Consider the following 72,089-nt stretch of genomic DNA (forward strand, 5'->3'; position numbering starts at 1 on the left):
CAAGTCATCCAGCAAGGGATCCGTGGAATAAGCGGATGTGGGGGAACTGTGAGCTCCCTTAAGGAGAACAGCAGCTGCTGCTACACGGCAGAGTGGAGATATGGACTCCTGGCAGGCCTGCAGAGGCAGATGGCAGAAATAACACAGAGTTCACCAGTCTCCTGATGACATGCGTGAGAAGAGCTTCGAATTCAAGTTTGTTGCTGGCATTCTGGGAATTGTAGTCCTTATTTTCTAATAAGGGTGAAGGAAAACAAGATATCAGTCTTCCAAGTGCTGCTGATGCAGGTCCACCATTGCTTAGAAATAGTATTAGCAGATTAATAAAGTGTACATAAATAAAGAAGCAAAATGTAAAATTGATCATTTTAAGCGTTCATTTGAAATTTGAGGCTAGAAATTGTTAGTATTCTTTGATTGATTTGTGGGAGCAGTGGAAGTGCATCAAACAGAATGCAGGGTCAGTGGCTTCAATTACATTTAGAAAAGCTCCAATTTGCTCTCTAAAATAAAAATGTTGAGTTGTGTTATACTTGTGAAATCAATAAAAAATGTCATCATTTGAGTATGTGTTTGATGAATGCTTGTTTCTGCATTTTACGTCTGTTTAAATCATTAAAAATGCTTAGCGCTGGGCCTCAGTTTCCAGTAATCGCTCAGGGGGGATCCCCAGTTTCCAATAATAATTTAGTCTGCGTCCCTGGGTTCCACTAAAGATTAAGTGGGAGTCCACAGAGTCAAAAGGTTAAGTACCACTGCTGTAAAGTGTTCCTGCCTAAAATCCCAGGATTGTTTGAAGATAAAATGCATGCTCTAGTCTGTTGTCAGCTTTGTAGCTTTAGGCATAACCAAACTGTTGAGGTAAGTATCCCTTGTGTAGTGCACAATCATCCATAAATTTGCCATTGTTGTGCTCTGTATAATCTAAAATGTGAATATCCAGACATTTCCATCCATAACAGAAACTGGTCCAGTTTTGCAGAGGTGTCTGGTCAGGAGAGCCAGTATGTCAGTTTCAAATGCTGTGAGGTTTTGTCACTGGCCTGTAACAAACTGCTGACATATTTCCTTATTTGGTCAGAGTGCTCATCGTCATATGTGAAGATATAGGAAGCCGCTGATAGCAGCGAGCTCTGTTGCAGAACTCCCAGTTCCCTGCACGTGTAGCCCATCCACTCCAGATTTTCCTTTGCATTTTGGGACTTGTACTTTTCACCCAATTATTAACAAACACAACACGATGATGGACGGAGTGCTAAAACTTTTCAACCACTCGCCCACAGTCAAGAGATCTGGGTTTAATCCGTTGTACTTTTGGTCACTATGCCACCCCAGTTTGGACATAGCCATTAGTCTTGACACTGCTCCTCATGGGAACTGTCTGGCCAGAACTGCTAGGCCAGGTATGCCTTGGATTGAAAACAAGCATCCTGAAACTGGTTTCGGGGTATCACCCCTCATCAGCCAGGCTAGCTTGAGTCCAGTGGCACAGCGAGCAAGGTACCCATGTTGGGGCATACCCATGACTACTTAGGGTGAGCAAAAAATCGATGGAGGTGAGTGCTTGAAAAGTTTCAACACTCTGCCCATCATTTTATTTTTTGATGTTGCTATGTGCGCCCTAAGTGGCTAAGGGTATGCTCAGACATGGGCCCATGCTTACTGCGCTACTTGATTCAAGCTAGCCTGGCTGATAAGGGGTGATACCACAAAACTGGTCCCAGTATGCTTGTTTCCAGTCCAAGGAGAACCTAGCTTGGCAGTTCGTGCTGGACTGTTCCTATGGGGAGCAGGGTGAAGACTGGTTTGCATATGGATGGGTCCATACTGGAGTGGCGTGGGGAGTAAAATAACGATTGATTTAACCCAGATCTGTTGACTGGGGGTGAGTGTTTGAAATGTTTTAACACTCAATCCATCATTTTATTTTGTGATGTTGCATCCATTGTTAATCCAGTAGAGAAAAAATACAAAGCAAAATCTTGTAATGGGCTACTCGTGCGTGATCCCGGGCATCCTGAGAGCTCTGACTGTTGGATGCCTTCAAGGTGAGTGTGCAGAATATTCAAGCTGTGTTGGATTTACATGGAGAGCTCTGACTCAATGTGTATGGGTTCCAAGTGATGTTTCCTATCCCTTGCTGTGTTATTTGTGTGTTTAATTGTCCATCCAACGTATTCTGTAGGTGGCGGGGTTATTGTTGAGTTTTCTGGGCCCATGACAGCCATGTATCTGTGCTGTGTGGATGTGACATGCTTTTTCCTTTGGCAGCCACATTGACAACTGAGTGAAGAGGTACCAGGTCACTCCATGTCAACAGTACCCCACATTTCTTATCTCTGTCTTTCATTGTACCAATCGTTCTTATTGCGTGCAATTTCTCCAACTGAAGACTAGAATTCTCAGAATGTAATATCTAATTTGAAATCCAAGAACTTGATACATGGTGTTCTGCTTACATGTACTAACGTGGCCAACCTATGCACAGCTGCCAGATTTTCTTTTGCAATCTTGGCCTCATACTCCTAGATGTATAATAGGATGAACAAGATTACAAATCCCAGTTGAAACAGACAAAATCCGGACTGGAGAAGCAAGTCATGCGTGGGCCTGGGAAATTAAGCAGGGATTAAGAAAAGCATGTTGGAATTGGACTACTTTAAAATGGCAACAGATGTTGACGGGGAAATATATAATGAAAATATAGAAAAGTAAAGTTACGGGGAGGGATGCAACATAATATAATGCACAAAAGTACAAACAATGATAGATGGAATGCTTGAATTAATATCAGCCACTGGAAAGTACTTGGGGCCACATACCAGTCAATCGTTATTTTGCACGCCATTCCACCCCAGTTTGGACACAGCCATATGCAAATCAGTCTAGACCCTGTTCCAATGAGGCAGTCCAGTCCGAACTGTCAAGCCAGGTACCCCATGAACCAGAATGCAAGCATCCTGGGACCGGTTTCACCCTTGCAACTGGCTCAGGGGCCGGGTATAACTTTGTTCCAGTGATACAGTGTGCACAGTGCTCAGGTCTGGACGTACCCATCACACTGAGGGTGGCATCATAAAGGTATGTAACCTTTACAACGAAACTTTTACAACGAACTACCATTACAACGCAACTTTTACAACGCAAACTATTACAACGCATTGCTCTGGGGGGCGCTCTAGGATAGGGAATAGGTTAATTTACTATCCAATAACCTTCCCTACTATCCACGGGGACTGGAGTTGGAATAGTAAATTAAACTATTCACTATCCAGCACCCCAAAGCGCTATGTGTTGTAATGGTATGCGTGGTAAAAACCGCGTTGTAAAGGTAGGCGTTGTAAAAGTATGCGTTGTAACGTCATACATCCCATCATAAAGTATACAAAAAGTGATGCATGGAATGGTTGAATTAATCTGAGCCACTGGCAATTACTCAGGGCTGAATAATGTAATGCATCAGATGGAACAGATACATACAAGTACCAGTGATGATCCCACAACATCATGAGTGCCAATATCATCATGTGCACACAATTCAGCTAACAGTACTGCTGATTCTGTAATTAGTTGGCCCAGTTTAATAGAAATCACAGATTGCACATGCAAAGTGCTGTTGGCAATACAGCCAGCACTGGAGTATGGTGCACACTTTACATGAACCACAATATAGCTATAGACTAGGAATGTGCAACGTTTTTGCTACTCCTGTGCAACCTTGTGTAATCCCTGCATTTCACATTAAACAAAAATGGAGAAACTTTCACCATTTTCTGCAAAATGTCATTACACCAGTGATTTCTGCCCATGGTTCAAATGAAACCTGTCCCTGGAAGAGATCATTGACACAGTATTCGAAACACAAATATTGTGTGGACAGAACATTGTGTCAAAAAATATTGAGGACCAAAATATCGAGAAGGTCAGTGCAAATAGCTTAGCATAGATTTACTAATAACTAAAAATCTGGAGTTATGTAAAACTTTCCTTGCCTATATAACTTACATTCACAATATTTTTGTCCCCAACATTCATATTTTTTCTCCGCTATTTTCTCTGCACACCCTCTGAAAGAGACGGGTACTCCACAAAACTGTCTCCTGTCGGTATGTCATGTGACTTTTCTGAGCGAGGTATATCCTTACAGAGAAGACTTAATCAAGAAACGGGTGATGAGTATTTTGAATCAAACTGATAGTTTTGCAAAAAGAACACAAATTTCAGGGAAACATTTTCACGTTTTGCACGCTACTTCTATGTAGATAGGCCAGTATTGGGTGGATACATGAGCTTAAAAAAAAACCCTGGAGCAGGAGCATTAATCTTCGATCTTCAGTGTATTTACATTTTTAGGTCGAGCGTGGGCCGGCAGCGAAGCTGCCACGCCCTGCGAGAGATCTTGTAAACAACTAAGGGACTCTAAGCCCCGCCCCTCCTTTCCATTGGGTAGCATCAGCGTTTAGGGTAAACGCTGGCTTCCCAATGGAAAGGAGTTTTTTGGGTGCCTCCCTGTCCGCTTTTCAGACAGCCCCTTCGGACATGATGGCCTGTTTTACTGCTGTTGTAACTAACATTCTTATCAGTGAGTTATTACTGTGTTTACTATTCCGGCCAGGCATGGAGCACACAGGTGCAGGGGTTCACGGGGAGGACAGAGGTATCCCGGCAGTCTCTGTAGTCTTAAGAGAAGCGGAATTCCCTCCCTCCCCTCGCTACTCTACCTCTGCTGTTCACACCCTCCCTTGAGTGCTCTGTGGAGCATGCCTACATTCCAGACAGGCCCCCATGCCCACCCCTCCCTCAGGCTTGTTTCTTTTGCATGGATTGGCGTCTACACTGTAGTCCAGACATTGTGATCCCACTGAGAACAGTGCACTGCAGGTTCTAACCCGAGATATTTCCCTCCAAGCAAACGCACCCACTATGGGATATTCTGGTTTTGTAACCGCTGCCCTTCGTAATTATCACAATTCCTCTCCCCAAGTCACCGCTTTTCCCCAATCCCCAGCCCTACCTGCGACTTTTGAAGTGAGTTCGCTAGCGCCCCCTTCTGCTCACTATGGAGAGCCATGTTCCACGTCTCTTTCTCACGGTCTCCTGCCTCCCGAGCTGCCGCTATCTGCATTTCCTTGTTATTTATATGTTTCACATTGCGCCACGTATCTTCTGCATTTATCGAATCGCTGAACGTGACCGAGTATATAGTGGCATGTATTGGGAATGCAAGGACTCGTAGTTGAGGTATTGTATCATCATGAAGTTGTATTTAAAATGTTTCCAAAGTAGAGGGGTAGGCTGCTTTCCGCACTGGAATATGAGGGTTTCCATTGTAGTGGTATAAAATTGAACTCTGTGACATTGTCTACAGCATTGCACTAAAAGCTGACTTTTTGTGCGAAAGCGTGAGATTGAGTTTTCAATCAAAATCTTATATATTTAAACATCACGTCTGCTGAGCCTGGTCATGGGCAAGATGTGTGTGTAGGAAAGGCAGAGTAAGCGCACAGCTTCCAAGTGGGGCCATTTCTTATGTGACTCCTTCAAATGACACTTTGAGTAATGGAACTTGCAGGTTCACTTTTGGGATTGAAAATATGGACTCAAACATTCCAACTTGCAAAGCGCTGTAGACTAAAATGTCTCACATGACATGGGACCACATACAGCCATGCTGTTAACAGAAAACTTCATGTAAGTTGCGGAGATCAATTTCCAATCCTAGGCTTACATTGACGACTTGATTCAAGCTGGGGACTGCTGCATTGATTATGTTAGTCGATACAAAACAATACAATGATATGGAATGGATATGTCAGAGAACTTGATGCGCCTTGTGTTCTGCATCTCTACCTGGACATGCCATTTAGGGTGGGGTCCTCTAATTAAATGTGCCATTTAACCAGTCCCGCAAGCATACTAAATTCTCATTTACACGTTGGTGTACTTCCTCCATGAACGTTTGATCCTCTCCACTCTTGGTAACCCATATTCCATGGCCCTCAACAGGCTTTAGCAAGTCCCGTCAGACCAGAATCAAAGCAGATGCAGATGCTAGGTCTATTCATGTTTAGACTGTGATTGCCCCCATTTTAGCTTCAATGATTCAGGTCCGTGCTGTTCCCGTCCATTCTAAAGCAGCTCTGCAGGACTTCTTCCAAGCACATGAGATTATCCTGTATCCTTGATTTTATCCCAGCCTTGAAGAGAAAACTCTAAAGTCCTAATCAAGGTCAAACTCCTCTTCCAAGTAGGTCTAAAGATTTTTTTCCAAAGTCTGTATGTGTATAGGAAACTAACTGTAGTAGGACAGTTGTTACACATTTCAGGTGATCCGTGGTGGGAAACCAGGGCCAAACTCTACATGCGCTGCCACATAGTATCCCAACTCCAGCCTACACAGTGCAAAACACATGATCCTCATTGGGAGGAGAGACAGCACTCAATGCTCAAGAGAGAAGTGAAGTAGTGGAAGGGAGGCTCAGTGAAGACTCTAAGGACTGGTGCTCTCCCGTCTCCAGACAACTGCATGCCAACACAGGGTGGGCAGTCAAGTTGGCGACAGCGAAGTATATTTTACGACTTGGGGCATAGACATGCACAAGAGGGGTGAGCTGCCACTGGGTACAACTTCGGGACAGAGCTGTCCAGGCAGTCAGCCAGGGGAGAGCTGAATTGGGTTTGTCGTGTGAAAAAAAGACAAGGTGAAGGTGAACCTCCTTTCACCCTTTGCGATTCCATAGAATGACACATAAAACAAGCAAACTGAACACGCCAAAAGCCATAAATTAAAACATCTATTAAGTATGAACTGATGGATCCAATAATATGGCAACGCAATAGTTTTCAAGCAGAAGGGCGGTAGTCCCTCTATCATGGGTACAGGCAAAAACAAGCATTTGCAATGCAATAGGTGTCACATTTACACACATTTATCTATTGGCATTGTAAATGACAATGCCTTTTATTTATGTTTTAAAAACGAAAACAAATAAAAAGACATTGTCATTTGCAATGTCAATAGCTCAAACTTGTGTAAATGCGAGTCCTGTTACATTGCAAATGCTTGTTTAGGTATCTGTTCTCCTAGCGAAGTGATGGTATTGAGGGAAGTGGAAATGCACAAATCTACTACCTTTGACTTTAGATATTCAAACATAGGGCAGAAGTCATCTAATATGACAGCCCACTTTTTTGAGCTAAGTGTACTCCAAGGTCTGAACATCACTACTTGTTTCTGGGTGATAGGGTTAGTGCCAATTGTAGCTAGAACATTAAACAAGTTGGAAAGGACACTGAAGGCCTGAGAGAAATGTATAGATAAATATTAATTCCCAAAAAATTACCCATTGCATGGATCCAAAGAGACGGTGCTAGAGTAAAACAGGGATAGACATGTACAATCACAAAGTACAAGAGACTGCTCAAATTGTGAGAGAGGACATATACATAAAATAAACACACAGACACCAAGAGACCATGCAAGTGAGAGAAGAAGAGATAGCCAGTGATTGCGTACTGCAAGAGACACCCAAGGAGGCCCACAAAATATCCCACAGGAGACGGTGCATGGGTGAGAACGAGAGACAGACAATGGCAATTACAAACAGCAATAGATAGCACAACATGTGAGAGAGAAACACACACTATGAACCACACACCCCAAGAGAATAGACAGGGCGAGACACAAGAGTCATCACAGATAACTAAAGGCTGAAAGAGAGACATTCACACAAAATATAGGCCCCACCCGGAAAGAGACACACAGGAAACAGATACGGTCTGAAAGAGACATTAACAGGTGTGGGATTTAAACAAGACACAGGCCACAGGGACGTAGATGCAAACTTTAAAGAGACAGTGCTCAGGTCTCCTCTGATGGGTCTCTCGCTGTTCACGAGAAGGTGACAAGTCTTTCTACAGTCCTTTGAGTGACAGCTGTCACTTAACCAGCCCCAACAGTGTTCCTGCTTAGTGCATTTACTGACACGTGACATTTAGGCTGGAAGCTGATCGCCGCATCAGACGCAAAAAAAACAACTAGGCTATCTCATCGGATGTGATTACTCTATACTTCCATGTTCCTACCCGTGGCGGGGTTTCCCTTTCTGCCAGTAATCAAAAAGACTGCAGATACTCTGACAGAAGCAGGCCGAGGGCTTGGTGTGGTGTCACTGAGTTTGAGTGCCCTGTCCTTGCCTACATAAATTAAGCCCAGCCTGAGGGAAAGTGAAAGCGCCCCATGCGCGTGCTGTGTTCACTCAGGGACAGGAGATGTGCACGCGTACGGAGTGCACATCTCCTGTCCGTACACATGCCATCTCCTGTCTCCCTTCAGAGGAGACGCCAGAGAGGAGACGCCATGCGCGTGCACATCGCCTGTCCACGCGCGCACATGGTTTGTCTCCCTTTGCGCACCAAACCGACAACAATAGTCTCACCAAGGCGAAGCAGCGTATGCACTGCGTTCGCTAGGCAAGACCTAAAAAGCTAGCATCCATGCACCTTTGACGTCAGGTGCTTCCTACCCTCACTCTCCCTTGTCGCTATCATCTTCAATCCCCGCATAATGTATTGCACTTAAACCTATACCATATTTCATATCAGTCAGGGCCCCTGCTACATAATAGCCTGTATCACCTGCTACACCTCACCCAATTCCACCTACAGCACAATAACCCGCGGCCACTGATGCTCATCACCCTCTGTGCCCAGTGTACAACTATATTTCCTTGAACTGCACCTCACACAACACTCAATGCACTGCTGAATCACAATAAAAATGCATTTAATATAATATTACACACTGCACTTCAGTCTTTTCTAAGCCCTTCGTTACCAGTGGTCCGTTAAATTTTGGTATGTGTGGTAACTCTTGTTAGGGTACGCACTAGAAATCGAAGATTTGCTCCAAACACCACACCCCACAATTTTCTCTAGGTGATTATCGTCAGTTCAAACTTGCCAACATTTTCCAGGGGAAAAATGTGTGATAAATAATGGATCATGCATATTTTGGCATGGAAAGAACCGAAATTTGCATGTTGTGCTCCATTTTTATATGAAAAACTCGGAATTGGCAATAGTTATCACACCTGATAAATTCCAAACAGCTTTGTATTGAATTTTTTCAGGTGTGATAATTATTGCGGTTGTACGGCTTTACAACGCGTGCTTTTACACCGTGTGCCGTTACAACTTGCGTTGAAAAAAAACGCGTTGTAACGGCACGCGGTGTAACAGCCGCGTCGTAAAGGCTGTTCCCCAATTATTGCCTTCATCACTGTCTGGGGCACTAATAATAAGGGTTTCAGTGCAGTAAATAATGGTGTTACTATTACCCAATTTAATGGTACTAAATGTACCGTACTTAGATGGATTACATGATTAGCTGGAACAGTGGAATTCATCTTTACTACCTACAGACCATAGCAGACATCAGTACGGGTTGACTCACAAAGCCATGAGTGTTTCCTGGCAATAACATCTGGTATGTACTAGAGGCATACGGCCCAGCGCTTTCTTGAGGCCCATCCCTAGTGTTCCCCTGAGGCACATCGCTCTGAGCTTTCCTGTGGAGTCAAAAACACCCGGTGCTTCCTCTTGTGCAAGTGATCCTATGCTCCATTCTGCAATCCCAAACAGACAATCAAAACGCGAGGGGTGGAATACTTCATTATTTCCAGCCAGTGGGAATTACTCTGGGCTGTATCCCTGTCCATCGCTTCCTGTTCACTGTCACCACAGACAGGAATAAACCTTATTCAAAACAGGCACTGGTCATGCTCCAATGGAGCAGATCTGGCCACGCTGTCAGGGTAAATACATCTGAACAGGAACAAAAACAACCTAGATCAAATTCAGCCTTGTTGGGCCTCATGAGTGAGATCCAATCCTAGGGCAGAGTGAGCAAGGACACATGTCTTGGCATATCTTTCGCACATAAGGTATCTAATTGAGGAAAAAAGTGATGGAAAGAATGCTTGAGTTAATCTCCTCCATCTGTACCACATTTCAGTGCTTTGCTTTTTCTTACTGAGCTGATACAGATAGGACCAACCACAAGTAAATCAGCCATGGACCTGCTACATTAGGATTAGTCTAGATCAAACTGCTAGAGAAGGTCCTTCACCATGGGAACACCAGCAGCCTCAGACCTGTGTGAGTCTTGATAGGCCTCACCAGGGATGTGCAGTTCACGGCATAGTGGGCTTTGCATCTACTGTTTGTGTCTTTCTGGGTGTATGATTAGATGGCTTTGGGAATACCACATTAGGCATCTGTAAAGGTGAAATAGCAGCAGCTGCTTAGTTAGGTACGATACGGCTTTGCCAATGCTCAACCATATACACTAAGGGGCTTATTGACAAGCCCCTTGCGCCGACGGTGCATCACATTTTATGTCAATCAATCAATCAAGATTTTATATAGCATGGCTACTCACCTGTCGCTGATGGGGGGTGGTTGGGGGAGGGCTGCTGATCTGTCTGGGCCTGGAGGTTCATTTGAAGAGCTAAGGTCCTTCTTCAATTGGGTCATCGATGGGGATTGCCTGAGGTGGAGGGAAGGGTGTTCCAGGTCTTGGCGGTGAGGTAGTAGAAGAATCTTCCTCCAGTTCTAGTCTTGTGGATCCATGAGATGGGTGATAAAAAGTGACGCACCGAGGGTGCAAGGGGCTTGTTAAATGAGCTCCTAAGTTTAATATCTTGGATGCAATAATTTGTATGGCCAGAACCAATGAAGTGCTATTGCAGCAAGCAAGAGTGATATAGCCAATATGCCTCAACCTGAAGATGAGGTGAGTAGCATAGTTCTGAAGCTTCTGCTGTTTAGATATAGGGTGGAATGATTTTATTTATCAAACAGAAGTTTGCAGTGGACATAACCCTGCAAGGACAAACCTAATCCTTTCGAGTAATAGTTATGAGAATCTATAAGAAATAATTGTTTGAAAGAAGCATAGGTGGTAGAAAGCTTTTTTCAGATTGTTCGCTAGACATGTTAGCATTGAGAATAACATCCAGATTGAAACATTTTGAGACAAAGCTTTTTTTTAATGTGTTCACTTGGGTGATGAAAATCAAATACAAGATCCAGATTGCATACATTTGGGTGGAGTAGGTGGGGATGTCCAATGAAGAAGGGAATTAATGCATATTGCATGGACCAGTATATTTGACTTAGAGAAGTTTAGAAGACTTTGTTACGGTGCACACATTTCTGGATGCTCTACAACCATTCAATGGCTTATAGGCAATTGCCTATCAGGATCATCAGAGACTTCGAAATGTATTTGGGTGTCATTCACAAACATCTGATAGCAAGGGTCAGGGCCAGACGGGGAGTAGCGAGCACCTGGCATTTTCCCGGTGGGCTGCCAGGTTGGAGGCCAGTTTTAGACCACTTGGGGGCTGTTTTTGTTACTGGGGGCCAATTTCGTAACATAGCTGCAATATCGGCCCCCTGCAACAAAAGCAGCACAAAGCTTTCCAGTAGCATCCCCCTAGCCCCACCCCCCATCCATGTTGTGTATTCCTTTGGTGTTCTTTCAGAGTGAAAGGAGTTTCGAGGTCTCTAACAATCACATAATCCTATAAACTTCACAGGACTGTTCGCTTCCCAGAATGAACCATTCAATGTAATGTGCAGGTGGTTTGTGGATTACAGTCCACCAGGTTTTCTGTTTCCAATGGGTAGTTTGCCTTAAGGTCTAGGTAGCCTAATCCCGGGCCATATTTTGCATAAATTGCACACAAACATTCTCAGCTTAAGTTTTACTGTGTGAGATTGTTTTTGCTAGGAATACTAGAAACGAATTGAGGAAAATTCCCTTGACTCCCAGGTTATGATAAGAAGACTCAGTTGTATACTTTGTTAAACCATGTTGAATGTGTATGATTGATCGAGGAGGAATGGAGCTCAAGATTGCCCTTGATCCAAGGTGTTACATACAATTTACAGAATGTTGTTGATGGACGCCTCTGTTTCTCGCCATGCATACTCCAGGTTGAAAAATCCACAGGAATGAAACAAGTTCCGATTTCATGGTGCAGTAATATTAGCATTAGCTCAGAAGACTGCATTTCTCCTCAATGCTCCTTGAATTTCTCCACATTACTCAAAACATAACATTCAATTTCAAAATTACAGTCTTAAAGAAATGAGAGTGGAAGGCTTCAGTCTTTCACCTACCACCACAGTAAAATTGTTCATCTTTACACTTGACTCTGCACTACTTTTGGGTCCTGCATATCAACAGAATACCTCAATCTTCTCACTTGTAGCTTTGTTTGCTCAAGAACACCAAACACATGCTATATCCGGCCCAACTGAGATGAATATCTGTAATATGCTGTGGTAAACAAACAGTTTTATACTTCATTGTTGTGGAATCCTTTCCTTATCTCCCTTATGTTCCTAGTCCTGCTTCCCATTGCGTGTGTGTATGTGACCCCCCTTGTGCAGTCAATATCCTTCTGCAAACATTCAAAGTCAGTTGATTCAGCTGTTGCCGGCGGCCATGTTGGAGCCGCTTTCGTGAACATACTTCACTGTGTGCTCTCGTCACTACAAAGCTCAGCGCGGGACTGAGCGGTACAAAAGGGGGTGGTGATGGACAGAGCATCTGAACCAATCAGACACTCACACCCAGTCAACAGATCTGGTGTCTGTGCAAACCTCTCAGCCATCAGTGATAATCTGCCGCCAAACCTACCAGTGAGCCCTTGAAGAGACGCCGGCACTGCTGCCTTCGCTGCTGCTCCTCCGCTGCCTGTCTCCTCCCCCCGCCGCAGCCTCCTTCCAACAGTGCTGCCGCAGCGTGGGGGTGAGTGAGAGGAAAACCACAACTCCCTGCGGCCTCCGCGACCGGAAGTCGTGTCGAGGCGGAGCGCGCCAGGAGGCGCTTAAAAGAGGCATTCACCTGCTGTGGAGCAGGTGTATGTGCAAACCTCTCAGCCATCAGTGATAATCTGCCGCCAAACCTACCAGTGAGCCCTTGAAGAGACGCCGGCACTGCTGCCTTCGTCGCTGCTCCTCCGCTGCCTGTCTCCTCCCCCCGCCGCAGCCTCCTTCCAACAGTGCTGCCGCAGCGTGGGGGTGAGTGAGAGGAAAATCACAACTCCCAGCGGCCTCCGCGACCGGAAGTCGCGTCGAGGCGGAGCGCGCCAGGAGGCGCTTAAAAGAGGCATTCACCTCCCGCGTCGCGGGAGCGCGCCGGGCCGCACCGGGCTAAGCCCGGGCAAAGGGCGGGCCCTCTGTGGCCCTCTAGGGGCCTAAAGAGGCCGGGACGGGCCACCCCCCCTTAACTTCTCCTCATCAGATACTCTGGTCACAAGAAAACCTGTGTGCTAGGTACACAGCACATAGTAATACATCCACATCATAACGATGAATAAAGTAAGGAAAACCCCGGTGGCGACGAGATCCACAACAAGACTAAAATCTGCTAGCACGCCACTACCTACTATAACCGCCATAGACCTTATGCTGCAAAAAACTATTGGCGTAGTGGCAGATGCCATACAGAACACAGAGAGACGACTTTCTCTGACCCCGGACTTTTGCTTTCCAGACCTGTCTTTGCACACCACCGATAACACGCACATTATGGACGCTTCAATTAACTCCCAGGAATCCTTGTTAATGCAGTCGTTCACAGATTTGCCAGGCTCACATATTAAAGACAATACACCGAGAGCTTTATTTACACGTCCTGCTGGGAAGTCCATGGAAAGCAGTCCTCTGGTAATGACCAGCCATGGCAACAATACAAGCTGCCTGCACACATCGTTTTTATACCCAGAGGTTCAATCAGCTGAGAATTCAATACCTGCCACTCAACCTACGTCTGGGATAACTCATGATCCATCAAGTGTAATTCAGTATCACAGGAAACAAGCATTAGCATAGCCAATAGGTCTCGTGTCTGGGACCTTATAAGTGTTTAGCAACGCAACAGTTGATGTTGTTGCACCAGGGATATTGTGCTGCATAACTAAATACTTATAAGGTCCCAAATGCGAGACCTATTGGCCATGCCAATGCTTGTTCCTCTTGGCTTTTATATGGACACTGGATTTGTTTGCACAATTTATTGTAAAGCTAAAGCTGGTGCGTATGACTAGCTCGCACACAAAGTGTAAATAACCTGAGTGTATTTCACACGTTGATTTATTTCGAATTTATTGAAGACTAAGAAAAAAGCTGACGCTCATCTATCAAGCACTGGCGTTGCCAATAGGTCTCGCAGTAGGAAAGTTGGAGCTATTACAATTGCAAATAACAATGCCTTTTATTTTTGTTTTCATTTTAAAAACATAAAGGGCTTTGTCATTTACAAAACCAATAGCTCCAACTTTCCTACTGCGAGACCTATTGTGCACTGCACAGTGTGGGTGAAAGTGGCACTGCGTGTGTGTGAGTGGCTTTGAGTGAGTGGCGTTGCGTATGTGAGTGGCGTTGCGTGTGTGAGTGGCGTTGCGTGTGTGAGTGGCGTTGCGTGTGTGAGTGGCGTTGCGTGTGTGAGTGGCGTTGTGTGTGTGAGTGGCGTTGCGTGTGTGAGTGGCGTTGCGTGTGTGAGTGGCGTTGCATGTGTGAGTGGCGTTGCATGTGTGAGTGGCGTTGCGTGTGTGAGTGGCGTTGCGTGTGTGAGTGGCGTTGCGTGTGTGAGTGGCGTTGCATGTGTGAGTGGCATTGCGTGTGTGAGTGGCGTTGCGTGGATGAGTGGCGTTGCGTGGATGAGTGGCGTTGCGTCGATGAGTGGGGTTGCGTGGATGAGTGGGGTTGCGTGGATGAGTTGCGTTGCGTGTGTGAGTGGTGTTGTTTGGGTGAGTGGCGTTGCGTGGGTGAGTGTGGTGTTGCGTGGATGATAGCGGGCTTGCGTGGGTGTGAGTGGCGTTGCGTGTCTGTAAGTGTTGCTGTGTGGGTGAAAGTGGCACAGAGCCTTTGATGTGGCCACTTACTGATTAGCATTATTAAAATCTGCATGAAAATGTATTTTATTATTACTATTTATTCTTTGCCAAGCACTCATCACTGATCTGGGCAGCAGTCAAAGTGCATAAATAAAAGTAAGTGAACTCTGATCCTGGGGGATTTTGGTAGATGTTTACGTACAGACATACACAATACAACGCACATACCTTAAATGGAAAATATAAATGCAACTTACCTTTATCTGTCGGGAAAAAAAATTGGGTAGGAAAACTAGTTTGGTTAATGCAATCACTTTAGGCCCCTGCATGCTACAAGCGGGGACGCATTTTTAGTTTGAAGAATGTGATAAGCTGAAGGAGGAGGGGGTGCGAGGGATGAGGGAACACGGCCTGGGGGAAGCTGGCTGGGGAGGGGGAGGAGAAATGCAAGGAAGTTAGGGGAGGAGAAGCCGAGAAGCCGCAGAGCGCACGCTGGGCGAAGCCCTTTGATGTGCTGTGCGGCAAATGGAGGGAGGCTGATGCGCGTTCATGTTTGAACACGTGGTTCACATGAACTGCATGAAAACGCCAGCAAAAAGCTGGTGGTTTCATGAGCATTTGGAGCACTTGAATTCTCGTTCCTCAATGCGCTTGCGCGCATTTAAGGTCACGAGACCTAAAAACGAAAGACAAAACTCCCGTTGAGGAAAACCTATCGCCCAATAACCAAACCGAAATACTCAATTAAAAATATCAGGTCAAAACTTAGACAGGCTAAAATTTCCACAAAAACCACGACCGGGATTCCCTCGACATCCATCCAGGACCCAGATACACGCCCAAGCGAGAAGAATATTACTGAGAGTAATTCGGTTAAAGATCAGACAAGTCAAACAGACAAGTTATCTACATTGAAAATACCCCTCCTGAGCGAAATAGAATCTATGGTCAAATCTCTCTTACAGCCTATTAGTAAACGAGTTATTAATATAGAGAAGGCTCTAGGAAAATTTGAGAGAGCACAAAACGAAGTTTCCTCCAGCATGCTTAAAATACTTAAAACGCCCAAACCTACCTCCATCTTTGTTCCAGCAAGTAAAACCCGCAACGCTATTAACACCAAAACCGCGAAAGCCACTAGAGACACAACAAATAGTGCCATCAAACAGGCTTCGCATCACCGACAGGGATCTCCAGCTACCCCAAACTTAGTGTCTACTACACAAGTAGCTCTCAATCTACCGCAGATAGTAGCCACGCCTATGAGTAATACACAAATTATACAGGTAGCTGATGAAACTGATGATAGTGAATGGGCTGCTGAGGGTTCCCCTCCAGAATTAGTTATAGCAAATGCAGAGCCGCGGCGAGACCCTACATCATTAACACCGAATATTCCTATTAAGATAGTAGGGGCAAATCAGCTTAAACCCGCGACAATAAAAAGATCTACCTATATAAACCTCCCACCAGAATCTAATGCATACACCATTGTCATGATTGGGGTTCCCAAGCTGGCCGACAACAGGGGGGAGACTTATACGGAACTAAAAAACAAGGTAATGCAATGGCTAACTACACACAGACCACTTCCCTCTCATATAAGTGGGCAGATCTGTTATGTGAAGAGAGTAGATTGGGTGGGTTCAAGATTTAAATCAACAGAGGGAGACTGCATTGTAGTTAACTTTAGAGACAGACGAGTGGCAAACTTCATCACCAGCTGGAGGAGTTCCTCAACAAATAGCCTGATTCGCACGATGGGCTTGAGCTACTTCTACCCCTCTAACATAAATGGACAAATTAAAAACCCTCAGACCTATTATGGCCAGGAGGGGTCGTTGGTGCCTCAAGCTCAATATCAATTATGGGCGCCACCTCTTGCCCCCAGCCAGGTGACGTCCTTAGACTCTGAACAAAAAAGTCATGCACAACCTTGGGAAGGCAGACCTTATAATTATCCACCAACAATGTATGAGAGAAGGGAATTTGCACCATATATATATAAACGAGATCATGCACATCCCTATCTGCCCCATAACCAATTTGGGGTTCCGACCTCAAACAGATATGATGTTCTGTATGCCCACGGTCATTTGGATGAGGTGGATTGACTGACACTTGCCCTGCCCCTTAGTACTTCACCTGGCCTTTTAAACTGGGAGGAACAACTTAACATGACAAGTACTGATAATCCAGCAAGCACCTTAGCCTTCCCAAGAGTGGTACCTGTTATTAGTACAATAGAGCCCTTAATAACTTCTCCTGAGAATCTCTCCCTACAAACGGCACCTATCCTCTCTACCCATGAATTATGCAGCTCTCCCCCTACTATAGCTCCTAACTTGCCACCTAGCACTGGAAACCAATTAGCAGTTGTAACAAGCCGACCTAATCAAGACTTGCATCTGCTCACTGGTACGACCCAAGAGTCACTGTCTGACCATGACGCACTTAATATTACAAAAATCTTGTCATGGAACATAGCAGGACTGGCTGCAAAAGTAAAGGACCGCACGTGGGTGGAATTCATAAGGAACTTTGCTATACTGTGTTTTCAGGAAACATGGCTCGTAGATAATAATGTTTTCATTGAGGGGTTCCAGAGCTTCTTCGTGCCAGCAATTCCATCGCCCAGTGGCAGATCAAAGGGGGGCTTGGCAATATTCATCAGCCTCTCCCTCATCTGTCAGACTAAAACTAAACAACTGGAAAACAGGAACATTCAGGTTATGGAGCTTAGGAAGGGCAGAAAGGCACTAACCTTGGTCAATTTTTATAACTCAGTAACACCACTAGGAGAATGTAACATCGTCAAGCTCCACAACTATCTGCAAGGTGAAATGGCAAAATTGCCACGGAATATAATAATCACTGGTGATTTCAACGCGCACATTTGTGGAAATCCTGCCGTGACAACTATGGGCTCCCTGGGGTGCGAAAACAGGTCAGGCCTTCATTTTGCTCACTGTCTGCGAGGTAATCATGTCAATAATTTAATTGATGAGCTGAACCTGAGCGTCGCTATGTCCTTGAAAGATGACTCCTTTATCTTTGAAGAACCAACTTATAAAGGTTCTGAGCATGGCTCCTTCATTGACCACATTCTCCTCTCTGTTGATCTGGCAAATTTAGCCTTAAACTTCAAAATACACGAAAGCATCTTTAGTGACCACAATCCAATCTCAATTGAACTAGGAGTGGGACTCTTCGATCTACGGAAAAATCATAAAGACATGGGTGCATTAAAGTTGATCAATGGAAATCGTCGTTTGAAATGGTCCATGATAAATAGTGACACTTTGTATAAGTCTGTTAAAACGAGTTGCAACCAGGAACTCAATCTTTGTGTCTCTGAGTCCACTCCACCTGAAACCATCTTATCTGCTTTTGCTGTTGTGGTCCAAAGAATCGGCCAACTGCTATCTGTACCAGTAAAGGGCCCAACTGCTTACCAGCCAAGATGGTTTGACCACGCTTGTTCGGTAGCTAGCCGGAACCTGAAATTGGCCCTCAAGAAAAAACCAAGGGATCCCGCACATATTAAAATATTGCGATCTGAATATAAATCAACTATGGCATCCCGGAAAAAGGACATAAAAGCACATGTCTGGGAGTCTTTGCTTGACCCATCAACCCTGGGCAACAGCTCTAAGTTCTGGAGCATAATTAATAAGCCTATGTTTGATGACCCTAATGCCCCCAGTCTTGGAACCAATATACCCGAGGATGAGTGGGTCTCCCATTTTAGTTTAATTTTCAAGAGCGATGAACCACAGGTGATATATGAAATTACAATTACAGAAGAAGCTCCCTTGCACTTCACAGTTGAAGAAGTTGAGAAGGGGATTCGTGGCTTAACCAGTAATAAGGCCCCGGGCCCAGATGGTCTTCCTCCAGACTTATACAAATCAAATATCCCACTATGGGCCCCAATCCTTACTGCGGTTGTTAATGCTGGAGTCGCAACCGGGAGCCCGAAGTCCTGGGGGGCCTCAACCATAATGCCCGTCTACAAGAAGGGTGGCAGAAACAATGCAGCATGTTACAGGCCTATCTCCCTGATAAACTCAGTTGCAAAGGTAGTGGGAGGAATAATTTTAAATAGGCTGACCACGTGGGCTAAAATCAACAATGTAATGTCCCCCGTTCAATATGGGTTCAGACCAGGGCACTCAACAATAACTCAATGCCTGAACCTATATTTAATTAGTGGTAAGTATACCATGGCCAGAAAAGGAACTGTGTATATGGCCTTTATGGACTTATCATCGGCCTTTGATTGTGTCGACAGAGGCAGGCTCTAGGACGTCCTGCTCAAAATGGGGGTTGAGAAGAATTTGATTAATTTTTTAGCCGACCTCCACAGTGATACCCGCGCAAATGTCCGCTATACAAAAGACTTGAAAGTTACCAGAGATTTTAAGATAAATCGGGGGGTTAGGCAGGGCTGCATTTTAGCGCCGTTTCTTTTTAATCTATATATTAATGGACTTGAGGAGCATCTTTTAAACACAAAAACTGATTACCCATACATAGGGAGAAAAGGCGTGCCTGTTCTGCTTTATGCAGACGACGACGTCCTTATCTCTAGAACTGCATTGGGCCTTCAAATATTACTTGATTCTTTTTTTTCATTTATGAAATCACGGGGCCTAAGCATCAACAACACAAAATCATTTGTCATGAAGATAGGTTCTGGCTCAAAAAAGTCTTATCCCTTTTTCGTTAATGGGGAAAAAATACCGATAACAAAGACTTTTTCATATCTTGGCGTATTGTTTGACCATAAACTTACTTGGGGACCTGCGGTAAGGAAAAAAAAGGGAGAAACAGCAAGGACAAATGCTGCAATAATAGACTTTGCACGTAAAATGGGAAACACGCCAGCGGTTGCTCTGATGAAACTGTATCAAGCTAAAAGCACCGCTGTGGCCTGTTATGGGAGTGAAATCTGGGGTTTTGTTCCTGTGGGTGACCTCGTAACAACTGAAAACAATTTCCTAAAACAAGTACTAAGTCTACCTAAAGGCACAGCTAACTTCTCCATTCACGAACAACTTGGTATGACCTACCTAGGAGATAAAATAGCTGTCACCCCTTTGCTGTGTTGGTTAAACTGCTGGACGAATGATGATATACCGTTTACCCAAAACATCCTTCTTGAAGTAAAGTAAAGTAAAGTCCACATTTGTAAAGCGCACAATCACCCGTAAGGGTCTCTAGGCGCTGGGGGGCCGTCGGGAAGATTAAGCGAGCTATTGCCCAGAGTCACATGGTGCTGGGCTGACCTGCCGCCGGAGCCGGGGATCGAACCGTGGTCCCCAGATTCCAGCGTCAGTCGCCCTGGCCGCGGCGCCACACCTCTTGGGAAGGGAAATACAAGATACCATGGTTAAAATATATCAGAAACTGTCTTCATGAATTAGGTCGGCTGGAACTTTTCCTAGCACCACAGCAAGTATCCAAACAAGATGTAACTCATGTGAAAGATACCTTTATGTTAAACCGGCAGCTAGGTAGGGAAGAGTCTGAGCTTTAAAAAGGTAGTGTGAGGAAGCATGTCTTAACAAAATCCTGCGTGCAAATTGAACCCTATCTATCCTGGGCCATTTCCAGATATGAACGTTTTTTGATGTCCAGATTCCGCTTTGATTTGTATCATGTGTTGCTAGCCGTGCCTAGTGGGGCCCACAGGGGACAAGTGTTGCCAGCTTGCGGCTGCGACAGTAAGTCTCCGCAAGACTTGGCTCACTTTTTATTCATATGCTCCTAATACACGATACCACAAAAACTGTTCTTAAAACCCCTTTTTAAACAACTGAATTTTGTACAAATAAGGCCTGCATTACTTTATCTTCAAATGCTACACTGAGAGAGAGTACTATGTTTTTATGTAATTTTTTAAAAACAGCCTTGAAATTTAGAAAAAGCATGGAAGGTTAGCTGTTCTATGAATTATGCCTCCTCCAGCAATATGTTCTTTAGATAAATAGCATATCTATATTTTCTAGAAACTGTATTTCTTCTTGTAATTTCTCGTATTTCTTCTTGTAATTTCTCGCTCTTGATAAACTGTCTTTTTAACATTGTTTTAAATGTATATGTTTTTATTGTACTTTTATGACTGTTTTGCATACAGTCGAATAAAGGAATTTTGAATTGAATTGAATTGAATACTCAAAACATAACATTCAATTTCAAATTTACAGTCTTAAAGAAATGAGAGTGGAAGGCTTCAGTCTTTCACTTACCACCACAGTAAAATTGTTCATCTTTACACTTGACTCTGCACTACTTTTGGGTCCTGCATATCAACAGAATACCTCAATCTTCTCACTTGTAGCTTTGTTTGCTCAAGAACACCAAACACATGCTATATCCGGCCCAACTGAGATGAATATCTGTAATATGCTGTGGTAAACAAACAGTTTTATACTTCATTGTTGGGGAATCCTTTCCTTATCTCCCTTATGTTCCTAGTCCTGCTTCCCATTGCGTGTGTGTATGTGACCCCCCTTGTGCAGTCAATATCCTTCTGCAAACATTCAAAGTCAGTTGATTCAGCTGTTGCCGGCGGCCATGTTGGAGCCGCTTTCGTGAACATACTTCACTGTGTGCTCTCGTCACTACAAAGCTCAGCGCGGGACTGAGCGGTACAAAAGGGGGTGGTGATGGACAGAGCATCTGAACCAATCAGACACTCACACCCAGTCAACAGATCTGGGTTTAATCCATCACCGTTCTTTACCCCACTCTGCCACCCCAGTTCAGACATGGCCATATGCAAATCAGTCTGACCCTGTGCCTCATGGGAACAGTCCAGCCCGAACTGCCAAGCCATGCCTTCCCTGGACTGGAATCAAGCTTCTTAGGACCGGTTTCTGGCATTTCAGCCGTCTTCAGCCAGGCTTGCTTGAATCCAGCGGCAAAGTGAGCAAGGGACTCACATCTGAGCATACCCTGCCAAAAAATGGCGAACAAAGCGGTACAAAAGGGGGTGGTGATGGACGGAGCATCTGAACCAATCAAACACTCACACCCAGTCAAGAGATCTGGGTTTAATCCATCTCCGTTCTTTAGCCCACTCTGCCACCCCAGTTCAGACATGGCCATATGCAAATCAGTCTGACCCTCTGCCTCGTCATATTTGTTGTGGGGTAGGCCTGGGGGCATCAGACCGCCACTAAGTGCATAGTAAGCCTAGCGCGGGGGCAGGAGCGTTTACGCCATAGACATCAGACCACACCATTAACTCCGCTCGAAAGGGACGACCACGAGCGGCCGCCCCCCTTTTATTATAGCCCCGCAGGCCACGTCTGGCCGGCGGATTTAGTGGGTGGGTGAGTGTTGGCTACTAGACCGCCAACTGTTACATCTCTATCCAACTCAGTTCTTTTTCTCAAAACAACCATCTTAAGCATGTCATATAGTTCAGTATATTAGTTCAGTACTTGCACGTGCTCCAGCCAATGGTATTTGGACACCTTCAGCAGGCACAGTCTCTCAGACGCTGGCTCGGGTGGGGGTTCTGCCTCAGGCTGTATTGGTGGGTGCCAGTGCGCCCTCCGGTGATGTCCAGGCTGGGGTCTTCAGAGCGGGCTCCAAACTGAGATGGTGGGTTTGCTTCTGGAGCCTCCTCAGCTCGGTCACTCGCCGGGTCTTCCTCACAACCTTCGGGCGCAGCACTAGCCATGGGTCTTGTCTGGTCACTTGAGGTCTCCAGTGGACGTGCTGACGGGACCTCCTTGAGCCATGAGATGTTTCTGGACAACTCCTCTTCACTTCTGCGTGCAATTCTCACGGTGCCATGGTTGGCAGTGACTGTCCAGGTGCCAGGTTCGTAATTCATTCGGAACTTTCCCCCTTGACACCAGTTTCGCAGGACGACCGTCGTCCCCGGGCTGATTACTCTTGAGGTACAAAAGGGGGTGGTGATGGACGAAGCATCTGAACCAATCAAACACTCACACCCAGCCAACAGATCTGGGTTTAACCCATCACCGTTCTTTAGCCCACTCTGCCACCCCAGTTCAGACATGGCCATATACAAATCAGTCTGACCCTGTGCCTCATGGGAACAGTCCAGCCCGAACTGCCAAGCCATGCCTTCCCTGGACCGGAAACAATCTTCCTAGGACCGGTTTTGGATTCATAATCCTCATCAGCCAGGCTATCTTGAATCCAGTGGCAAAGTGAGCAAGGGACTCACGTCTGAGCATAGCCTGCCAACTTAAGGCGAACAAAGCGATACAAAAGGAAATGATGGACGGAGCGTTTGAGCAAATCAAACACTCACCCCCGGTCAACTGATCTGGGTTTAATCCATCACCATTCTTTAGCTCACTCTGCCACTCTTGAGGTGGCGCGTCGACTGACGCTGGCATCCTGGTTGTGTCGTGCTCTTCTCCCCTGCACGTCTTCCACCTCTAGCTGCGGCGGTGACCACCCTGGGCAGGTGGGGAGCAGGTCTCAGCGGGCCCCATGGAGCATGAGGGCCCACGGGCTTCGTTGGGTTGTGCAGTGAGGGGTGCTTCGGTACTCCCTTAAGAACTCGTAGAGCCTCTGTTCCGGGTTGACTTGTTCCACGACCGCTATGCGGAACATTTTGTTTAGGGTGCGCATAAAGCGTTCGACATCCCCATTGGCCTGAGGCCTCTGAGGGGTGATGCGCCAATGAGAGATGCCTCGCTGTTGGAGGAACGTAGCAAACTCTGAGCCTTGGAACGGGGGGCCATTGTCACTGCACACTTCTTGGGGAAACCTAAACATGGCAAAGGTTTTCTCCAACACTGGTCCAACGTGGAGCAAGGCAGTGGACGCAACAGGTTCCACAATGGGGTATTTCGAGTATGGGTCTATGATCACTAGGGTGTGTCTTCCTCCAGGAAAACTCCCGAAGTCTATGCTCACTTTGGACCACGGGGCGGTGCTGGCTTCTTCGGTGATGACTGGGACGGGTTTCTCAGGGCCGCTGGTCAGCTGGCACAATGGACTGCGTCTAACATATTCTTCGACCATGTCTTCATGCTCCGGGAACCAGACTTTCTCTCGCATCTGCGCTTTCATTTTGGTGATGCCTTGGTGTCCTCCATGGGCTAATTGGACTGCCCGATGTTGCAGGCTCCGTGGGATCACTAGCCTTGGTCCTCTCAACAGGACACCGTCGTTAGTCGCACTGAGTTTGTGACGGACCCTCCACATCTTTGTTAAAGTGTCACGATCTTCTGGGGTCCATGAGTTGGCCTGGCGAAGGTAGTTGGTCCACGAACCTTCTTGCACTGCACATAGGGTCCTGGCGTAGACTGTGTCATCGGTGGCAGCCTCTCTGACATCGTCTAAGGACATGCTCTGGGGGGCATGCTGCCAGAGCCACCAGATGAGCAGATTGCTCGACGTCCCAATCTTCTCCTTGCTTCTCTGGCTGAACTAGGTATCCCGAGAGGAAGTCAGCCGGGTTCTTGGACCCTAGGCGGTATACCACCTCCATTTTGTATGGTTGCAACTGGATGCCCCAGAGCTCAATGCACGGGGGCGGATGCAGTGCAGTCACTTTGAAGAGGGGAACGAGAGGCTGATGGTCGGTGACCATGGTGAACGCCGTCCATGGAGGTACCGAGGAAAATGACTGCAGTCCCACTTGATGGCGAGCGCCTCGCGCTCAATCTGGGCGTACCTTGTTTCTGTGGAGGTGAGGGACTTGCTGGCAAATGCTAGGGCGGCCCACTGGCCTGGCTCATGTTCCTGGGCTACTACCGCACCAAGTCCTACAGGGCTCGCATTACCTAGCACCTCTGTTCGCTTCGCGGGATCAAAGTAAGCCAGCGTTGCTTCTACTAGGAGGGCATCTTTTATCCCTTGGAAGGCCTCTTTCTCATTTGGGCCCCAGTGCCATGTTGCATCTACTTTCGTGAGAGCCCGCAGCGGCTCACTCCGGGTGGCCAGACCTGGTATACATCGCCCACAGTACGTGGCCATTCCCAGGAAGCTCCGTACTTCTATCGGTGTCTTTGGCGCGGGGTATCCTTAATTGCTTGCGACTTCCTCGGGTTGACCTGTATGCCTTCTGAGTTGAAAATGTAGCCAAAGAACTCGAGGGAAGGTTGGAAAAACTGGCCCTTATCTTTATGTAGTGTGGCTCCGTATTCGCTAAGGCATCTCAGTGTGCTGCAGAGATGTTGGTGGTGATCGGCAGCCATTGCTGAGTGGATGAGGATGTCGTCACTCACATTCAGCACTCCAGGTAGACCTGATAACCGCTCCCGTATTGTGTTCTGATACACTTCAGCCGCCGATGATATTCCAAAATTCAGCCGTTTGTATCTTCTGAGCCCTAGATGTGTGCTGAAAGTGGTGATATATCTGCTCTCCTCGGACAGGGGTAGTTGGTAATACCCTGCGTTAAGGTCCATTTTCGAAAACCACTTGGATCCGTTGACATCCACAATGATGTCATCCATTGTTGGCGTTATGTGGCGTTCTCTCCTAATTGCTTTATTGGGCAGCCGCATGTCAATACATAGGCGTATGGCTCCTGGCTGTTTTGGCTTTTCCTCGATGACCATCGGGGACACCCATGGCATCGGCCAAGATAATTTTTCGATGACTCCTTGCTCTTCTAGTGCTTCTAATTCCTTCTCCATGAGCGGCCGCAAGTGGAACGGAATTCTCCTGTGTCGCAGGGCGACTGGGGCGACCGATTTGTCAATGTGTAGCTTGATAGGGCCACACTTGATGCATCCAAGGCCTTGAAACAGCTCGGGGAATTGTCCGAGGAGCTCTTCTACCTGGTATGTCCGGATTCGTCTGGCGAAAGCGATTAGCTTTAGATCCTCCGCAGTGTGACTACTCAGGAGGGTATCCGCTTCCCGCTGGATGGTCGCTGTCACCTCAAGGTCGTCTGCTTTGATGGGTACCGAGCTCTTCCCTTTCAGCGGTAAAGGCGTGTCCGCTCCATACGTATAGATTCTGGTTTTGGACGGCACTATAGGAGGGCGAGGGTGTAAGCTTCGGTATTGTTATAGGCCCATGACGTTCACTGTCGCTCCTGTGTCGATGACCGCCTTCACCTCCGTTCCCGCAACTTGGACTATGCACGTGGGTTGTGGTCGGTGGCGCTGTTTGAGCTCCGTTGCAAAGGATACTATGTACACTTCTTCATCGTAATCTTCTGACGAGTCTTCTACCATTGACAGGTGTTTCCCTGGTCTCCTCTGTGCGTGGTCGAGAGATGCGGTGTCTGTCACCGATAGTTGCCGAACGGCTCGCTTTGGGGGTTTCTGCCCTCGGAAGTCTCGGTTTCTGTTGCGCCTTCTGCAGACGGATGCAAAGTGATTAGGTATCCCACAGTTGGTGCAGGTCTTTACCTGGGCGGGACAGTCTTTGGCGGCATGTGGTTCATGGCCACAGTATCCGCATCTCGATCTGGGGGCGTCTCCTTTTGGTCCTCTGAATAAGTCTCCTCTGGGCTTGGTTCTCACCGCATTGGCTCGTTCCGTCTTGATGGAGTCCAGCTTCCCGTGGGGCTTGGTTAGGGTTTGATCCATCTCGTTTGCCCTCACCGCGGACAGGTCATGTGATCTGGCTAGTATCAGTATGTCTTCCAGCCTGATTCTTGGTTTGCGCAGTATGAGTCCTCGTAAGGTCTTGTCGCGGCACCCCTGGATTAGTTGTCTCTGGATCTCTTTTGGCTGGTCTTCATCAGTTCACGTGCTGGCAAGCTCTCGGAGACGTGCATAGAACATGTCCATAGATTCCCCTTCCCTCTGGCGGGCTTGTCCGAGCTTAAAAACTTCGAAATCCAGGTTTAGTTGTGGATCAAAATGGCCATTTAGTGCCGTTACTGCTGCATCATAGTTGTCAGCCGCCCATGTGTTGGGTAGATGCTTGAAAAGCTTAAAAATCTCGTCCCCTGCATAGTGGAGTAGCAGGGATCTTTTTACCGCTGCATTCGTTTCCCTGGTCGCGACGAAGTAGTTGTTGAGGCGTTCGATCCATATTCTCCAACGAGGGGAGGCTGATGCTGGACCTTCTAGCTCACTGAAGGTAAGCAGGACCTCTGACGCAGCGTGCTGGAACGGGGTGCGGGCTGGCGCTGCAGAGTTGTTGTCTTCTCCCATGGTGCTTGGTGGAGACTGTCTGTGACTGTGTGTGGGCCAGTGGCATGCCACGTGCTCAGGCTGGGTCTAGGGGAAGATGGAGCGGGGTTACACGTGGTGCTTTTTCTTGCTGTCCCCTTATTCTGGGCCTTCTGTGGTTTGGTACCCTCTACCTCCTTACTTGATGTGCACCCTTTCTTTTTTTCTTTCAGTTCCTTGTATTTGCCAGTGTTTGTTTGCTCTGTGGCTGTGGCAGATGCTCAGGCAGCTGGGAGCAGCCGATCAAGTGGGGCCTCAAGCAGCCCAGGTATCTTGCAGGGCCTGGAGCGCCGATTCACGGCGGGGGCGTGGCTTGGATACACAGCCCGGCATGGGTTCGTCTTCGCAGGGCGTCTGGAGGCCCCGTAGACTCCCGCGGTGCTTCCCGCACTGATCGCAGCAAACGCTGAGGTTGGAGGCGGGTGTGTACACCGCCGATGCACCGCAGCTCGGGATATGCGAGGTGCACAGCAGCGCTGTCACACGCATGAGGCGGCCACTACATGGAGTTGTGCGAGGTGAGGTGGTGCGAGCGAGGGTTGGGCCCCCTCCGCTCATCGCCAGTGTTGTGGGGTAGGACCGCCGCTAAGTGGATAGTAAGCCTTGTGCGGGGGCAGGAGGGCTTACGCCATAGACATCAGACCACACCATTAACTCCGGTCGGAAGTGATGACCACGAGCGGCTGCCCCCCTTTTATTACAGCCCCGCAGGCCACGCCTGGCCTGCGGATGTAGTGGGTGGGTGAGTGTTGGCTACTAGACCGCCAACTGTTACAATATTTGCCACCACCCCCCCTTCAAATATAGTAGGTATGACCTGCTGAAATTAATAAGGGAAAAAAAAGAAAGTACCAAGTCCTATGAACATGACACCCCTTATCATGGTGAGCCCTGCCCCAACAGGTTTGTCTACCATAATGTTTAATAAAAGACGACCTTGCAATCGAGGCCTGAGAGAAATGATCGGAGCTTGGAGTTGACGATGGCATCTTACCATCTACTGAAGATAACTAGCAAGCCTAGCATGAATATAGCACCTGACAAATCTGGTAATTGTATTCAATATAGCACCATAATGTTTCATATTTTACGGCATGCTTGTTGCAATGCCCCTGACCTAAACATTAAACAGTTCAAGAAACACCTCACTCTTGACATTTTTAAACAACTATGCAGGCATATCTACCCCCCCCCCCCCCCCCATCATGTAAACCTTCACTTGAGACCTCAAGGTACATATATTACCATTATCCATAAATGCAAAGCCTGCAAAGATATCTACAAAGGCTCCAGAGATATAAGATAAACATGCACCAGTCCTGCTGTATATAATATTCAGATGTATGGATTACCGCACAGTGTGCACCATAAATGGGCATGTGTAGAATTTTAACCTATTTGACAATCAAATGATATGTTCACATTATGTAAACGCCAGTGACAGGTAAAAAGGGATTAACTACTCAACCATGAAGACCAGATATGTAAATACTCTGGACTTTATTCAGAAAGGATGAGACACTTTGTCATAATATCCCATCATTACAAGGGCCTGTCTCACTTGTAATGCGGCAGACGAGGTTTCCACCACGTTTGTAACAGAGTATCCTATCCACCAATCTCGAAGTAAGGCCCAAAGCTTGCACTTTCCAACCCACTGGATCCTGGACTGTCGCGAATGTAAGAGGCCACCATCTCGGAGCGCAATTACATATCTCCAGCTCCTGTCATACATGGATGAAGCCCTCTATACATATGTGCATACAGATGTCATGAAGGACCCCTAGCTTGCACCCTTTGAGGAAATTCCGGAATATCCAGTTTTCTTTTCCAACCAAGTTGTAAGTGTGTTGGTCTGTGTGTCTACATGTGCCTTTAGGCGCTTTGCTGTTGTTTTGCTGTTTAAAGTATGTCTGAGCTGTTTGTGTATGTGGTGTGCAAACGTCAGTCCTTCTGGCTTTTGCCAGTGCTTATTCAGAGTCAGGCTATCTGTTACCGGAAGCTCTCTAACAAGCAGCACACCTCCTCAGAGCTCATCACGGACTTGTACTGAATGTCCTATCTTGACTCATTTGTTTGTCTGGGTTCTCAGCAGCCAAAGCCCTGGCGAGCAGCCCAAGCCGTCAGAAGTTCTGAAGTATGTTTTCGATTGCTAGTGATGGCTTGTATGGACCGCAAGGCGCGTGACTCATGCGCGAGCCCCAGCAGGGCCTGACTGCGTCATCTGGCAATGGACCAATGTGTCGGAGATGGCGGGTGACACGCCGCCATTACTGCACCAGCATCAACATGAGCGTGGCGTTAATAAATTAATAACATTAGAAAAGGCTTCCCACAGTCTAGATAGGATATCGAGTTTGTCTCCCTGCTATGTTAGCCGAACCCCGTCGGATTTGCCTGTCCAGCATTGCCTCATAGAATTATCTTCTTCAGCCTTTTCCCATCCATGTAATCCCTCAGGGACGCCATTTTTTTATTACTATTTTATTACTATTTTTGAGTGAAGTAAAATTATGCCTGGTGCTCTGGCCATGATAGCAACAGCTATTTAATCTGATAATTTTTCAAGGTAGATATAAACGAGAAGTCAACATAAATGTTCGTCTATAAGAAATCTGCAAGCGAAATTTGGTTGGAGGTAATGAATTGGGCCTGTCTTCTTTGTCCTTTATGCAAACCCTCTGCTGTCCGGCACAGCAACAATTTGCTTTTAAGGACACCGGATCCGATCATAATACTTTTTTATTAATCGTTGCAGTGATGATCGCATGACCTCTGAATTCATGTCAATGACATGCAAAGTAATATCACCTGGTTTGAAACTGACCTCAAAGTGCATTCGGAGTCATGCAGCAGATATGACATATAGTATTAGGGCTTAAAGATTATGACTGGGCTGGAACATGTGTGCCAGAATAGTACAGTCTGTACAGTCAGTGTACTTGCTAGGTGACAGGGTGCCAGGGGGCACATGTACGAATGTTTTTAGTGGTCACAAAATGAGATTTGGGCCATTTGCAACTGCTAAAAAGGGTTCTAGCATGTATCAACCCTATTTTGCGAGTCAGTAACCTTTTGCCGACTTGCAACTAGGAAAGGGCATGCCAAGGGTGTCCTTTCCTAATAGCGTGTCGCAAGGCCATGTAGGATTGTTTCGCAACCTGAATGCAGTCGCAAAACAATGATAGTTTTCCACTTACATAAATTAGGTGGTAAGCCAGTCACAAATGGGAAGGGGTGTCCAGGAGACCTTTTCCCCCCTTGTGACTGGCAGCAAAAATGTTTTTTATGAGCAGGTTACCTACTCTTAAAAAAAGAAACAGAAACATTTCTTTTTGAAATGTATCCTGTTTGCTGAAGTTTAAAAAAAATGCTTAACTTAAAAATCAGTCACAGACAAGATGGTCTGCTGACCTCAGCAGGCCACCATCCCTGTGAGTGCCGGCAATTCCCAATGGATTGCAAATTGTGACCTGCATCATGAATATTAATGAGACAGGTCCCTTTCGACAGTTGAGAATCGCAAACAGTATCTGAGACACTGTTATGCATTTCATTTTGTGACTTGCAAATTGCGAGTCGCTAAACATCGCATTTTGCGAGTTGCAAAATTAAATGGTTGTACATGTGGCCCTGAGTACGCTATAGTCACAGCACAAAGCCTAAGATGAATTATGCTGTTTGATTTGAGCGTTCTTAAAAGCCACTGGTTTCTGCCGCTGCTAATTTCTTGATTTGGGGTGGGGTATTTTTTGTGTGAAGTTCAAAATGGAGTGTGGAAGCTGTCTTGGTGGTAAGTGACGGAAAAGAAGGGAATTTTAAAGACAAAATACAAAAATTATAGAACATGTAAATTTTCACGTGGGTAGGATACAGCCAACCAGTGGTTGATTTTGATTACAATAGCGTGTTCTCACTGATCTACACCTCACTTTTGATGCCACCCCACTTCAGTTCTCCTCACTAAGTCCTGCACTCAACATCGGACTATCCGTCCACTACTGACTAAACGGATTTCTCAGAGCCCACCCTTTAAGGTGTATAGGCATTAGCAATATGTTCAGTGTCAGCCGTTACCACTTGTACTGTCTCCACAGACTTCTTCACCTTTGCCTATAGGGTATGACACCATACAATTAAAAATCTCTTATACCTTTAACTCTATTACCGATCTTTGATTGAAAAGACTGTTTCGCAGACAAGCACTTTAAATATGATAGTCATGATAGTTCATGGTACCTATACTGCATTATCCCAGTATTGTGTTCATTACGAGTGGTCCGGTAATTAGTGTGATATTTATTGCAACAGACAAAATCCGACTCAGTTGAATCTGAATTTATTGGCTGGAATAAGTACCACCTGATTATGAGTTTTTGGGGAATAACACGCACATCTTAGTGCTTGCTTCACCCGTTCTGCATGTTTCAGTAAATACTGGACATTTTTCCCCAATAAATGCCAACGGGTATGGCATGCTGATATCTCTCCTAAAATTAATTATTGCAATATGTGTAATAGGAACAGTCACCGCATATATCACAATTACTGGGCTGCTGTTAATGACCTGAGACTGTTAGCTAGTAACCTGTAGGTGATGAACATGACATTGGGCCTTGTAATGTCTCTGTATTTCTTATCTTGCCTCGGTGTGTATGTCCCATGTAATGTTAGTCCCCCGAAAGAGTGTCTACGCGCTTTAGTGTCTTTATCTCACATGCTCCATTGTCTGTGTTCCATTGCTCTAATAGCAGTCCCACATCAGTATCTCCCTGCCATCCTGCACCTACATTCATGTCTCTGTGTCTTCCTGTCCATGAGTTCCCTTCTCTCTTGTGACAGTGTCTGCATCTCCCTGTCCAAGTATTTACGTCCTGCAATCCTGGTCTCCATTGGAAGGGGACACATGGACACTTGTCCCTAATCCCCTTTGGTATCCACCCCTTCATATACATGTGCCTATATATGTTTCCCCTTGGGCTAGCCACCATCTCCCCCTTTTCAAATGACATCATTTCCCAGTGCCAGTATGTCCATGTGGGCTTTTGTAGAGTTTGAACCTCTCTGGAGAGCAATGTGCTGAAGGTGGGCAGGTGCCCTAGGATACAAGACAGTACTGTTTACAAGGAAGCGGACATCTATTGATAGTGACATCTATAGTTTAGAGATGTAATGGCCTCTGAAGAGGGGAGTTTTCAGATATTTTCTAAATATTAAAATAGTTCACCAGTTCTGATGCTGATCTGATCCAGATGCAGAAGATGTATTTAGAGAAGGCCTGCCCCCGCGTCTTTTCCTTTTTGAAGTCCCTCGTTTCTGGCCTGTTGATGTCCTGGTACTCCCTTCCCTGGTGTGTTACTTTCTTGGCCTTGTTATTCAAGCGGGCTGTTCCTAGTGACCTTGTATTTGATGCATCAGGACCTGGATGATGTTGATGGTACTAGGAGTATTATAGCCCATATATGACCTTATGCGTTCATCTTTGTAGAGTCTCTTAGCCTTCTGCGCTCTAGCCTGCGTAAGTCGTCATTGTCCCGCTATCCCATCGGTACGTGTCTCCACACTGTGGTTGTCCATATCCGTACCTCCCTCTCCAAGGGGCTGCATCTCAAGTGTCCATGAATCCTTGACATGGTGCTGCGAGAAATTTACGTAATTGGTGATGAAATAAATCTATGACTGAACGAACATCAACTAACACCAGTAATCTGTGATTTCCTGAAGCGCCCTTAAAATTACATAATGGTCCCTCAAAATAATCTGTCATTTATCATGTTTTAGCAAGGGTTTGGGTACGCACTTTATTGAATGGGGACTTTAGTTGACAGATTGAATGACCTCACCGGCCCATGAGGGAGATTATTTATTCTAAGTGAACAGTGAAGTGGAGCCCCTGCCAAGAGAAAAGCTTAGATAATATGTAAACATAGTGGTTACTGGGGAATACAGGAACATAAATCTCACATCAGGCATATTTTTTTTGGAGACCCCAAAACAGAGCCTAAAGAGCTCGGCTCTCTGCCCCACTAATACCTGAGATTAGGAGGCGCCTTCTCCTGTTCGAGATGAGGCGTCACTCCTAATAGAATTCTAATCCAGAATTCTAATCCATCAGACTATACTGTCCCTATTTGTGTGTGTGTATAGCGCCTAAAAGCTACAGACATATTTACAGTCTTGTGGGAAAACGGCTAAACTGGCATTTTAACTTTAAACATTTTCCTGTCCCTTCCTTGTCTCGACGTCAGTCTGCATTCTAACCACGCAAGAGCTGCCAAGCAGTCCCAGGCACTAGAAATTCATAAATTATTCTTCTGGTCATGCTCGTGCTGGATAAAGTCCTGATGTTCACAGTGACGGTGATTCACGTTTTTAGTCAGCCGAGAGCCAGGCTGCGTCAGCCTGCAGGGAACAAACGTGCCGCGGGATAATTCACTGGTCCGTCCCAGCAGCAGCATGGCAGTTTGTGAAAATATAAATATAAACAGAAGCAGTTTCTCAGAGTGAAGTCTCGCCGTGCGCGTCACGTGCGGCAGACGCAAGGCGGACGTGCTTTCCCGCGCACTGTGAAGGAGAAGGATTTTTCTTTGGCTTTTCGGAGGTTGCATAACATCTCACAGAGAGACATTCATTTTACGGGAACAGACTTGGTTGACAGATTCCCATTGAACAGCCCTCCGGTACACCCAATGTCTAGAAAGTAGAGGTGGGTGAAATGTTGTCATAAAGGTAGGTAGAACAGGGAGGCAGTTGTTGCTTTACTCAGACAACCATTCTTTTACTTATCTCTTCAAGAAGCAGGGATTGGGATGGTGGGGAATTCGGGCAGTACCTCAGGGCATGCGGTTGGGGGCGGTAGCCTACTGCTAGGGATAGCGGGAGGGTATAAGGCCTACTTATTCTTTAGCCGCAATAAGGGGACACAAGTACACAGATGCTAGTTCTGCGGCATCAGCCAAGTGCGCTGACGTCGCCTTTTATTTATACTCCCTGGTTCGAGTCCGGCCCAGGGAGTTGCTGCTGCAACAATGTATCACAGTGGCCGGGTGGTTCACTACATCTTCTATCCCACGGAACATGTGAAAGTATCAACAACATTAACACACCACTTAACACTAGTAACAGTCCACGGCCAGTTTGTTCATTTCCTAGCACCTCCTCGCCAGCCTTCTTCTTCAGCAGAGGAAGTCTCTCAATCTTGTGCTGGGTTTAGGGTTTCCCCTCAATCCGTAACTCTGGCTGCCCCGGAACTCTTCAGACATCTCCTTTGCCGGATTTGCGGACACTGTGGTGTCCGCCGCCGGATCGCCCTTGTCACCCTCTCGTCCTTCGCTCGAGAAGCTCCGACCTTCCGCGCTTTCCTCTGGCGGGGTGTATTCCTCATCCGCCCATTCGTCCGGTTCAGGATCCATCACTCCCTCCGCAGGTTCAGGTGCTTTTTTGAACCATGACATGTGCGTGCAATCTGCTGTGTTCCTCTTTTTGCTGTCACCATTGACCCTTTGACTTGCACCACTTTCCACAGTTCCCTTTAGAAAGATGTGCGGAACTTGGATCCAGGATGCCGGTCCTTTACCACCACACAGTCCCCTTCGTTTATGGCTGACGGGCAGGCCCCCCTGTTCCGCCTGGCCCTGTCATTGTTGCATTGCTGCCGGCCCTGGGTGCCCACCATATCTAGTGCCACCGGGATCCATAGATCACTGTTGGGAATACTGTCTCTCACCCCTCGCTTCATGAGGAGGTCACTAGGAGCACACTTGGTGGTGCAGTAAGGGGTGTTGCGATATGCTCTGAGGAATCAGTGCAGACAGTTCTCCAGGTTATCCCCCTGATCCATTCCAATGCGTATTGTCTTGTTTAAAGTCCTTATAAATCTCTCCCCATCCCCGTTAGCCTGAGGGCACATTGCAGGGTCGCCCGACGATGCCTGATACCATATCAGCTCAGGTACTCCTTGAAATCTTGTCCCTGACAGGGTGGCCCATTATCTGTGCGTATCTCTTCCGGCAGTCCCAGAAGAGAAAACACCTTCTCCAAGACTGTCTGGATGCAATCAAATGATGTAGACGAAACCACTTCCACTACGGGGAATTTGGAGTTACTGTCAACCATCACCAGCGTGTGTCTTCCATCCAAAAGCTCCCAAAATCCAGTCTCACCTGACCCCAGTGCACTTTACTGGGCCCCTCCGTAATGACGGGGGCTATGGGCGGATCTGTTCCTGTTATCAAACAAGCGTGGCACCCTCGCACTTTCTCCCCTACCATTTGGTCAACGCCTGGAAACCACACTTTGGATCGCTGCCTGGCCTTGGTCTTTTCCACTCCTTGGTGGCCTTGGTGAGCCAGATCGACTGTTCTTCTCCGGGGTCTTGCTGGAATCACCAATCGGGTTCCTCTCGGAATGAGTCCCTGGCTGGACTCGCTGAGCTCTTATTGACACCTCCAGATACTCTCCCAATACTCTCATTCTTCCTCTGTCAGCTGACAGGCTCCTTATAGTAACCACTTCCAGCTTTGGTCACGGAGAGTCCGCTTCACCGCCTGTAGACACCCATCTTGTCCCGTGGCTTCCAGAATTTCCTTGATCGTCAACTACTGAGGGCACGCTTCTTCCACAATCTGTTGTACGAACGACTCTGTGCCTTCGTCCACCTCTCCCTTGCTCTCGGCGTGTGGTGCCAATGGGTGTCTCGACAGGTAGTCTGCTGAATTGTTAGCACCTGGGCGATACTCCACTTCAAACCGGTAATGTTTGATTTGCACAGACCAGCGTTCTATCCGGGGAGGCCCATTTCTGGCTGCACCTGTAAACAGTGGGACCAGTGGTTTATGATCTGTCACCACTGTGAAGGTATGCCTGCACAGGTAAATGTCAAATTGCTTGCAAGCCCATCGTATGGCCAGCACCTCTCGCTCTATCTGTGCATACCTCGTCTCCACAGCTGAGAGTGCTCTGCTGGCATATGCTATGGGCATTCTTTAATCAAAGGAGGGAAGTGGAAAGCTGATCCATTCAGTTTCCTGAGTAAATACTCTAATCAAATGGGGAAGGATCACTTGTCCTGCACAACCTTAGGTATGCAGGAAGAGCGTGGGGTGTCCCAGAATAAAAGACCCTCATGCACGTGATGGGTATCATGGTATCTAAGCGGTATATCTTGATTTTCCGCTTTTACGAACACGTGTGTGCATAATCATCAGGTCGATCGAGTTATGCAGCCTCCACCAGGAGGTTCTTACCCAAGGTTGATACAGTAGTGAGCCAGTGAGGGAGTGGTATTTAAAAAGTCCCAAATAAACCAGATTGAACCTTTATTGAGTCTGGATTCGGGTCTAGTAAACTCTAGATTAGTGCATCTCGTAAACCTGTTATGAGTAATGGGTGCACTTAGAGTATTCGAGTCATGAATAGTGGGTGGGTTAAAAAGCGGTCGACATGTTTCTGCCTCATTGGCCTTAATTAGGACTTACGGGCATTCATCAGGACAGTTAGGTGAATGAAGTGAAAAGGATATAAATAAATAAAGTGCTCTGAACAATGTGATAGGAAATAGGGATTGTAAACCTGTTTCTCTGTGATGGAGGTCTCAATGTACCTCGCGCATGTATTTAATGCGCTCCAGTCAGGTGGCGGAGCTCCAGGCAGACTTCTTCGTCCGACGCTGGTGGCCTCAGTGTGCGCTCTGCTCTCGCCAACCCGTCCTAATTAAGGCCAATGAGGCAGAAACATGTCGACCGCTTTTTAAACGGCGTAGCCCCACGTGTGTTGAGAATGTCATTATGTACCGACTCTTCTCTGCCAGCAACAGCTGATGGTATGAGTTCAGATCCACCTTGGAGAACCATTGCACCCCATTGATGTCCGCTACTATTTCATCTATAGTTGGAGTGATGTGTCTTTCTCTGCGTATTGCTCTATTGGGTAACCTCATGTCCACACACAGCCTGATGGTTCCTGGCTGTTTGGGTTTTGGCGATATCACCAGCGGTGACACCCACGGTGTGGGTCCTGACACTTTTTCGATCACCCCCTCTTTCTCCAGGTGCTCCAAATCTGCCTCTACCAATGGCCGAAGATGAAATGGCACCCTCCGGTGTCGGAGAGCTACCGGCTTGATGGTTTCATCGATGTGAAGCTGCACCTCAACCCCCTTCGGGCATCCCAGACCTCTGAAGAGCTCGGGGAACTCTGCCATCACCGCCTCTGTTTGCGACTAATGTATGTGTCTTGCAAACATTACCAGTGTGGCAACTTAGTAACGACCCAGCTTTGTCGCATGTAACATAAAATCTCGTGCATGTTGCTCTGTCCCTATGTTTGACTTCGACATCAATAACCCCTTGAAGCGAAATCGGCGTATGTCCTCCATACTTGAGTATTTTTGCTGTGGTGGGCGTCAGTCGAGGTCGGGGTCGTAGTTCCTTGTACTGTGCTGCGTCCAGTATGTTTACCGATGCTCCCGTATCAATGAGTGTCTGTATGAAATTGTCTCCGATCCATATCTGACACAGCGGCGGCGGTCTTCTGGTAGTGTTGACTCTTCGGATGTTTGACACCACAAAAACGTTGTCTTCGTCTTCCTCTACTGCCAGTTTCTGACACCTACTGTCCAGCTCTTCCATCTCCTGGACATTCTTAGCGCTTCTTTGGAATCTCGCTCCTTTGGGCCGGCTCGCCCCTGCTGCCCCTTGGCATACTTCCGCAAAGTGTCCGTATTTGTTGCACTTGAGACACTGTCGCCCTTGCACCGGGCATCCTCTCTGGGGATGCGTCGCTAGCCTGCAGTTCCGGCATCCCTGCTTGGTCTGTCGTTCTTCCATACTGGATTTGTTACCCGCCCCTCTGGTGTACGTTTTCCGTATGGCATCCACTCTTTCCTCCTTGATGGGAGCTGGGTACAACGGTTGGGCACCCCCAGATTTAATGCCAATGCCACCTCCATCTCACCAGCACGGACGTCCTCCAGCTCGTGTGATCGTCCCAGGACTAAGATATTATCTAACGAGATCCCATGTTGTCTTAGAATTAGATACCGCAATTCCAGCGACTTGCACCCTACAATGAGTTGCGCTCTTGTTTCAAATTGACGCTCAATCCCCACACAGGTACTTGCCAGCTTCCTTAGAGGTGCGAAAAACATATCGATGGACTCATCTTCCCTCTGTTTAGCCTGGCTCAATTTGAAGTGTTCGAGATCCTGGAACAAGTCAAAGAGCTCATCTCCCCCCATCAGGAGCATGGTGGGCCGCTTGACGGCGTTGTCCGTCTCCCTTGTGGCCACAAAGTAGTTTTGCAGCTGCCCTATCCACTTTCGCCACCGGGGCATCGCTGTAGCCGGGTCCGCCAGCTGGCTAAACTCCAGAAAGGCAAAAAATCAACAGGGAAGACCCTGCCGATGCACAATAACAAGGTCCAAAAAAGGATCAAAAAATTCAAGGGGGGCAACACGGGGTACTATCTAAGCCAGACATCACATCAAACTCCTCGAGTCAGTGATTTATTCATTACTGCTTGTTTTATTAGCATTTTTTGAAAGTTTTTTAATGTTTTTTTAAAAATAGGGTATCTCATTACAGACTTTAAAATTTAAACACATTTAAGGAAATTCAGTATTCACAATAGGACGCGTATTCCCTCACTCACCACTCAAGTTATACATTCATCTCCACACTCATAACGATACCACTATCATTCCTCAAAACAATCATTCATTCATACATCCATATCAACAGTAAAACATCGCTGCTTTAGCATGGAATCAAGATGGTAGTTGATTCATAGACAAAGGGCGATGCAGGGCACAATAGGTGGAACACAGGATCATGAGATGTGTTGTTCTTCCTGTCAACAATGGAAGTCACGCCGACGCGCGTTTCGGTGTTCAGGCCAGCATGGGCCACACCTTCGTCAGGGCGATGGGAGGGTGTGGTGGGGAGGGTTACACAAGGGGACGGTAGTGCGTAACTTCTTTGATGGGCGCCTGTGGGATCGGGGGAGGCGCACCCCTGGGTAAGGTTTCTTCTGAAAACCTCCGTAGAACACGCATTAGTGAGGTGCCTTCCCGGGATCAGAAATGCAGGGGCCACCCTTTCTTAGTAGTGTCGGCCCGAAGAAGTTCAAGCTAATTTTCTTATGCGTAGAGTTGTCCACAAAGGCGCAGGATTCGCAGTATCTGGCGTGCCATAAAAGTCACCTTTCTTGTTGATGTAGTCACAGGAGTCTTTTGACGGGCCGGAAGGTCCAGCGGATCAGTAGTTTCTTAGTTGCCTGATTTTCAACGAGGCGTTATATAGGAGAAGGGTGGTAATCCTCAATCCGGGAGTCAGGAGCACAAACTCTCTCTACTGCGGAAGGGCCTTCACTGCCATTCTTCCTGGCCTGCCCCCAACAACCCCTGCAGCCAGGGGCGCTGCTGCTGTCGCTGCCGCTTTGGGTGTGGTCATCTCTGCCTAGGTGCCTCTACTGCCTCTCAGCCGCTTAATACTCCTGCCCTCCTCTGGCTGCCCCAGGCTGCACTCTCTGTCCTCTCAGGCTACACCTCTTTAGCCTCCTCAACTCTGCCTTCTGCAGGAGTACTCTTCACAGCCCCTGCACCTGAAATCACAAGGGCTAACTTACTGCCACGCGGTACCAGAGCACCTCTGCCACACGCTCCGCTCCTCGTTCTGCCTCTCCTCCAGTCCCCCCTGGGCAGGCTGGTGCTTCACGCACTCCTCGAGCGCTCCAGCCACGTATTCAGGGCCTTGCAGATGCGCGCTGCACCCCAGGCCACACACACACCTTCGCTAGGTCTTGCAGCCATCGACCTCACTCGTGGCTCCCAGCATAAATTTAGCCTCTCACCCCAGCAGATCGGACATTTGCTTTCCCACGCCGACCTCCTTCCTCGTCACCGGGCAGCGAGCGCCTCGCACTAGCCATGCTGGGCCGCTCCTCGCTCCCGCACCTGCCACCACTGCCGATGCACGTTGCGGTCGGGGGGTGCTGTTTCACACACGCGTGGGATCCGCACCACCCTTGTCGCCAGTGTGATGGTGGGGGATTCAGGCAGTACTCGGGGCATGCGGCTGTGGGCGGTAGCCGACTGCTAGGGATAGCGGGAGAGTATAAGGCCTACTTAGGCTTTAGCAGCAATAAGGGGACACAAGTACACAGATGCTAGTTCCGCGGCGTCAGCCATGTGCGCTGTTGTCGTCGTTTATTTATACTCCCTGGTCCGAGCCCAGCCCAGGGAGTTGCTGCTGCAACAACGTATTGCAGTGGCCGGGTGGCTCACTACAGGGATCATCACCAAAGCGACAGTTCTTATTTGAAGTTATTTGTGCTCAAAGTCCTGAAGTCAGTACCAGAATTTAATAGTGAAATACCTAAATGCCTACACTGAGGTTGTTCTAATTCGATGTCGGAAGACGTTCTTCCAGTTGCTGTGTTCTGCGTAACCCTTCATCACCTGCCTGATAGGCAGAAACCAACAGTACCCGTTTCTTCAATGCCCTGTATGTTGGAGGTACAATACGACCCAGCCAGAAGTTCCTGATTCAGTAGAATCAGCAGCAACTTATGGCACGGGCCATGAAGGCGAAGCTTGATTCTTGGGAGACCCACGAAGAAATCTCCTGTGGATGAGACCTCACGGAACAACACAAAATGCCCGCAAAAAGAGCCTGGCACCCGGGAAGAAGGGGGCAGGCGATTGGTCGGCAGGGTTTGATCCTATCAATCAACCAAGGGGCTTGGCACGGGCAAAGGGTGTTAAAGAAAGGGGTAAGGTCAAGAAGAGCATATCTTGATCGCCCGACGTTGGAGAAGTTTGCCGCTGGAGTGACCTAAAGTCGACTAAAAGGAGAATGGCTGAGTGGGCTAAGTCGCAGGATAAAGGCTCCATTCTCTCCGGAGGCATTGTTAGATCCCACTGCTGCCAAGGATTTCGAACAGCGACTGGCAGCCGGGAGCAGTAACGGAGCAGGAGAATATGGAGGATCGGCGTGCGGGTCTGCGCGGTCTGAGGAGGCGAGCCAGGGGCATTCTCTGAGGCCATCAAGGAAGCAGGAGGACCAAGGGCTCAACAAACGGTATGAAAATCCCCTTTGACCCGTGAGGCACCGTAGTATTCATCGTCTACCACAAGGCTCCCCCCGAAGCGTGCAAGGGTTGTCCAGCGCGCACGAGAGGGAGAACCAAAGTGAGAGGGATCACGCCGGGGCATAGATGGATGTAATCGGATGCATTAAAAAGCGCCACTGCTTCGTCCCGGTGAAGCCCCGCCTACTCAGGGCCAGCCACAGCATAATTAAAGACACAGTAGCACTTCCCATTAAGTACTCCCATCAAGAGTAATGCTGGACAAGGGCAGGGAGCCACGGGAACGCCGGTAACCCACCCTGTAAAAAGATGCTTAGAGGGGGAGGCAAGTAACGGTCCTGACCCAGCCCAAGGAGAGCAAGAGGGCACAGGGCAAAAAGGGCAGGGACCCCAAGTTGAACGACAACCTCGAGGTGTTGCTGGCAAAAGCATGCCAGTTAGTAGCCAGTAGGGTCACGAGTGGGTGAGCCAGCAAGTGATGGCACCACTTGAAGGACTGCCAGTGAAGAGGTCCAGGCCATCAAAGGCCTCCCAGGCACTGGAGGGGAAGAGGATGCAACAAGTGAACCAAGAAGTGGGAGTCTTGCAGGCAGAACGGTAGCCAACCCTGACAAGAGGGGAAGAAAATAGGAGCCAAAGGGGCAAACAAGGGGGTATAAAGAAAGCAGCAACTACAGAGCCACCAAGGAGCAAAGGCAGGGGGTTCCTCATGGTCGATGCCCAGCAGCGATGGGGGCAGCTCAGAGGAGAGTGAAAGCGATGACCAGAGGGCGCGAGGAGGCTGCGCAAACTCACCGAACGGCCAAGAAGGGGCGAGCGAGCCAGACAGAGAAAGAGAAAATGGTGAGCGGGTGGCAAGAGCGAAGATAGGGTCATAGGGGCAGGAGACCACGTTGAAACAAGACCGGGAGTTGGGGTTGGTGAACGCACCTTGTAGGGCCCAGGAGGGCAAACAGTGGGGGGGAATCCCTCCTTGGACACTGCCATAGGGGCCTACCATAATAACTATGCGCGGAGGGCAGGAAGTACACAAGGGCTGGTGTCGAATGGGGCGTAGGCACACTATCCAGAACCATTCATGGGCCCACCCATGGGAGGGCCGTGGTGGTTGGGCAGGTATGTTCCCATGGCAAGGCCATGGCGCAGGTAAAGAATTTGAAGGGGGTTCAGGCAGCAAAGTGGCAGAGGGGGGCAAGTGGAACGCGGTGTAGCACCAAACCTCAGGAGCAACCTCAACTAGCAGCAAAGAAACAAGCATGATCGAGGGCAGGTACCAGGGCAATATTCCCAAAAGACAGCACCACAGGTAGCCAGAAGAAGGAGCAAGGAGGGGTAACCAAGGAGGCAAGTAGCCCCTCGGCGGCAGGGGGAGGGACTGACCCCACCAAGGCCTGGGCCTTTAGAGCAGCAAAGGAAGCAGGGGCGGGGAAACGTGCAAGCGAATACATAAGGCCTTCGCCGGAGGACCTGCCCATTACAGCCGGCCTCATTCCATTATCGGTTAAGGAGAGGATTTGGCGCAAGGAATACATTGATATATTCTCACTCCTAGAGGTGCGGCAGGCTGGGCTGGACCGCACAACACCGAATAAAAAAGACGAGGAGAGGCGGACACCAAGAGTGGAGCGGTCTTTTGAGAATTGGTTAAGTGCCTTTGGAACCCTGGGAAGCATATTTATGGAAAAAATTCCACGGTGTATTTATGGAAATACGCCACTGTTTCTCCATGAGCAAAAGGCCCACGAGGAGCAGCAGAATTATCAAGGGGATGCCTGTCTCTGCTATGATGAGGGCTTCAGGGAAAAGATGCAAACTTGGCTGGTGATAGAGTGGGACCACCAAGATGTTGAGGGCTTTACCAATCACATGATGGTGGCAAGGGAAGGGGTAAGCACGCGTGACCACCCCTTTAGGAATATTCAAAAGAAAGGGAGGTAACAAAGGTCCTCAACAAAGGAGCAAAGCAAAAGAGGGTGCCAGTGCCAGGAATGGGAAAGGCTGGCCTGCGGAATGCAGAAAATATGATAAGGATGAAAGTAAATGGGGCACACATGCAAGTTCAGACATGCTTGTGGGAACTGCGGCAGGGCACGCCCAGCAATTGATTGCAGAAAGCCAAAGGGAGCTGGGGAGAACAAGGATGGCAGCAAGAAGTAACAAAAGGGATGGGCAGCTGGGTGAAGACCATGCATTGGACCCACCGGCTCCCCTCCCCACCCCCATTGGATGAAAAGTCTTGTTACAGTGGCTAAACGAGTATTCCAACCAGAAAGGGGGACAATTACTGGCAAAGGGGTTCACAGTGGGGTTTCAAATCCCCTACCAAGGGCCCCAGGTCAGCCGCCTGAGCCGTAATTTGAGGTGAATTAGCGAGAACCCAGAGGTAGCCAGACAGAAAGTGGAGAAAGAGCTCACCTTAGACAGGATAGCAGGTCCATTTACAGAACGGCCTTTTGATAATTTTGCAGTCTCCTTGCTGGGCTTGGTACCCAAAAAGAGGAAGGGAAATATAGTCTGATCCATCACTTGTCATACCCGTGGGCTGAGACCAACGGAGCTGTTCAGTATCCTACGCCACAGTAGACAAGGTAGTGGATATGATCAGGACGATGGGGAAAGGAGCGTTGCTAGTAAAGACACACATTGAAGCAGCGTTTCATCTCCTATCAGTACACCCTGACAACTACCACCTGCTAGGGTTCCAACTAGATAACGCATTCTAGTTTGACAAATGCCTGCCCATGGGGTGCACCATCTCTGGCGCATACTTTGAGTCCTTCAACAGTTACCTCGAGTGGGAGGTGGGATCACATCACCAATCAGGGGGGCGAATACACTATCTGATCGATTTTCTGTTCATGGGGAAGCCAGGCACATCAGATTGCACAGGCCTGTTGGAAAGCTTCATTGAGCTAGCACAGGAGGTAGGGGTGCCAGTAGAGGAGGAGAAAACGGAGTGGCCAACCACAACACTAGCCTTTCTGGGAATTGAGCTGGATACAGTGGAAGGGGTGTGCAAGATCCCCTCAGGCAAGGTGGTGGAGCTGCGCGAGATAGTACAGAGACTCTTAAGTAAAATGAAGGCCACTCTAGGGGAGATCCAACAGCTACTGGGTAAACTCAACTTTGCAAACAGGTTTGTCCCAGCAGGACAGCCTTTAGCAAGGTGCCTGGCATGGCTACCCCAGGGTTTGTCAAAAAAGCATCACCGGTTGCGTCTCCCGCTAGGAGTGAAGGAGGACCTGGGGCAGTGGGACGTTTTTCTAGCTAAATTCAACAGGACTCTGATGTGGCACAAGCCATGGTTGACAGCCAAACAATTGGAATTGCTCACCGACGCCACTGGGAGCGAAGGCTTTGGGGCAATACTAGGCATTGCCTGGACGGTGGCTCAGTGGCCAGAGCCTTGGCACAAAGCGGAGGTTACAAAAAACATCACCCTACTCGAGCTCTTCCCCATCATCGTTGCATTCACGATTTGGAAGAAAAAACTCACTAACAAGCAAATCACGCTATGGGTGGACAACCATGCGGTGGTTAAGGCATTGAATTTGGGGACTGCACGAGGTCTAAGGGTAGTGGGGCTGTTAAGACATGGTTGGTTGCCAGCTGAGTATTAGTACAGCGATTAAAGCTAGGCACATGCCGGGTTGAGAGGATGCCATAGTTGATGCAGTGTCTCATTTTCAATGGCAGAGAGTCTGAGAGCTGGCACCACACATGGAGTAGGATATGATGCCCATGCCCAAACAGATGTGGGGCCTGGTGAAGCTGCCCTAAAGATGTTGGTGAATGCACTGGTGCCCAAGAAAGCAAAAATATATTGTAAGTGCTGGGAAGTCTTTCAACAGGTGACAGCTACTCAAGGGCATAGTGCAGTGACGACCAATGAAGTGACTGCTTTCATCCAGTGGGCTTTCAAGGGGGGAGAAAGTAAGGCATGGGCGCACGTTCACCTCACTGCAATGTCCCTCTACGCAAAACTGGTCACAGGGGTGAATCTGGCGAACTCCTTTGATTGCTGGGCAGTAATGAAAGGGTTGGGAAGGCTGCAACCGAGGTGCAGGGACCACCAACGGGCAATTGAATTTTAATTTTTTTACAAAACTACTGGGGGCGCTCCCCAATATTTTCAGACAGAACCAGGAGGTAGTGCTGTTCAGAGCAGCATTCATTCTGGCATATTGTGGGGCATACAGGGTCAGTGAGCTGGTTGACCCTTCAAGAAATAACCCTGTGGAACCCTTACGTTGGTCCAAAACATATCAGGAGGGAAAAGGGAGAAGCTTGAGGCTGGAGGCATGCTGTCCAGTATGCCTTATGCAGGACTACATGGGGCAGGGTATATGCAATGGGAGACCACTCTTCAGGCGCCAGGACGGGTCGTATGGGAGCCGCTTACAATTTTCAGCAGTTTTAAGATTGGCAATAAGCAAAGATGGCTTACCAGCCAGGGAATTCAGGCCGCATTCATTTGACATTGGGGCGGCAACCACAGAAGCGGTTAGCAGGTTAGGGGAGAAGCACATCAAACAGATAGGGCGCTGGGTTCAAGGGCCTTCAGATGCTATTTGCACCCCACAATGAGTTAAGACTTTGTTTCTCCCACAGCAGGGCCCTACGGAGGCAGGCGCAGAGTGTGGATCCTGAGACACTCATATCTCACAAGGGCTCAAAGGTTGGCTGAGGCGCGCAAGGAATACAAGGGCATATGGCTGTGAAACATAGAGGTGAGGTGGCTGGGGCAGTCGGGCATGTGATGGCCACAACTGCTACACCCCACTCAAGGAGCACTAGGGTGGGAAGAGAGGGATGATGGAGTCATGGTGCATCTTGGAGGGAACAAACTGGCAACCCTAGGTAGAAAAGTCTTATCGGGGGCCATGATATCTGGGTTAATGGCAGTAGCCAGACTGGTCTGCCCTATGGACGTCATATGGTCAGAGGTCATGGTGTTGCGAGGATTTTCTATATTTACGTGTGAATACCTTTGGGGGGAACAACCGTGTGGGGCGGTGCAGAGAACCTGGAAAAACCACTGATACCACAGGCCCACTGAGCAGTAAACTCAACAGCAGAGCTGGCCTTTGATCAAAGAGAACCCTGGGCAAAACCAAATTTGGCACACTCTCCGACTTGTCCTCTTTAATTGTCTATATATTGAAAATCTGGGAGGAGTAGAAGGAAAGTGAGGGGGCAAGACTAATAAATGCCATGAAAAGAAAAACAAAAAAAAGCAAACAAGAGTGCCAGCACCTTTCAGAAAAAAATGTTTCAACATAGTTTTATTTGAATTTAAGAAGTAGGGAGACTGCTGCAGGGAGCTCCAGCTCTCCTCCGGAGTCAGTGCCCTGGGGTGGGCCTAGCTCGCATGGCTAAAGGCCGGCCCTGCCCAGCAGGACTGATTGGGCAACAGAACAGTCACGTTCATTGGGCTACGCTATGACCTTATACTTGGATGTGAGGTAGCTTTAACTATGTAACTTTCTACTTAGTAGCATCTGGCATGTGCTCACTTCATAGAGCACGTGTCTCCAAAATTTGCTAGTGGCCTCAGCTTGCTCCTGATGTATCACAGGGAGTGTGAGTGTTTACGCTCTTCAATGTGAATAGATCCTGGCCCTTTCCCAAGTACTGGTTAAAATAAGATCAGAGAAAGCAAGCATTGTGATACATTGTGCCCTTTAACTGTGCATGTGCACAACGTGATGGTAGACCTTCCTGTGCCATTCCATGGCCATATAGCCTGAACACAAAAACACTATCATTCTATTAAACAATGTACCCACTGCGGGTAGAATGTTCTAAATTAAAAAGAGAGAAACAAAAATAATCATTGGAATGTTGAACAGAAGTTCTGTACCCGCTATTAGGGGTATCAATTAAGCGCTCACCTTTTCAATGCTATAATGGCAAATCTACTCTCACCTTGACAATATTTCAGGAGTTTTCTATGGTCACAATCAATATGTCAATAGTTTTGTAGTTGATATTGTCACAATTCTGGGACAAGGCAGGGCACTAGGACCCTGCACACCCTAGTGGACACTGGACACTAGTTCCTATCTGAGGAGGCCGGGCAGGATATATAGGGTCCATGGGGAGGGAAGCATTACATTACACAGGAAGGATGGAGAAGGGCAGGATGCATGCCCTAGTGTGCAACTCGTGTACCAACTTTCCCCACCAAAAGAAAAAAAAAGAAGTATCTTCGCCTTACCTACCTGCCTCTGCGTGCTTCCTCTGCTGTGGAGGCCAATGGTGCAACATCTGGTGATCTTTGTGAATCCCACAAAGCAAAGCGCTACTGCAGCATAACAGAAAAGAAAAAAATGAAGTAGAAACAGCGCATGCGATCGCTACTGCGATTACTGCACTGAAAAGGCCCAGAAGCCCCCCAGAAGACATAGCGAGTGCCAATTGACTCAAAGGCTCAGAAGTGCCCCAGAATCCATTGCAGTATGAAATCTCACAAGATTTTCAGAAGTCAGGCAAGGCCCAATTCAAATCAATGCAAGCAGCCATCATGGAGTCAGGCCATTTGGTAACTCAATAGGAAACAACAAGAGTGGCCATTTTGAGGTGGGTACAAAGTCCCATAGAAGTTAAAGGAATCACTATTTCAAGACCAAGCAACTAATACTACCAAGGGCACTGGTAAAAAAAGAAAACAATGAATGAAAACACATAAGTGCCTAATTAAAGTAGACGTGAGCACACTACGGAGCTAGGACTATTACCATGCCTAAAGAAAGCATCCCTATCGCCATATTTCTACGCCCTCTGCCCGTTGAACTTTCTGACTTTCACACAAAGGGCGCTAGGTGGGCAAAGTGGATCATGTGGTTTGAACATTTTCTGAGAGCGGCATGCAAAAACCACTCCGATGACCAAGCTAGAGACCTGTTCCTCAATTGTATAGGAGATGAAGTAAAGGATGTGCTTGTAATGTTCCCACTGGAATTAATAATAATGTACAAGGATCTGATCAAATGCCTCACAGGCATCTTTGATCCGCAGAGAAATGTCATCTATGAATGATACACGTTTAATACAGCATGCCAAAGAGCTGATGAGTCCCTTGATGATTTCACTACTCTTTCACGAAGCTTGTAACATGTTGTGTAGACATGCATCTACCAAACACTGCCATTGAAAGGGAAAGACACCCAGATACCTACTTGAACGACATTATTATCTGCCTAAATGGACTCAGAGGAACAAAGCAAAAGGTCTAAAATCGTGAGCTGGGATAGCGGGGAGGGGGGGGAGACAGCTAAGAAATTAAGAATGTGTATGCAGATACGGTTTATAGACTGGTCCTACCAATGAAGCACAGATTAAACTGTTGAAATGTATGACACAACGTATTGAAACATGTACAGAAAGTTAATGTGGTTATACTAATATGTAAAAAACAATTAATGGTTCCAATGGTATGTAAAAATGCCAATAACGATATTTAAAATAAAATATCTGCCTAAACAGAGTTCACATGTTCTCCAAATTAGATCTCTTCAAAGGCTACCACCAGTTGGAACTTGAACCTTAGTCATGCTACATCATCACGTTCTCCACACACCTGGGACTAATTAGTTTCAAGCGCCTAAGCTTTGGTGCATCATCCACAGCTGAAATCGTCCAGGAGATGGTGAGGTGGTAATAAGCCCCATAAAGAACTGTCTGAGCTACAGTGATGACTTTCTAATATTCAACTGCACAAAAAAAGAACATGACACAGCTCTAAGGCAAATGCGCAGTCAGGTTGAGAAAGCTGAACTGGCACTGAATGAAGAGGAATGTGAGTTGAAAAAGGAGGAAGTCATCTTCTTTAGGCACATTTTTCCTGAAAAGGAATACAGCTTGATCTGAGTCGAAACACTGCACAAGACACAGGCCCCCGCGGACATTGCAGAAGTGAGGTAATTCCTAGGGTTTGCAAGCTGCTGCGCTCGTTATATCAAATATTTTGTCAATTTCAGTACCTCACTTCGTGAACTCACATAACAAGGGCAACAGTTCATCTGGAACCCGGAGTGTAAAAAATAATTTGCAGACATACAGCATGCTGTCGCAGCTGTGGATCACCTCGCATACCTCTATGTCTCCCTTTGCACTGAACTCACTGAGGATTTCAGCCTCACAGACGTAGAAAGGGCTTACTCTCAACCAGAGAAATGTTCATATATGGGAAGCCATTCACAACTGTGACAGACGACCAAGCGCTAATTACGATATATACAACAACCCAAATGCAAAAATACCACCACACATCCAGAGGTGGGAAATAAGTTTGATAGACTATGACTTCGAAATTGTCAACAGACCAGGTAAAGACCACCACCCGGCTGCTGATTACAAGTCAGGACACCCTTTGCTGGGTACGAAATAGACACAGTCCATAGCTGAGGAATACATCAACTTTGTGCTGCATCTTTGTGCTGAAAAACAAAGATTACAGTGGAGGTCCTGATAAATGAAACAATGAAAGACACCATGTTGAAAGCTGTGAAACATATCATGAAGCAACAGAGGTGGAGACACATGTTAAGTAACAGCAAGGTCAGCGGAGGGGCCAATAGAGAAGACGTGCTTGCATTCAAACATGTACAAGAAAAACTATCTGAAACGTAGGGGGGACACTGCTTCAAGACACTAGAATAGTCATACCCCAGACTCTTCACCGAAAGACAGCCAGCCTAGCACATGAAAGCCGCAAAGGAGTGGTGGCTACAAAAAACTTTTGAAGAAAAAGTATGGTTCCCAGCGTTGACCGCCTGGTAGAGGAGATGATTATGACCTATCATCTTTGTCAGACCACGAGGCGGCTGTCCAAGCCAGAACAACTACCCAAGTCAGACCTGTCCGATGCTGTATAGTCGTCACTGACCATGGACTTCTCCGGGCCATTAGACACTGCTGGATACCTACAGGTCATCATTGATGAGTATTCTTGATTACCGCTAGTGCGCCAAGTGTCGCTCACCTCAACAGAAGGCACTCTGCCTGTCATGGATGAAATATTTGCAGCCAGGGGCGTTTCACAGATGCTCAAAACAGACAATGGACCCCCCTCCCTTCTCAGGAGAAGAATGTTGCCGGTTCATGGCCTACGTAGGCATACATCATCAGAAAATAACACCACTATGGACCCAAGTCAACAGCATGGTAGAGCGTTTCATGGACAATATGAAGAAAGCAGTCCGAAGAGCCAAGCTGATGCAAACTTACGTTGGCCACGCCCTCTGTCAAGTACTTCTGGACTAGCGCTACACCACACACAGTTCCATGGGGTGGTGCTCATTGGAACTAGTGCTGGTAAGGAAAAGGAGAAATCATCTGCCCTGAGCTGTGGAACAAGGCACTGCCGGAACATAGCTTCATAGTCCCATGTGATGAAGAGGTCAAGGAGAGGATGAAACAGCAGGTAGATACAAAGTGTCACACAACCAATTCCAGACTAAAGGCTGGAGACTTGGTCCTCATGTGCCAGCGTCACACACGGATATCAGATAGTCCATTCTCAAGCCAATTACTGATGATTACGAACGGTACCGGTCTGATGATCACAGCAGAGGCAGGACCCTATTCCATCACCAGGAACAGCTCATATTTCAAAGAATTTCTGATAGCGGAAGATGAGGAAGGATAAGAAGCGATTCAATCTTCAGATGATGGACCATGTTAGGAAGAGGAATCAGAAGATGGGCCAGGCAGCCAGCGACATCATGTCCGAGAAACTTCACACCCATCGCGGGGGATTCAGAGGCCCAAAAGACTCATTGAAGAAATTTGATGTGCATTAAAAGCAGCTTTTGTTCTTACTTTTTTGTTGTTTCCCTCTCTCTTTCTCTCTATCTCTCTCTCTCGTCTTCTTTGTCTCATTTGTCATCCAAGGGAATGTGTTTTTTTCTTGACAAAGGGGGGGGGGGGGAGATGTCACCGTTCCGGCATGAGACAGGACACTAGGACCCTGCATACCCTAGTCACTAGTCACTAGGACACTGGCCACTAGTTTCCGTTAGAGAAGGTCGGGCAGGATATAGAGGGGTCATGGGGAGGGACGCATTACATTACACGGCAAGGATGGAGAAGGGCAGGACTTCTTCAAGGGGCGTGTAACTCGTGTACCAACATCACCCGGCACAAGAATAAAGAAGTATCCTCTACTTACCTACCTGTCTCTGCGTGCTTCCTCTGCTTTGGGGGCCAAGGATGTGACAGATATTGTTACATACAAGGGTATTTTGTGTTTCATGATGTTATCCTGATATTATTCTGGTGAGCCATCCTAATGGATTCTGGAACAGAGAGTCTGATAAAATGTCTACTGAAATGTCCGAATTACGATTTTGAATGCGTTGCTCTTGCCCTTGTCCCATGCATAGTGTACCAGGAAGCCGCAGACCTGGGCACAAAAACTGGCATTTCGTGTAGAGTTCACATGTCCACTTTAAAAGAAATTGACTAATGTTGGCCAAGAGATTCTGACAGCGCTGGTAACATTGTTGCCAATCATCCATCATGCAGAAAAAAATTAATTGAAAGGGTTGAGTTATGATTAGATATTTCTGGCAGAGATTTGCATAGTCTCAAAGGAAATTTGCCTTGTTGTGTAAAAAAGAGGCAGAGTGTTTCAAAATATTTCTTTGGTTTACACTTTTGGAGATGATGGCATGATGGAGAAGAGGAAGATGAGTATGCCTAATTTCTGAAGAGGATAGGTGGATTGTGAAATTCGCCCCTAAAGGGTTCTAACAGTGAGACAAATTGTTCCAGATAGCAGAAGTGCAGAGGAATCTGCAGAGTGATAGACGTGTATGCTCTCTTGCTGCCACATACAAGTACAGGGTCTTTTTTAGGCCAAGTCTAGAGCCGGCGTGCATGCGCTGCTCTGAGAGGCTTATTGTAGAGGAGTAGGTGAGTAGAAGCTCCGCCCACTCTCCACCCATATTTGCAATTGGCTTGTGTCATTGTCTGTCCTAAATGCTGGCTTCTGATTCGTCAATAGGCTTGTTAGTCCCTCCTTAGTACCGCTTCCTCTTCATTTGTCACCTACATGGCAACTGGCCCCTTTACTTCGAGTGTTACACTGTACTGTTATTTAGACTGTGAGCACTATTTTCGTTAATGAGGTTCTCCTACTGCAGGCACAACGTGCTTTGGTGTCGTCTTCCCCCCGCCTGCCCTCCCTCCCGTTGTCCGTGCCTTCCCCCACGCCCGCCCTCCCTCCTGTTGTCGTGATGCCAATCATTTTCAGTGCAATAGGTCTCGCGTAAATGCGAGACCTATTGCATTGCAAACGCTTGTTATCCCTGATTTCTTCCTTTGTCACTGTGTGTTTCATGAATACCCTTCAGCTTCCTAGGATGAATTCCCTTCCAGGAGTTTATTGAGAGATCCCAAGAATGCACGAGAGGGGTGCTATGTGAGGTCAACAGTTACTGCACAACATGACAAATCACGTATTAATGCATTTGGATGTGGTAATAGCACCGGCCTGGAACGTCGTGCCTGTAAAACCTACCAAAAATCTGGTGCTATGTTCACTTTTAAAAATGTGGAAACATATGAAAAGATAGTATCTTCAAGATATTTCCATCTAAAAGCAAATTTGCATTACCACAGACTGGTTGTCGAAAGGCACTTGCCAAGACCAGGCATTACTGTGAAATTCAGAGGAAGTTCAGTTGAGGGCCTTACAGTCTATCTGTTCTGCAAATGGTGCAAACTTCAGCAATACATTTACCCTTTACTTCTCCCTCTTAATATCTTTCTCTCCTACCACTTGTCCACTTCGAATTTAATCCTCCCATTAATAATTCCTTCCCATTGTACATACTTTACAGGACTTTAGGGCTCTCATTCTATGGCAGATTTCCACTCTGATTCCTGCGCTGATTTCCACGCCATTCTCCTCTGCCTAAGAGTTTAAAGTGGATCAGCTTATGAGCCCTTATACCACTGGCATCAGTAATCCATGGCATGGTATTATTACCAACCCTTAATTCTGGCCCATTTTAATGGCGCTATAAAACCTTTCCTCTTGGATCCTAATAGGACAACGCCTATTATTGCCTTATGTCTGTCCCGTAAAGTTGCAATTTAATGTATATTACAACTGTCATCCTCTTTAAAATAGTAACAGCGTAAATGAAAGCCCATGGAATTCACCTTATTTCTTGAAGTACCTATTTAAATGTCAAAAAGCCACATGAAAGCAGCACAAAGACGTGAGAGTTCATTCCAGGTATTTGTGCTAAATATTTGGCGTTTTCTTGCTCTCTGCTTGCCACAGTTCTCGCGTTCTCAGCTTCGAATGTCTGGGAATAGAGCCCGGTTTGTCAGATGTTGGCAAGCACATTTTTCACGTCAAAGTGATGACTCTCTGTCAGTGACCTGCAGCAGGGACTCGACGCTCGCGCTCAAACCAGGCCAGGTTACGTCACTTGGCAAGCGACCTGGCGCCCAGAACAAGCGTGGTAGGCAATAACTTACAGTGTCATCGCGAAGAGAAGCTTGTCAGTCATAACAACTGAAAAGGAGAGGGCTCTCACAGTCTCGACGTCCTCTGTGCGCGCGTCCGTGTTCATTGCAACATAATAGGGTTTTTGTTGGGTTTTTCCCACAGACGCAATCCCCCGGAGACTTCCATTTTACTGGATCTGACTGCGATATAAGAGATACATTGCGCATTAACAATATTACATTATTTAGTTAAATCTGTTTTCTTCTTGAGCTAGAAGTAATTAAAGCCAGGTTAATGAATTTCATTTAATTTGAAATGAAAGGCAAAATGCGGTTGTTTCTGAAGGAAATTGGAGGGCATAAATGTGCATGGAAATGTTTTAAATGATGTGATCCACTATTAATCACCACGTGAGCATTCCATGCCATCGTTTTGAGCTCATCTGTGAAGGTACAGAAGGACAGCAACCATAGGCACATTATGTATTATTCTGCTCCTAGTGTGACAGTCTATAAGCCAAACTACTGGATCCTTAGGTGGGGAATAAGGGCAGGGGGTCTCTCCCACTTTTTCAGTGTTTATGGTCAACCTTTGCGAGAATCGTATGCTCCTTCAGCATTAAGGATTTCTTCTTTGCCAATAACACCCAAATTGTGATTGTTTCTGATCGACACCCGATCTACTTGATCAGTCGTCTAGGGGGATGCTTTACTGAAATCCAAAGATGGATGACCAACAACTAACTGAGGGTGAATCGAGAGAAGAATGAGACTTTCATTTTTGCAGGAGGCATCTCAGGTTGTTGGAGAAGATATTTCCTCTTCAAGGACCTAGAGGAAATGGAGGACGAGAATCCACCATTTGAAATGCCTCTCCAGTAAAGAAGGTATAGGTGGACATCAGAGAAAGAAAGGAAGCTCACTTTGGGGTTCGGGGTAGAAGTAAGGGAAGGCAAAGGAGACTTTGGGGTTTGTGGGTAGAGGTAAAGGGAGCAAGAGCGACTTTGCAGTTCGGGGTGTTAGAGGTAAACAGTGGTAAGCATGATTTTGAGGTTCAGCAGTGGGTAGAGGTAAAGCGAGGTAAAGGATGAAAATAGGGTTCAAGTGAGACCTAAACACATTCAAGTAAATCATATTTTAAACTTTGGTATTACAGTGAAACAGTAAAAATATACTTACCTTCAATATTTTGGCCCACAATTTCTTCGTAGTCTCAATATTCTGACAGTGTTATTAAGGTCAGGCTAAATGCTTGAGTCAATATGCAGGTGGAATACAGGCATGGACCATCAACATCTTAGGAAAAGTGAACTGACTTCAGTCACACTTTGACCTGGATGGTATCACAGGGTTAACCCCTGATCCCTCCCCCTTCACCACTCCTGTTTTCTACTTGCAGCTAAAGGGCTATGATTGGGCCAATGAGTACAAACCATGGAATGTAAGCATGACTCATATTCCTGTGTTATTTATGTCCTATAGCGGCTTTCATGCCTCAAGGCATTTGCTATTCATATGTGACATCTTTGCACACTGACCAACAGAGAAGACGGTGCGTTCCCAGTTCATTATTTTGGCGAGGCAACGCTGTAAAAGAAAAGCATCCACTTCGCCTTTTTGAGACAACACTCAATTAAAATGTTTTCCATGGGTAGTATAGGTAATCTGGGAAGTCAACGTAAAGATATCATCATACAAACCAAACTCATCTTGCATAAAACTCTCTGAGGTTTTGGTTATATTCCATCATCAGGGGATCCTTCCAAAGTAATTTGAATGTGAAGTTCCCTTTTTATAGTCCTGGCTCCTTGTTATGCCTCTGTAAAAAAATTGTTGTCCAGAGAGTTCCCTTTTTGATTTGTGTTTTTGTAACATTAGAGAAATTATTTAGCTTGCCTAGACATTGCTAATCCAGGCCAAATTATTCTGGACAACATTTTTAAAAATGGCGGATGTGTTGTGGTGATGATGTAATATTTCAGGAACCATTAGACTTATATACTTTATTTTGGTGTCAAAACATAGGTTTTGGGGGTCTGTGAGAAAGGGGTGGGAGAAGAAGGGTGACCGCCCTGATTCCCATCAGAAGCGGCCGCTCCCACGCTGCTCCCTACTCTACCTACAGACTGGTATCGTAGCGCTACTCCACAAGACTCGCTATTGCCTGACTGTTGTTTATAAATTATCGCAGCGCTAGATTGCCGGTTTAGTTTAATATATGCTATAACTTTCATATTTGCCATTGCGATTTGTATCGTAGCGCTGGATTGACATAGAGCGCTCTTACACTATTGTTAATTGTGTATTGCTGCCTGCTTAAATCGTCTGTGCCTGATTGTGCCGGTGCCATTGGCATTTACATCGCGCCCACTGTGTCTATACCCCTATCCTGTTTCGGTTTTTGGCTAGCAGCCATTTTGCTGTTGTTGTTGTGGCCCCCTGGCCGGATATCCACCACGCACCCGCCTCCCAGCTGCTCCTTCCTCACCCCGCCCCCTCCACTATCCATACATGACAGATGCATTTGCGTGCAGCGTCAACGCGCAGCGGTCGCGCCCCATGCGCGCCGAAGGTGCGCCAAAGGTAAGCCCATCTACGCCCGTCCGCCTGGTCCTCGCATTTCCCAGTCCACCCGCATAACGTATGACGCTGCCTCTCTCGTTGCCCTTAACCCCGGACGCTCTCCACAATGCTGCACAGCTACCCCAGGATACACCCATGGACCATTCGCCTGCCACTACTGCAAGGTCACCTGCATCAGAACCCACACCAAATCCACTTCCCCCAAACACAGCTCCGACATTAACCACCTGAAGTGCATCCTGCTGAACACCCGCTCAGTGCACAGACACGCCACCGAACTCTGGGATCTACTCGACACCACATCACCGGACGTCGCCTTCCTTACTGAAACATGGATGAACGCCTCATCAGCACCCGACATAGCCATAGCCATCCCAGACAATTACAAGATCATCCGAAAAGACCGCACCGTCCAAACAGGAGGAGGCATCGCCATCGTCCATAAGAACACCATCCGTATCACGACCAGCTCCGACGACAACCTCGCAGCCGCCGAACACCTTCACTTCAAAATCCACACTGACCCCAGGACCACACTTAGAGGCACCCTCATCTACAGACCACCAGGAACCCGCACACAATTCAACGTAGACATCACCGACTTCATCAGCCCACATGCCCTCACCTCCGAGAACTACATCCTACTGGGTAACCTCAACTTCCACCTGGAAAAGAAAAATGACAGCAACACCACCACCCTTCTGGACAACCTGGCCAATCTCGAACTCAAACAACTTGTTGACACCCCCACCCACTTAGCCGGACACACGCTCGACCCTATCTTCACCTCCAGCAAACACATCTCTTTCGACCACACCTCAGCTCTTCACTGGACGGACCACAGCTGCGTCCACTTCAGCTATAAAAAGACCACGATTCACAACGCCCCACAACCTATTCCTCGTAGAAACTGGAATAAAATCACCACCGACCAACTCACCACATCGCTTAACCAGAACCCTCCTGCCATTTCATCGGACCCAAACCAAGCCGCCACCAAATTCACACAATGGATCACCCACAGCGCTGATGAATTAGCACCCCTGAAAATCCACCAGGCCAAACAATGTAGCAAGAAGGCCCCCTGGTTCAACGAAGACCTTAAGAAATCCAAGAAGTTATGTCGCACCCTCGAGAAAACCTGGAGAAAAAACCCAACCACTGACAACCTGACCACCTTCAGAGACGCCATCCGCAAACACCACCAATTAATCCGATCCACCAAGAAATCAGCATTCAAGGATCGACTCGACAACAACGCCCACAACAGCAAGGAACTATTCAACATCGTCAAAGAATTTACAAACCCCACCACCAACGACATTACTCCCTCCCAAGACCTCTGCGACTCGTTATCCTCTTTCTTCCACAGCAAAATCACCGACATACATAACAGCTTTGAAAACCAATCCGAAGAACAGTCCACTCCACCCACACCCGAACCAAAACAGCACTCTCACAACCTTTGCGCCTGGAACCCAATCACTATGGAAGACACCATCCGCCTGATGAACTCCATCCACTCAGGCTCTCCAACCGACCCATGTCCCCACCACATCTTCAACAAAGCAGATTCCATCATCGCACCCCATCTCCGCGATGTAATCAACTGTTCCTTCAACTCCGCTACCTTCCCGGAAATCTGGAAACATGCCGAACTCAGCGCCCTTCTGAAGAAACCCACAGCAGACCCCTCTGAACTTAAGAACTACCGCCCCATCTCACTCCTCCCATTCCCTGCCAAAGTCATTGAGAAAGCAGTCAATAATCAGCTCGCCGCCTTCCTCGAATCCAACAACTCCCTCGACCCCTCACAGTCCGGCTTCCGAGCCAAACACAGCACCGAAACCGCCCTCATCGCTGCCACAGACGACATCCGAACACTACTGGACAACGGAGAAACAGTTGACCTCATCCTACTTGACCTCTCCGCCGCCTTCGACACAGTCTGTCATAACACCCTCATAAAACGCCTCAGCAATGTCGGAATACAAGGAAAAGCATTGGACTGGATCACCTCGTTCCAAGCCGGAAGAACCCAGAGAATCCGCCTCCCCCCATACAAATCAGAGGCCACCGAAGTCATCTGCGGCGTACCACAAGGATCATCTCTAAGTCCCACCCTCTTCAATGTTTACATGAGTCCCCTCGCATCCATCGCGCGACAACACAACCTCAACATCATCTCCTTCGCAGATGACACCCAGCTGATCCTCTCCCTCACCAAAGACCCAAACACCGCCAAAACCAATCTACACGAAGGAATGAAAGAAGTAGCCGAATGGATGAAGAACAGCCGTCTAAAACTAAACTCTGACAAAACGGAAGTCCTCATCTTAGGATCATCCCCTTCTGCCTGGGACAACTCATGGTGGCCTCCGGCCCTGGGCGCAGCACCCATACCTACAGATCACGCACGTAACCTGGGCTTCATCCTAGACTCCTCCCTCTCGATGTCCAGACAAGTCAATGCCGTCTCATCTTCATGCTTCAACATCCTTCGCATGCTCAAAAAAATCTTCCGTTGGATCCCCACCAAAACAAGAAAGACAGTCACCCACGCACTGGTCACCAGCCGACTGGATTATGGAAATACCCTTTACTCCGGGACCACTGCCAAACTACAGAAAAAACTCCAACGCATACAAAACGCCTCAGCCAGACTCATACTGGACATCCCCCATCAAGCTCACATTTCCAGTCACCTGAAGGAACTCCACTGGCTCCCCGTCAACAAAAGAATAACGTTCCGTCTCCTCACCCATGCACACAAGGCCCTCTACGACCTAGGACCCGAATGCCTCAACACACGTCTTTCCTTCTACAAACTCACACGCCTACTACGATCATCCAATCAAGCCATCGCTGCAATTCCGTGCATCCACAGATCCACCATGGGAGGAAGATCCTTCTCCTACTTAGCGGCCAAAACCTGGAATTCTCTCCACACTCACCTCCGTCTTACTCAGAACCACCCCTCCTTCAGAAAGCAACTAAAAACCTGGCTTTTAGATAAATAATGCACCCACCATCCCTCAAGCGCCTTGAGACCCTCTGGGTGAGTAGTGCGCTATACAAATTACAGAACTTGAACTTGAACTTGAACTAGAAGAGAGAGGGGAGGAAGAGGGGGGAGAGTGGGAGTGAGAGAGGCAGAAGGAGAGATAGAGGTAGAAAATGTTGAGGGGAAGGGTGAGAGTAGGGTGAGAACTAGGGAGGAGGAAGGGGAAGGTCAGAGAGAGAAGGGAAGATGTGCAGAGGGGAAGAGAGGGGATGGAATGGAATGGAGGGAAGGAAACTGAAAGGAAGGGTGTGTGGAAGAGGAGAGGGGAGGGAGAGGGAGAGGGAAAGGGTAAGAGAAGAGAAGAGAAGAGGAAGGGAATAGGAAGGGAAGAAGAATGGAAAGGGAAGGGACATGAAGAAAAGGGAAGACAAATTAAGGGAAGGGCAGGAGTAGGGGGTGGCAGGGAAGGGAAGGGGAGGAAAATGGGAAGTGAAGGGTGAGGGAATGGGGAAGTTGATCGGGATGGCAGTAAATTGGAGTTTCAAGCCAGTTTCAAGTTAGTTTTCAGTTTGGTTTCAAGTTCGGTTTTCAGTTCACTTTTCATTTGGTTTACATACCTACCTCGTCCCCTTAGACCCATCCCCACCCCCTTCTTTTTTGGAGCTCGGTAGGCCCCTGCAGCTTCGGCCTCTGGCTGGCCTCAGCTCCAGCCGCCAGCGGTGGTCCTCTCCGTCTGGTGTCCCTGGGTGCAATGCTGCAGCTGCCTGGTTACCGGCCTTTTATACCAAGGACATGTCACAATGGAGACTTTACAGCGTGTCATCATACATCACCGGTTTATGGGCCATGCCATGTGTTTCAGTTTAGCGGGGGAGCAGGCAAGACACGAGTTTATTTCACATTCTTGAAAACAAACAACTAGTTAGTCACACAAATGATCCCTCCATGAACCTAAAAGACGACCCCATCCACCCGACATTCTCCTCCTCAGTGGCCTCTCCTTGTCTCTCTGCTGCGGCAGGGGCCTCCCCACTGCACTTGGCGTGGACCTCGTGACATCACATTGGACGCCTGTCACGTCACAGGTGTTCCATTCACAGGGTTCTGCTGCTGAGAAGGCGCGGGCCTTTCACATGAATGTAAAATAAGGGTTTTTCTCAGGCTAAGTGTGAAATATATTATATTTTGTATAAAAAACATGTACAGACACACAGGGGTAACATACGCTAGTATTTACTAGCGTATCTAGGATGTTTAACCAGACTCGTAAAGAACTGGTTGTTTATCTCACTGCAGTGAATTTCTAGAACAATCTTTTCTGTGTGTGACTCTGGGGTGCTCCTAATATTCCTATGAGTATGAGGCATAACAAGTGCTGTGTTGCTTCAGTACGGAGTTTTTCTTTTTGAATTCTGGGGAGTGCAGTCCTGTTTTATAATGGAATAAACAAGACTACTGTTCCCAGAATTCAAAGAAAACCCTGAATTGCCTCAGCATATCATGGATGGACCTGGAAAACTTGACAGGGCTGCTTAGGTTGCCTTTTGCCTACCCTTGTGAGGTGTAAGGTTTTCTCTTCACTACTCCAGGGTGCAGACAAAAAGTAATGAGTCAAAGGCTGAGTGGACTTGAGGGATCATGATCCTAGGTCCTTCAGGGGCCGAGGCTCTTTTTTTTTCTTTTTTTATGCAGATTTATATAGCGCGAACTTGACCCGAAGGTATTGGAGCACCAGATACCTTACACATGGAAACATTATTATTATTTTTTTTTTTGTAGGCACGGGGAGAGGAAGTGATTTGCCTAGAATCACGGATTTGGAGTCGACCCGAGGCTTAAACCTTGATTTTTCCAGCTCCGAGGTCGGCAGTCTAGCCGTAAGACTACATCTTCTCCCAAAATATGGCTAATGCCTGGTGTTTAGCAGTAAGCCAGGTGTGAAGTGCACTCACCCCTCCAAACAAAGTAGCAGAGTCCTCCCTATACCCAATTCCCACCTTCTGGGAAGCCCCCTCACAGATTAAAATGCTCTAAAGGAAATCACCTTCCCTTAAAGACCTGTCCCCTTCACCGTGTCTACCTTGTTCATTGGCTCTTAAGCAGGGTCGGATTGGTAATGCGGGCACTCGGGCAATGCCCGAGGGGTCGGTGTGAGAAGTTGGACTGATATGTGATGTCCACTATTCTAGTGGGCACCCTGTATCAGTCCAAACAACCCTTATGGTGATGGTTGTAAAGTCAACCTTATAGACCAGCTACCCTAGTGGTAGCATGGACAAAGCAGTCTTAGGCTAAACTCAAGAGGGCATGTGAAGCCAGCTGTTTTACCATATGCAATCCCTTTAATACCAAATGAAAGGACACCACACAGGATATATATAAAATATATATTTATTTATTACTAAATTAATCCTCTTGACTCTTTATGAGGTCAGAGGCACAAGCACATAACAAGAGACTTAATTACAATACAATAAGTTGCACAAAATACAGTAATGCCCTAGGGGCACTTCGAACCATATACTAAAATAGTGGTATAAGAACCACGTCACGAACAAAGGAAAGGCCTAGGGCCTGGAGAATCGCTGGGGCTACACTGTCCTACCAATGGATAGAGAGCAGGAGGCCCACGGGATGCGCGTGCAGTGTCTTTACACGCACGCAAGTTACCATAGAGTTAGAATGGGAAAGAAAGAAATGGAAACTAGTTCTATTAGGACACTTCCGGATGGACTAGGGAAAAGCTACTTGAAACTAGGACACTAGGATAGTCAATACCCACAGGAGTACCGAAATACTCGTGTTACCTCACCCACAGGAAGCGGGTGCATAGGTGTCAAAGTGTGTCGGGTTTCGTCACTGATTCCTATGGAGCCTTGGAGAAAGATGCTGCAGGCGACGAGGAGAGAAGTGTCCGGTTGGATCCAAGGGCGGATCGAGGATGAAGAGTTCCTGAAAGCAGAGGGGACAGAGTCTGGGTCACTAGCCAGTGACCAGGATGGAACCAGGAAGGAACCAGGCGATGTCGGGATGCGATCAGGTGATGTCGTGAAGCTTGTCTCTGCAGCCACGTGGACCAGGAGGTGTTGACGATGACCAGGAGCGGACACGGACTGTCCCACAAAGGATCCTGCTGTCGGCGGTGTCGGCTTCCAGATTGGAGTCAACAAGCCTTAGCAAAGGAAACCCACGCAGAAAAGGAAGATGGCTTCTTAATCAGACTAGCAAGGTCTGATGGGCTGCTCCTTTACAGGGGAGCAAGGGCCAGTCTGGAGCAACCAGACCAGCATTGTAAATCAAAGGTTTCATTGTCACAGAGGCCCCTAGCCAACGGGCAAGTGACCGGACATATGCGTCAAGCAGGAAAATGCAGAAGGGCCCCACGCAGAACTCGTGGAGTGTGGAGGGCTGATCTTCGGTGCAAATGGAGCTCGGGGCTGGGGCTTCTCAATCCCCAATGCACAACTTCGAGGGTGCCTCAGAAGTTGCACGGAAAGCAATTCGCTGGCTTTCTAAGATGGCCGGTCCCACGTCTCTCGTCGCCTCCACGGGTCTCAGCTTTGCTGTGACTGTGGATCGGGCTGTTGGAAGTCTGGAAGTCCGGGTCTTGTCAGGCTCTGTGCTTGGGCTCCGGCAGAAGCGTCGACAAAGCAAACCATTGATCGCTTGATGGTGCCTGCTTGTGCAGGGTGGTCACTCCTTGACCACAAGGGAGATTCTTCAGTCGTCTTCTTGCAAAGTAGATCGTCAAACATCCAGAGTTTGGTATCAGAGTTTCAGTCAGAATAAATATAAAGTCTTGGGACTCAGCTCCTACCTATATACCAAATTTAGGGGCTGGATTACCTGCTAGGTCCCTCCTATGGGTGGGACCCAGGAAGGGGGTGGTTACACCCCTTTCCCTTTGTCCAGTTTCGCGCCAGAGCTGGGGCTGGAGTGTCCCAGCACCGATTTGAACTGGACTATGGATGGGACACCTTGTGTGCCCCAGGCAGTGTCTCATTTCATTCAGCCCTCCCTGCCCCAATACACTATAGCCTGTCTTGGGTGGTGCTAGCACCTCCTAAGACAGGAAACCTATTGTCCAAGCCTCCCTCACTGAAAGGACTCCCAGCAGCAGGAGGTCAGACTCGTGTCTGTGGCAGCAGCATCCATTTTGTGATGCTGAGGCTCTGGTTAACTTTAACCGGGAATAGTGGAAGTAACATGTTTTTTCCCTCTAGAAGGGTGGAATGCTACCCCCGTCGCCAGAACTGGCGAGGGGGTAGTATTCCAAAGCGTATGACACCTTACACGACATGTTTTGATAAAGCCAAACTAAAGTTAGCATTTAACCGCGAGGTTCATAATGCACTTAAGAGTATATGGTATGGCAATATCCTAGAACAGCTATAAGGAAATGGTTCCGAAAGCTGCAGGCAGGCTCAGCTCATGCTAGAGCCTCATCTCACATAAAACCAAGCACTCTGCCTACAGGATTGTTAAGGCCTGCCACAGGAGTGACTTATAGGTGTATATGTGTCTAGATATAAGGTTAGATATAGGAATACTATACCTAAACAAGGGGTGATTACATGACCTTGCCCCAGCTGAGTGATCAGCCAGTTGTGTCAGTTTGGATGGCCAGCCAGGGGTGGCAAAAGATATGCTGCACCCCCATGGGTGATGGTGTTGATCACAAGTGTGGAGTCTGGTTTTGGAGATGGAGATGTGATGAATAGTCTTTTTCACTATTGAAGGTATCGAACTCTGCAAATTATTTTGTATTCTCTTGTTTCTACAGATAGACCCCTGACGAAGGGACACCGTCGCGAAATGCATAGGGTCGGAATTTTTCAATGCCAAGAGTAAACTCATCACTGTATTAATATGAAAAATCAGATCATATTATGTAAATGAACTGTATGATCATGTAATTTATGTTGAAAGTGAAATAATTTTTTGTTGAAATCTAATATGTACAAAGTTGCATTAAATTTGAATGTAGAATACTAAGCAATTTCGCCAAAGTTGTTGCATGTTAGAGCCCCAGCTGCCCTGGTGGAGCTAGGCCACTTTAGAATGCAGCCCCTGGTAGGCCTTGGGTACACCTATGCCCTGGGTACCTATAGTACACTGTAGAGGGACTCACAATAGTGACCCAAATCCCATTTGGATATGTACCTAAAGTACATGGTGTGAATTTAGAGAGAGAACAGCAGGGCTGTGGGTCTGATTAGCAGGCCCACAGCCACATCTAAGTCGAAAACCAGTGAAGCAAAAAGCAAAAAAGTGGGGTGACCATAGGAAAGCAGACCCTACTCTCCTACAGTCGGTGTCCAGTTCCAGCTGTGGGCTGCTGTTTTTGTTCAGCCTGGGAGACAATTTGGGCGGTGTCTGTGTTGTTCAGATGCCATCAGCGGCCCACTGGGTGCCTGAGTGGCCTTTCTGGAGGCAGATGGGCGTCCATTACCTCCCTTTTATCAACGGGCAGAGGTGGTGCTTCCTTTCTCTCACTGGGCCGGCCCATTAATGTATGCAGATTGAGCGGGGGCAGGGAGGCCTGAGCAAAAGTGGCCTCAATTGTTTTCAGGTATGTTTCACCAGTGTAAACTAATGCATGCACTTGTTTTGTTTTTTACCCTCCCTTTTTTTTAAAATAAAATTTTGCCAAAGCAGTGTTTTGCGGAAAGGCAATATGCAAATGTGGGACACTTTGTTTAGCGTGCCCGGGCCGATTTTTAATCCCAATCCAACCCTGCTCTTAAGGAACTGACAGATTCAATATTCTATCCAAACATGTCACCACCCCTCAAGTTTACAACCAATAAGACACCTGATGGTGCTGCACTTGGTCTATACACACCCTGGACACTCCACATGCCCCTCCCCCCCACCATGGACACTCTTTGGCCACTGGTCAGATACCACATACGGACACGATACCTTGTGCCCAGAATCCATTTCATTCACACCTGCCAGGGAGGAGGTTTCTACAAACAAATAACAAGTGTTTTGGCATTATACACCGTGACGAGGCTGCTTTGAATTTTAGAATGGCGTATTTCATATATTTGATCTCAAGTATAGTTTTCTTGAGTCCACATTAGTCGTCAAGTCCATCGACAGTCGCATTTATTTCTTCAAAACAAGACATTGCTAGTTTGGCAACAAGTGTTTTGTGCCTTCATAACTTGTCACTTCCACAGAGCACAACGGCTTCTCAGTGACAGTGGTGTTTTACACCTGATGATTTTGCAGTGAGATCAGGGATGCGAGTCAGTGAACAATGGGGCATATTATGAAGACAGGCGATAAAATGATTGCCGCTTTAGCAGCAGAAAACTGCCGCTAAAACAGCGATAATGGGCTTGATAATATGCTCTATGGAATTCCAATTGAAGCCCATGTTAGATGTGAAGGACATCTAACTGGAGCTTTAATTGGAATACCATAGAGCATATTATCAAGCCCACTATCGCCGTTTTAGCGGCAGTTTTCTGCCGCTAAAGCGGTGATAATTTTATCGCCAGTCTTGATAATATGCCCTTATGTTCCTATTTGAATCCATCCTTATGACTCGGTGTTAAAAAGTCTGGGGTGCTTTAAACTTGTTTGAAGTTATGAGGTACACATTGAGGGGCCAGAGCTCAGTGTAGGAAGGTGGATACCTGACTATAGTTACCCCAGATTTTTTGCCTAGTGTTTAGCTGGTTTTCGACTTAGTTGGCCTGGTATCCTGCTAATCAGGGCCCCAGGCTATCTGCTCTCACTGTAAAATGGACTCCATGTACTCTAGGTACATCTCCAATTGGATATTGGATCACCTTGTGAGCCCCTGTATAGTGCACCATAGGTACCCAGGGCATAGGTGCATCCAAGGCCTACCAGGGGCTGCAGCATGACTTATGCCACCCCTGGCTGGCCACCCAAATTGACACAACTGGCTTATCACTCAGCTGGGGCAAGGTCGTGTAATCACCCCTTGCTTAGGTGTAGTATTCCTATACCTACCATTATATAGAGACACATATATACCTGTAAGTCACTCCTATGGCAGGCCTTAACAATCCTGCAGGCAGAGTGCTTGGTTTTATGTGAAATGAGGCTCTAGCATGAGCCGAGCCTGTCTGCAGCTTTCGGAACCATGTCCTTATAGCTGTTCTATGATATAGCCATACCATATGCTCTTAAGTGCATTATAATCCTCGCGGTTAAATGCTAACTCCGCTTTGGCTTTATCAAAACATGTCGTGTAAGGTGTCATATGCTTTGGAATACTACCCCCTCGCCAGTTCTGGTGACGGGGATAGCATTCCACCCTTCTAGAGGGAGAAGACATGTTATTCCTGTTAATCCCAGTTAAAGTTAACCAGAGCCTCAGCATCACAAAATGGATGCTGCTGCCACAGACACGAGTCTGACTTCCTGCTGCCGGGAGTCCTCCCAGCGAGGGAGGCTTGGACAATAGGTTTCCTGTCTTAGGAGGTGCTAGCACCACCCCAGACAGGCCATAGTGTATTGGGGCAGGGAGGGCTGATTAAAATGAGACACTGCCTGGGGCACTCAAGATGTCCCATGCATAGCCCGGTTCAAACCAGTTGCTAGGGCACTCCAGCCCCAACTCTGGCATGACACTGGACAAAGGGAAAGGGGTGTAACCACCCCCTTCCCTGGTCCCACCCATAGGAGGGACCTAGCAGGTAATCCAGCCCCTCAGATTAGTATATAGGTAGGAGCTGAGTCAAGAGACTTTAGATTTATCCTGAACTGAAACTTGTAACGAAACTCTGGACCTTCGACATTCTATTGCAACTAGAAGACTGAAGAATCTCCCTTGTGGTCAAGGAGTGACCACCCTGTGCAAATAGGCACCATCAAGCGATCTGCAGTTTACTTTGTCGACGCTCCTGCCGGAGCCCAAGCACAGAGTCCAACGAGAGCCAGACTTCCAGACTTCTTTGACCCCGATCCACAGCCACAGGCAAAGCTGAGACCCGTGGAGGCGACGAGAGATGTGGGACCAGCCATCTTGAAAAGCCTGCTTTTTGCTACTTGTGCAGTTTCTGAGGCACCCTCGAAGTTGTGCATTGGGGATTGAGAAGCTCTATCCCCGAGCACCTTCTGCACCGACACACAGCCCTCCACACTCCACGAGTGCCGTGTGGGCCTGCTGGTATTTTTGTGCTTGACGCGTCTGTCTGGTTACTTGCCTGTTGGCTAGTGCCCTCCGTGACGACAAACCTTTGAATCTGAACTGCCTGCCTGATTGCTCCAGGTGGGCCCCTGCTTCCCTGCAAAGGAGAAGCCCCATAGACCTTTGCTGGTCTAACCCAAAGCGAATATTCGATTCCTGCGTGGGTTGCATTTGCCAAGGCATGTTGATTCCAATCCGGAAGCCAACGCCGCCAAAAGTGGGATCCTTTGTGGGACAGTCCGTATCCAGCTCCTGGTCATCGTCGGCGCACCCTGGTCCACGTGGCTGCAGAGTCAAGCTTCACGACATCACCTGATTGCTTCGCAACATCGCCTGGTTCCTTCCTGGTTCCTTCCTGGTCACTGGCTAGTGACCCAGACTCTGTCCCCTCTGCTTTCAGGTACTCTTCATCCTTGATCCACCCTTGGATCCAACCGGACACTTCTCTCCTAGTCGCTAGCAGCATCTTTTTACAGGTCTCCATAGGAATCAGCGACGAAACCCGGCACAACTTGACACCTATGCACCCGGCTCCTGTGGGTGATGTAACACGGGCACTCCGGGGCTCCTGTAGGTATTAATTATCCTAGTGCCCTAGTTTTCAGTGGCTTTCTCCTAGTACATCCGGAAGTGTCCTAAAAGAACTACTTTCTAACTCTTACGTTCCCATTGTTTCCCTATGGTAACTCACATGTGTGAATAGACACTGCACACGCATCCCGTGGGCCTCCTGGTCCCTAACTCTTGTTAACTCAGCATAGCCCCAGCAATTCCCTAGGCCCTAGGCCTATCCTGTGTTCGTGGCGTGGTTCTTATACCACTATTTTAGTATATGGTTTTACGTGCCCCTAAAGCCCTACTGTATATTGTGCAACTTATTGTATGATAATTGAGTAACTTGTTATGTGCTTTAGCCTCTGACCTCATAAAGAGTTCAGAGGGGTTGTGTTTATAATAAATACATATATATTTTATATATAACCTGTGTGGTGTCCTTTCATTCGGTATTCAAGGGGCTACATATGGTAAAACAGCTTGCTTCACATGCTCTCTGAAGTTTTTAGCCTGAGACTGCTTTGTCCATGCTACCTCTAGGATAGCTGGTCTATAAGGTTGACTTTACAACCATCACCATAAGGGTTGTTTGGACTGGTGCAAGGTGCTCACTAGAATAGTGAACATCATATACCAGACCAACTTTTCACACTCAGTGTTTTAGTGCACGTCATGTTAGGGAATGTTTAGGTCACTAGTGACTAGTGCGTGCAAGCCAGCATTATGTCATCTTAGTAGTGCTAAGTGCTTTCTGATGAGGTACTTGGGAGTTGGTTACGTTCTTCTAGGAGCTGTAGGTAGGCAGGTCATATGGGTCTTTTGTGTTCTTGGCACCCTTGTGTGTTTGGGTGTGTGTGTGTGCGTTTTTCATTTGTGTGCATGGATTTGCTTGTCTGTATGCCTGTGTGTTTGGGTCTCTGTCTTTGTGTGTGCCTGTGCATGTGTCGGTTTATTTGCATGTGTATGTGCTTGTTTGTATGCCTATATGTTTAAGTATGTCTGTCTTTGTGTGCACCTCTGCATGTGTGTCATTTGTGTATATATGTGCTTGTTTGCCTGTCTGTGTGTTTGGGTGTGTCTATTTGTGTGTGTTTGTTCTTCGCTTGTTGTATGTATGCGCTTGAATGCATGCCTATATGTGAGGGTGTGTCCTCCTTTGTGTGTGTGTTTGTCATTTGGGTGTGTATGTGGTTGTTGTTTGCCTGGTCGTGTCTATGTTTGTGTGTGTGCGTTTATCTGCTTGACTGTATGCCTGTGTATGTTTGGGTGTGTGTGTCTTTCTGTGTGTTTGTCCTTCGAGTGTATATGTGTTTGTTTATCCACCTGTGTGTTTGGGTGTGTCTGTCTTTGTATGTGTGTTTGCCATTTGTGTGCGTGTATGTGCTTGACTGTTTGGCTGTGTGTTGGGGGAGTGTCTGTGCCCTGTGCGTGCCCCTGTTTTGTGCGGGATGGGACGGTGTAGAGGAGAGAACCAATGTGGAGGCCCAGTGCAAACATTTTTGTGCCTTAGACTGAATCTCGGTTTCCTTCACTATGAAACTCAATATGAAACCACTTACATTTGAATATTTTATGGCCCGTTTTCGTCATTATATTTATAATCCTGGGCAGTGCTTTAAATGGGCCGGTACTCATCGTATTTGTCAAATTTCACCCCTGAGGCGGAAGCCGGGGGTTCTCTGCTCTCTTTGCACTTCTTGAGATCGATTTGAATTGTGCGCCTGTTATTGAGTAAATAATAACGAATTTTTAAAACTTGTAAATATTTTAATTTGCAGATCTTATTTTGAGCCCCTACCTTGGCGCGAGATATGCGTCGCCCAAGGCTGCTTCCCCACCTGCCTAGCTGACATAGCGCCGCCGCTATCTGGCGCTAGTCACTTACTTCAGCCACTTTAGTCGCCATCTTGGGCAGAGTTAGGCTGGCGGTCTAGATGATCGCTTCTCCCGCCCTCCCAGGATACAAAAGGGTGCCTCCCTTTCTCCTCGAGGTATTTGTCAAATTTCACCCCTGAGGCGGAAGCTGGGGGTTCTCTGCGCTCTTTGCACTTCTTGAGATCGATTTGAATTGTGCGCCTGTTATTGAGTAAATAATAACGAATTTTTAAAACTTGTAAATATTTTAATTTGCAGATCTTAATTTGAGCCCCTACCTTGGCGCGAGATTTGCGTCGCCCAAGGCTGCTTCCCCACCTGCCTAGCTGACATAGCGCAGCCGCTATCAGGCGCTAGTCACTTACTTCAGCCACTTTCGTCGCCATCTTGGGCAGGGGAAGGCTGGCGGTCTAGATGATCGCTTCTCCCACCCTCCTCCCACCCCTGACCATGGATAAAAACATCAGACCCGCCCGTCCGCGCCGGCGGCGCGGCAAAGGCGCGCCAAAGGCAAGCCCGTCTGCGCCCGTCCGCGCCTGGACCGGGCCGAGGGCCTGTCCCCCTGGTCTCCTGAGTCCCCTTGGTCCAGATTCAACCGTACCATACACGTCCAATATGCTTAGGCATTTGCGACCCCCTCAACATCAGTCATGTCTTGTACTGGACCCGATGTTACTTGCTGTGGACTTTCCCCAAATCTGCCCTTGTTGTAAAACACAGATACCCATCTATTTCAACTCCTTCCCCTTCCCCTCCACCAAGTCCAAGTCCAATTTACCTAAATCTTTTTCACTTGCCCTCATAAATGTCCGTTCGTTCGGGAAACACCGGCAGGACATAGCTGACCTGATGGAGGACAACAATTTAGATATGTTATTTATGACAGAAACCTGGATGGATAGTTCGTCCGAGCCAGATATAGTAATTGCAGTTCTTAAAGGCTTCTCCATTCACAGACTGGACAGACAACGCAGGAAAGGTGGCGGGATCGCCATTATTGTACGTGACACTTTCACTGTCAGAACCAATATGATCCCTCTACCTTCCTGTGAAGCCCTGCAATTTTCTGTTAAGCTGACCCCCACCTATAATTTTAAAGGGATCCTTTTGTATCGTCCACCGGGATCGAGGACTGGATTCATTTCTGACCTTAGGTCCATTTTGGAATCATCAGCTCTTGATAGTTCCCTCACTGTCCTCTGTGATTTTAATTTTAATTTTGATAAAATGGAGGACAAAGACACTGCTGCGTTTCTAGGGGACATGACCACTTTTGGTCTACCACTACTGGTTAATTCATCCACGCATGATGGAGGCCACACACTGGACGGTATCTTCACCAACTCACAAAATATACATGTCTTCCAAATTCTCCCTGTCACCTGGTCAGACCACCATGTTATCATGGCGTCACTAACTATTCATGACATTGGTGCCTCCACACTTCCCTCCAACTCCCATCAGGCATTTCAGGCGTGGAATGACATTGATAGCACCAGCCTGGAAATTTCCTTAATCACTTCTACCCCTTCTCTATCAACCGACCCTAATACCGCCACTACTCAATTTTATGAGTGGGTGGGTTCGGCGGCATCTTCTTTGGTTCCGGTTAAACATCGGTCGAGTAATAGATCTATTCCATCGGCCCCTTGGTATTCCGCAGCCTTAAGAAAACAAAAACAACAGTGTAGGAATAGGGAGAGGCACTGGCGAAAAGACTACTCAGAGGAGGCAAAAAGTAATTATAAAGAAACGGTCGCCAAATATAAATCGATGATTGACGAGGCCAAGAAAAAAATTTTTAGTCATAGAATCGAGATAGCCAAAAATTCCAATAAAGCCCTGTACGAAACCGCTAAGCAGTTAGCTGGCTACTCTTCCAATCTGACTCCACCTCCCTCACAACCTCTTTGCAACGCTTTAGCGAGCTTCTTCTTTAGTAAAGTCAACGATATCTATTCTGCCGTTGCTAAAAATGCCAAATGTCCCTTTAATATGTCGACCACCATCCATACCGGACCTATTCTCTCTCAATTCGCAGAAGTTTCCAGCTCTCAGATCATGGATATATTATCCACCATTAGATCAGGTTCAGCTCTTGACCCCTGTCCATTCAAGGTACTACTACCGGTTATTGAAGTGGTTCTTCCTGCTATTTCCTCCATCTGCAATGCCATGTTTAGCACAGGTATTTACCCTGATAGCTTAAAAAAAACTCTCATTAAACCACTCCTAAAGAAACCACACCTTGAAATGGACGAACCTAAAAGCTACCGGCCCATCGCCAGCCT

The sequence above is a fragment of the Lissotriton helveticus genome, chromosome 12 (genome assembly GCF_964261635.1).
Source record: "Lissotriton helveticus chromosome 12, aLisHel1.1, whole genome shotgun sequence".
Lineage (NCBI taxonomy): Eukaryota > Metazoa > Chordata > Amphibia > Caudata > Salamandridae > Lissotriton > Lissotriton helveticus.